Source organism: Schistocerca americana, chromosome 3, assembly GCF_021461395.2.
Source record: "Schistocerca americana isolate TAMUIC-IGC-003095 chromosome 3, iqSchAmer2.1, whole genome shotgun sequence".
Taxonomy (NCBI): domain Eukaryota; kingdom Metazoa; phylum Arthropoda; class Insecta; order Orthoptera; family Acrididae; genus Schistocerca; species Schistocerca americana.
In genome coordinates, this window is record NC_060121.1 from 48,190,652 (window position 1) to 48,262,740 (window position 72,089).

Consider the following 72,089-nt stretch of genomic DNA (forward strand, 5'->3'; position numbering starts at 1 on the left):
TAAATTTTAATATACTACAGAATTGAGGTTAGAGTGATGTGTTCCCCTTCCTGTATTTTTTCAACCATAAGTCACTTTAATTTTGTATTTATCATTATTGTCGTTGCACGTGGAATATCTTATACTGAATTACTTGGCAATGTTTTTAGCGACAAAAATGGCTCTGAGCGCTGTGGGACTTAACTTCTGAGGTCATCAGTCCCCTAGAACTTAGAAATACTTAAAACTAACTAACCTAATGACATCACACACATCCATGCCCGAGGCAGGATTCGAACATGCGACCGTAGCGGTCGCGCGGTTCCCGGCTTTTAGTGACATCTCAGGAATTTATTGTATCCTTGAATTTCATTTCATAGCTAATCATTCCTGTCTGTAACGAAGAAAACTACATTATTACACGTAACTGTGGATCCTTTGCTGGGCGAAAAATCTAGCCTTCATTACCTTCATTGTGTACAGTTCAATTAGCACACATTGTTGGGTGAGATCATTCTCCACTGTCTTTAATAGCGAGGGGGGTGGGGAAGTTCGCAGCGTGTCTATTTCACAACAGATTTAGCAACAGCAGACGATCTCGGTCCCTCGAGCAGGCAAGATACGAACCACAAGGAGGAAAATGTAGTGTGCAGACTACTAGCGCGTGAATTTTCGATATCTTTGGAAAAATAGAGTACAAAGAAGCGCCGAAAGTAGCTGAAGAGTAATATGTACCTCACAGGCGCCAAGTCAGGTGAAATAGGTAAAACTAACCTAAAGTCTACTCTTTCTTAACAGCCACTGATACTGTCATTTCGCTCTTCCCATCCATTCCGTATTTGATAATACTATATGTGGCAATCAGTGTGGTAAACTAATCATTATTATTGTTATTAATAGTGCCCTTCATTATTACCAGTCATCCTAAATATTATTAATGTTTTTAAATGTTATTGTGTGGCTAATTATCATTGTCCTCTTAATAACTTCTCAGATGTACATAAATAGAGATTGAGAAAGTTGTCTGAAGTAAGAGAGTGCTTAAGACCTTCATCTGGCTAGAATAAATAAACAATAAATAAATAAATACACAAAAATAATCATATTGTCGTGAATCTCCTTCCTGTTAACGAATCACAACGCTGGCAAATGCTGCGTGCGTTCCGTCGTAGAGCAACTTGGCGTGCACCGCTTCCGTTATACACAGCCTGTTTGCGGAATATGTGGCGACATACAGGAGAGAGCGTCAGCTTCCGCTTGTCACACACTATCACCTCCAAGTTGCCCGTCTGACGGCTTCCAGAGGCAGCAGACATTTGATTTCCAGTGTTTCATGTAATTACTGACCGAATTTAAAAAAAATGGTTCAAATGGCTCTGAGCGCTATGGGACTTAACATCTATGGTCATCAGTCCCCTAGAACTTAGAACTACTTAAACCTAACTAACCTAAGGACATCACACAACACCCAGTCATCACGAGGCAGAGAAAATCCCTTACCCCGCCGGGAATCGAACCCGGGAACCCGGGCGCGGGAAGCGAGAACGCTAACGCGCGACCACGAGCTGCGGACCGACCGAATTTAAAAATACAACAATACTCAGTCGTATTATGCGCGTTATGAGGCGTAAACCTACGTTAAAGATTCGACACAACATCTTAAGTATTAGCGTCTTGACGCAGCGTGACTCACGGCGCACACATTACCTGTACTGTGTTCATCCGGTACCTGAGAATGAGGGTACTTAGCGTCTTCTTACAGACTTTACGTACAATATCAAATTAATTCGCAAATTTTTCGCGCTGACGCCTTCAACAAAATAATGAAAGGAGAAACGTTTATTGCTCTCAACATTTTCGCTGTTCGTGCAGTAAAACTGCCGCCTCAGGCCTGATGTTTTATTACGTCTTTACTACTGACGATCTCCGCAACTCACTTAACGGACAGTATCTGCATACATCAATAAGTGTAGCTGCTAGATTATATCATAGTATGGTTCAGGAGTTACGAAGTTGTAAACATTGAGCTGCGTGAAACGAAACTGGGGTAGAAGCCACTAGCGACACAGGTGTTATATGTGTGCAAATATGTGCATGGAAGTGAAACATGGACGATAACTAGTTTTGACAAGAAGAGAATAGAAGCTTTGGAAATGTGGTGCTACAGAAGAATGCTGCAGATTAGATGGGTAGATCATATTACTAATGAGGAGGTATTGAACAGGATTGGGGAGAAGAGACGTTTGTGGCACAACTTCACTAGAAGAAGGGATCGGTTGGTAGGACATGTTCTGAGGCATCAAGGGATCACCAATTTAGTATTTGAGGGAAGCGTGGAGGGTAAAAATCGTAGAGGGAGACCAAGAGATGAATACACTAAGCAGATTCAGAAGGATGTAGGCTGCAGTAGGTACTGGGAGATGAAGAAGCTTGCACAGGATAGAGTAGCATGGAGAGCTGCATCAAACCAGTCTCAGGACTGAAGACCACAACAACATCTGTGAAGTACGTTATATATGAAATACGTGTGACATCGGCGATTCCGGGCAAAGCCGCCAATAGAAAGCGTCTGGTAAACCCCTGGATCGATTTCACCCAAACTTGCTACGTATGTTATCCTGAAATAAATACTGTGTGGGTAAAAACCAGGAACCTTCTGTTGGTGTGGAGATGATAACGTGGTGATAGAAGGACGGAGGAGGAGACCACGTATAGAAAGGGAGTACGAGGAGATGGACACAGATGGGGGAAGTTGGAGAGCAACAGACGCAGACACAGGAGGAAGAGGAGATGAACAGAGAGGAGATGGAGAGATAAAGGAGAGAGGGTGCGGTCGATAGAGAGAGGGAGTAGGAGAAGATGGGCAGAGAGAGGGCAGAAGGAGGTGGAGAGTAAATAGGGGAAGGGGATATGTACGTAGAGGGTGGCGGTGGGAGCCGCACAGAGACTAGGATGGGAGGAGGGGGAGCGGGAGATGGCCAGAGGTAAGAACAGATGGACAGGGAGGAGGGAAAGAGGAGCTGGACTGATACTATGGAACAAAGACGAACCCGGGCAACGTTATGTACTTGGCTAGTAACTATAAAAAATAACGGAGCTCCTAATCTGTTTCAGCAGATGCACACTACAGCTGCACCGTGTGAGTACATCTACCAGGCTGTTACACACGTTAAGAAGAATGTCAACTGTTACCTCACAAACACCTGCATTCATATCCGTGGCACATACTTACATTTACCAAGGGTAAACAAACAACAAACAGCAATCAGCATGTTCTACTAGATAATGCTAAATAATTCATACTAGACACATAAAAAAAGGTATTGAATCATCCCATTTCCCAGAACTCCTGAAGATAGACTGTGGATGTTCTATCACAGACACAGTCCCATAGACTGTTCAGAGCTGTTACTAAATCCGCCCAAATATGTAAACAACGATGCATCAGCAGCGCCTATTAGACGGAATGGGTGCGACAGCTGATCAGTTCCAGTTATTCCACTAGGAAGGAGGTACACGTTTCGTGTTGTCTGTAGTTCGACCATGCCTGGACGGTCAATACCACGGTTCGATTGTGTCCACACGGTTACTTTGTGCCAGGAAGGCCTCTCAACAAGGCAAGTGTCCAGGCGTCTAGGAGAGAACAAAAGTGATGTTGTTCGAGCATGAAGAAGATACAGAGAGACAGGAACTGTCGAAGACATGCCTCGCTCAGGCCGCCCAAGGGCTACTACTACAGTGGATGACCGCTACCTACGGATTATGACTCGAAGGAACCCTGACAGCAACGCCACCATGTTGAATTATTAAAGTGTAATACACGTTGAATAATTATTTTCGTATAACCACAGGATGTCGTGTTAGAACTCAATCTGTGCGCAATAGGCTGCATGATGCGTAACTTCACTCAGGACGTCCATGGCGAGGTCCGTCTTTGCAACCACGACACCATGCAGCGCGGGACAGATGGGCCCAATAACATGCCGAATGGAACGATCAGGATTAGCATCACGTTCTCTCCATCGATGAGTGTCGCATATGCCTGCAACCAGACAATCGTCGGAGAGGTGTTTGGAGGCTGAACACCTTAGACACACTGTCCCAGCGAGTGCAGCAAGCAGGAGGTTTCCTGCTGTTTTGGGGTGGCATTATGTGGGGCCGACGTACGCCGCTGGTGGTCGTGAAAAGCGCCGTAACGGCTGTACGACACGTGAATGCCATCTTCCGACCGATAGTGCAACCATATCGGCAGCATATTGGCGAGGCATTCGTCTTCATGAATGGCAATTCGCACCCCCATCCTGCCCTACTTGTGAATGACTTCCTTCGGGACAAAGACGTCGGTCGACTAGAGTGGCCAGTATGTTCTCCAGACATGGACCCTATCGAACACGGCTGGTATTGATTGAAAAGGGCTGTTTGTGGAGGACGTGACCCACCAACCACTCTGAATGATCTACGCCGAATCGCCGTTGAGGAGTGGGACGATCTGGACCAACAGTTCAAAAATGGCTCTGAGCACTATGGGACTTAACATCTGAGGTCATCAGTCCCCTAGAACTTAGAACTACTGATACCTAACTAACCTAAGGAGATCACATACATCCATGCCCGAGGCAGGATTCGAACCTGGACCAACAGTGCGTTGCTGAACTGGTGGATAGTATGCCACGACGAATACAGGCATGCAAGAGGACGTGCTGCTGGGTACCGGTGTGTGCAGCAATCTGGACCATCACCTCAGAAGGTCTCGCTGTATGGTGGTACAACATGATATATGTGTGGATCCTTGCCATCGGAGGTCGTATACTGCCTGTTCGAGCATAATTGCAAGTTAAGTTCGTGGAAGGTCTAATCATTAAGTAATAGTTTTGTGTAACCAGCGTCTCTTCTGCCTTGTGGCCTCCGGCGACCCTGTTTCCTGTCCCTGGCACCAGTGTAATTGAAGACAGTGATCTTTCCTCCTCCTCTCGTTACTGTCCGATGGGAGGTGTAGTTTTGGCAGTTTAATTGTTTCGCTATTCTGTCGTGGGTTATGAGTAAATTCATGCTTCTTGTTGGTTGATCATGTGGTCGCTCATTCAGTCCTGTGCGGTGTAATGTTTTCTTGCACGAGGTTAGCTCTAATTCTGTCAGCAAGTTAAGCCATCTTATAACAAGTTTTCGCTGGCTAAAAGTCGGTGCAGTGACCAGCCTGAGAGTGGTAATTGTGTTTACGGGCGTATTTAAATTGGTCAGTATTCTGTCTAGCCTGAGCACCCCTGAGTGGGTGATTTGTGGCCGCCTTACACGGGTCCGTCATATCTGTTATGTTCTACTGATATTCCAGGACACCTTTGTTTAAAATTTTTTTGAATTCCTCCAAGTTTGTAAATTCCTTTTATTGCCATTAATGTGTGTGTTTGCTGAGACCTGTTCAATTTTTTTAATGGGGGTGTTGGTAGCTTCACTACCTCACCGTACTTTATTAACAAAGTTCTGTATTTACTTAAGTAGCCTGTTTACTAATGTTCTTTAAATTTTTTTAAATTGTTGTATTGCTATAAATTACTTTGATTAGCGTTAGCGGCGTGTTTTAAAAGGTAGTTAATTGCCCTACTGCTAGCTTCTCCTTTTTTAAATTTTTTATAAACTGTTGCATTGCTATAAATTACTTGATTACCGTTAGCGGCGTGTTTTAAAAGGTTGTTTATTGCCTTACTGCTAGCTTCTGTGTTATTTTTTAAATTTTTTAAAATTGTTGTATTGCTATAAATTACTTGATTACCGTTAGCGGCGCATTTAATAGGCTGTTTATTGCCGTACTGCTAGTCTCTGTAAGATACGAATACAACATTTGTGAAAATCTCGACAGTAAACTACTAGAAATTTGGCCCCCTTTCCCAACTTGTGGTGTGGCTTGTAGTAACCGTAACCACTGTGTGTGTCAAGAATTTTGAACTTTCTCCCCAAAGCACTACTCACTGCAGCACCTGTAAGAATGTCCAACCCGTCAGTCAGTGACACTCAGAAGAAGCAGGAGCACCTCCGAACATCAACACAGCTGTGGACGAAACGTCAAGAACGAAAAAACCATTACGGACGACGATCACACAACTCAGAAATTTCACAAGCAGCTTGCGCTAAGAAGCTTTATTAATTTCATATAATCGGCGTTTCGTACACCTTTCTTCTGCCAGTGCTTATACTTTATAATACCTGGTATCTCGCTTACGGAATGTAAATGTGTTGACTAGCAGCAGTATTACACTACTGGCCATTAAAATTGCTACACCACGAAGATGTGCTACAGACGCCAAATTTAACAGACAGGAAGAAGTTGCTGTGATACGCAAATTATTAGCTTTTCAAAGCATTCACACAAGGTTGGCGCCGGTGGCGACACCTACAACGTTCTGACATGAGGGAAGTTTCCAACCGATTTCTCATACACAAACAGCAGCTGACCGATGATGCCTGGTGAAACTTTGTTGTGATGCTTCGTGTAAAGAGGAGAAATGCGTACCATCACGTTTCCGACTTTGATAAAGGTCGGATGGTAGCCTATCGCGATTGCGGTTCATCGTATCGCGAGATTCCTCCTCGCGTTGGTCGAGATCCAACTACTGTTAACAGTATATGGAATCGGTGGGTTCAGGTGGGTAATACGGAACGCCGTGCTGGATCCCAACAACCTCGTATCACTAGCAGTCGAGATGACAGGCATCTTATCCGCATGGCTGTAACGGATCGTGCAGCCACGTCTCGATCCCTGAGTCAAGAGATGGGGACGTCTGCAAGACAACAACCATCTGCACGAACACTTCGACGACGTTTGCAGCAGCAGGGAATATCAGCTCGGAGACCATGGCTGCGGTTACGCTTGACGCAGCATCACAGACAGGAGCGCCTGTGATGGTGTACTCAACGACAAACCTGGGTGAACGAACGGCAAAACGTCGTTTTTTCGGATGAATCCAGTTTCTGTTTACATCATCATGATGGTCGCATCCGTATTTGGCGACATCGCGCTGAAAGCACATTGCAAGCGTGTATTCGTCATCGCCGTACTGGCGTATCACCCGGCGTGGTGGTATGAGGTGCCATTGGTTACACGTCTCGGTCATCTCTTTTTCACACTGACGGCATTTTGAACAGTGGACGCTATATTTCAGATGTGTTACGACCCGTGCCTCTACCCTTCAATCGATCCCTACCAAACCCTACACTTCAGCAGGATAATACACGACCGCATGTTGCAGGTCCTTTACGGGCATTTCTGGATACAGAAAATGTTCGACTGCTGCCCTGACCAGAACATTCTCCAGATCTCTCAACAATAGAAAACGTCTTTTCAATGGTGACCGAGCAACTGGCTCGCCACAATACGCCAGCCACTACTCTTGATGAGCTGTGGTATCTTGTTGAAGCTGCATGGGCAGCTGTACCTGTACACGCTATCCAAGCTCTGTTTGACTCAATGCCCAGGCGTATCAAGGCCGTTATTACGGCCAAAAGTGGTTGTTCTGGGTACTAATTTCTCAGGATCAATGCACGCAAATTGCGTGAAAATGTAATCACATGTCAGTTCTGGTTTAATATATTTGTCCAATGAATACCCGTTCATCATATGCATTTCTTCTTGGTGTAGCAGTTTTAATGGACAGTAGTGTATTTGCGTCTAGTTTGCTTAAACAATTAGGCTCTCTCCGCTGGGAGGTATGAATTGTAGCGGCTGGTCTGCGTGCCGGTAATCCACCTGTGGACACAATAGATGGCGTAGCTGGCCGCATGAATATGCTTGAGGTGTGTGTGGGGGTGGAAGGGCCTCGGGGATTAGGCCCGCCGCGAACACAATGCCTGCCTGCGCCGGGCCGATGCGCCACTGGCTGGCATACGCTTAGCACCAGTGCAGACTCGAGCCGCGCTACAGGCGCCGAGGCGCGTAACGGCGAGTCGATCGCGGTCTTCCACTTGTGACGAGGTATCTCAGCGTACGTGGGATCCCGCGCTGAGGAGTCGTTCTGTGCGGCTCCCGTCTGTGGAAGCTTCACAAGCAGCACCGACATTTTAGCTGCCATTTCATTATGGTCATTCCGATGAAGATGACGTAGTTACTTTAGAAAGGTGTTCGTTTTCGGAAGGTGTGTGGCCGCATGTTGTGTCTTATCATTGAGATTTATATTTACTCTTATTAGACGAAAGTTTCCTCGATGTGCACAATTTTCTTCACTTGCATGAGCGCTCCGTTAAAATCCTCCGTCACTAGTTACCTAACTACTGTCACTTTCCCGCACTTCTGTTATCTCGCAGTTAAATTAATCAACTCGTTTTAAAGAACATCTCTGTAGCACTGTGGCCCCAAGAAATTATGAATAAACGGATTCGAATATAAACAGAAATTGAAGGATTCAGCAGAACGTGGATGTTTTGAGCTCGTACTAGGCTGCACACAATAATTCTAGACAAGTTTTAGGAAGTGGAGGGGTGAAGGCGAGACAACGGGAGGAGAAGCGCAGAAGCGGAAGGCATCAGAAGACGCGGAAAGCGTTCTGTTCTCAGGCCTCTGTATAGCCTGTGAATCAAGAGGGCGTTGTTACGTGTGTCAGGTAACAGTCGAAATTTCCAGTCGTTAAAGGTTCCTGTTGAATATCGTAAACAGTCGTAAATTCTGTACTCTTACCTTACAAAGGAGGGTATAAGATGAACATCAACAAAAGCAAAACGAGGATAATGGAATGTAGTCGAATTAAGTCGGGTGATGCTGAGGGAATTAGATTAGGAAATAAGACACTTAAAGTAGTAAAGGAGTTTTGCTATTTGGGGAACAAACTAACTGATGATGGTCGAAGTGGAGAGGATATAAAATGTAGACTGGCAAGAAAAGCGTTTCTGAAGAACAGAAATTTGTTAACATTGAGTATAGATTTAAGTGTCAGGAAGTCGTTTCTGAAAGTATTTGTATGGAGTGTAGCCATGTATGGAAGTGAAACGTGGACGATAAATAGTTTAGACAAGAAGAGAATAGAAGCTTTCGAAATGTGGTGCTACAGAAGAATGCTGAAGATTAGATGGGTAGATCACATAACTAATGAGGAGGTATTGAATAGAACTGGGGAGAAGAGGAGTTTGTGGCACAACTTGACTAGAAGAAGGGATCGGTTGGTAGGACATGTTCTGAGGCATCAAGGGATCACCAATTTAGTATTGGAGGGCAGCGTGGAGGGTAAAAATCGTAGAGGGAGACCAAGAGATGAATACACTAAGCAGATTCAGAAGGATGTAGGCTGCAGTAGGTACTGGGAGATGAAGAGGCTTGCGCAGGATAGAGTAGCATGGAGAGCTGCATCAAACCAGTCTCAGGACTGAAGACCACAACAACAACAACAACAACCTTACAATAGAGGAGGACAGATCTCAGAGGTAGGAGGAGCGTTCTGCCCTGTCACGTTTCCTCGCACACAGAAATTTTCTAAGACAGCAAGAGTGAATTAAAGATATACAGGGAGACAAGTAGTGCCGCTCCCTGCCGCCGTTGGATAAGCAGCTGCAGCAGCAAGTCGTATACTCCTAGCTCACTCATTTGTTACATAGTTTAATTCTTAATTTCTTTGCGTGTTTTTGGTACTTGCATTGTTTAATTCATAAATTTCGAGCGTATTATAGTATTTGAGAGTTGTAGCATCGCGTTTTAGTACCTGAATAGTGTAAATTCGCGTAGTCGTTTGTCTACTGTTTTGTTTTGAACGGCCAGTGTCGGTTGGTCGCAGTCAGTGTGCTCCCTGCCGCCGTTGGATAAGCAGCTGAGCAGCAAGTCGTATACTCCTAGCTCACTCATTTGTTACATAGTTTAACTCTTAATTTCTTTGCGTGTTTTTGGTTCTTGCATTGTTTAATTCATAAATTTCGGGCGTATTATAGTATTTGAGAGTGTAGCATCGTGTTTTAGTACCTGAATAGTGTAATTTCGCTTAGTCTCCTTCCGCCGCCGAGCAGTGTCAGCAGTGCGCAAGTAGCAGCATTACTGCATTTACTAGGCAATCTTGTATTTTAATAACCGCTTAAATTTTGTCGATTTGTTTGCGCTCTCTGTAGATTAGATCAGACGTTCTTAGCAAAACAGTTTTTAGCATGGATAGGGACTGCAACTGCTGTGTTCGGATGCAGGCTGAGTTGGCATCCCTTCGCTCCCAGCCCCAGGCAGTGTTGGCTTCGGTCACACAGCTTGAGGCTGTTGCCAATGGGCATCACTGTGGGGGTCGGGATGGGGGTTTGTCGGGGACGGCCAGCTCGTCCCACGCATCCCCTGATCGGACTACGACTGTGGTTGCCCGGGATACTGCCCGCATTGAGGCTGATCCCTCACCTGTGGTAGAGTGGGAGGTCGTTTCAAGGTGTGGCAGGGGGCGAAAGACATTCCGGAGGGCTGAACGGAAAGCCTCTCCAGTTCGTCTGACGAACCGGTTTCAGGCTCTGTCTCAGGCTGATACTGATCTTCGGCCTGACATGGCTGCTTGTCCTGTTCCAGAGGTTGCCCCTCAGTCTGCAAGATCCGGCAGTCGCAGAGGGTGGGCTTACTGGTAGTTGGGAGCTCCAACGTCAGGCGCGTAATGGGGCCCCTTAGGGAAATGGCAGCAAGAGAGGGGAAGAAAACCAATGTGCACTCCGTGTGCATACCGGGGGGAGTCATTCCAGATGTGGAAAGGGTCCTTCCGGATGCCATGAAGGGTACAGGGTGCACCCATCTGCAGGTGGTCGCTCATGTCGGCACCAATGATGTGTGTCGCTATGGATCGGAGGAAATCCTCTCTGGCTTCCGGCGGCTATCTGATTTGGTGAAGACTGCCAGTCTCGCTAGCGGGATGAAAGCAGAGCTCACCATCTGCAGTATCGTCGACAGGACTGACTGCGGACCTTTGGTACAGAGCCGAGTGGAGGGTCTGAATCAGAGGGTGAGACGGTTCTGCGACCGTGTGGGCTGCAGATTCCTCGACTTGCGCCATAGGGTGGTGGGGTTTCGGGTTCCGCTGGATAGGTCAGGAGTCCACTACACGCAACAAGCGGCTACACGGGTAGCAGGGGTTGTGTGGCGTGGGCTGGGCGGTTTTTTAGGTTAGATGGCCTTGGGCAAGTACAGAAAGGGCAACAGCCTCAACGGGTGCGGGGCAAAGTCAGGACATGCGGGGACCAAGCAGCAATCGGTATTGTAATTGTCAACTGTCGAAGCTGCGTTGGTAAAGCACCGGAACTTCAAGCGCTGATAGAAAGCACCGAAGCTGAAATCGTTATAGGTACAGAAAGCTGGCTTAAGCCAGAGATAAATTCTGCCGAAATTTTTACAAAGGTACACACGGTGTTTAGAAAGGATAGAGTGCATGCAACCGGTGGTGGAGTGTTCATCGCTGTTAGTAGTAGTTTATCCTGTAGTGAAGTAGAAGTGGATAGTTCCTGTGAATTATTATGGGTGGAGGTTACACTAAACAACCGAACTAGGTTAATAATTGGCTCCTTTTACCGACCTCCCGACTCAGCAGCATTAGTGGCAGAACAACTGAGAGAAAATTTGGAATACATTTCACATAAATTTTCTCAGCATGTTATAGTCTTAGGTGGAGATTTCAATTTACCAGATATAGACTGGGACACTCAGATGTTTAGGACGGGTGGTAGGGACAGAGCATCGAGTGACATTATACTGAGTGCACTATCCGAAAATTACCTCGAGCAATTAAACAGAGAACCGACTCGTGGAGATAACATCTTGGACCTACTGATAACAAACAGACCCAAACTTTTCGAATCTGTATGTACAGAACAGGGAATCAGTGATCATAAGGCCGTTGCAGCATCCCTGAATATGGAAGTTAATAGGAATATAAAAAAAGGGAGGAAGGTTTATCTGTTTAGCAAGAGTAATAGAAGGCAGATTTCAGACTACCTAACAGATCAAAACGAAAATTTCTGTTCCGACACTGACAATGTTGAGTGTTTATGGAAAAAGTTCAAGGCAATCGTAAAATGCGTTTTAGACAGGTACGTGCCGAGTAAAACTGTGAGGGACGGGAAAAACCCACCGTGGTACAACAACAAAGTTAGGAAACTACTGCGAAAGCAAAGAGAGCTCCACTCCAAGTTTAAACGCAGCCAAAACCTCTCAGACAAACTGAAGCTAAACGATGTCAAAGTTAGCGTAAGGAGGGCTATGCGTAAAGCGTTCATTGAATTCGAAAGTAACATTCTATGTACCGACTTGACAGAAAATCCTAGGAAGTTCTGGTCTTACGTTAAATCAGTAAGTGGCTCGAAACAGCATATCCAGACACTACGGGATGATGATGGCATTGAAACAGAGGATGACACGCGTAAAGCTGAAATACTAAACACCTTTTTCCAAAGCTGTTTCACAGAGGAAGACCGCACTGCAGTTCCTTCTCTAAATCCTCGCACAAACGAAAAAATGGCTGACATCGAAATAAGTGTCCAAGGAATAGAAAAGCAACTGGAATCACTCAATAGAGGAAAGTCCACTGGACCTGACGGGATACCAATTCGATTCTACACAGAGTATGCGAAAGAACTTGCCCCCCTTCTAACAGCCGTGTACCGCAAGTCTCTAGAGGAACGGAGGGTTCCAAATGATTGGAAAAGAGCACAGATAGTCCCAGTCTTCAAGAAGGGTCGTCGAGCAGATGCGCAAAACTATAGACCTATATCTCTTACGTCGATCTCTTGTAGAATTTTAGAACATGTTTTTTGCTCGCGTATCATGTCATTTCTGGAAACCCAGAATCTACTATGTAGGAATCAACATGGATTCCGGAAACAGCGATCGTGTGAGACCCAACTCGCCTTATTTGTTCATGAGACCCAGAAAATATTAGATACAGGCTCCCAGGTAGATGCTATTTTTCTTGACTTCCGGAAGGCGTTCGATACAGTTCCGCACTGTCGCCTGATAAACAAAGTAAGAGCCTACGGAATATCAGACCAGCTGTGTGGCTGGATTGAAGAGTTTTTAGCAAACAGAACACAGCATGTTGTTATCAATGGAGAGACGTCTACAGACGTTAAAGTAACCTCTGGCGTGCCACAGGGGAGTGTTATGGGACCATTGCTTTTCACAATATATATAAATGACTTAGTAGATAGTGTCGGAAGTTCCATGCGGCTTTTCGCGGATGATGCTGTAGTATACAGATAAGTTGCTGCATTAGAAAATTGTAGCGAAATACAGGAAGATCTGCAGCGGATAGGCACTTGGTGCAGGGAGTGGCAACTGACCCTTAACATAGACAAATGTAATGTATTGCGAATACATAGAAAGAAGGATCCTTTATTGTATGATTATATGATAGCGGAACAAACACTGGTAGCAGTTACTTCTGTAAAATATCTGGGAGTATGCGTACGGAACGATTTGAAGTGGAATGATCATATAAAACTAATTGTTGGTAAGGCGGGTACCAGGTTGAGATTCATTGGGAGAGTGCTTAGAAAATGTAGTCCATCAACAAAGGAGGTGGCTTACAAAACACTCGTTCGACCTATACTTGAGTATTGCTCATCAGTGTGGGATCCGTACCAGGTCGGGTTGACGGAGGAGATAGAGAAGATCCAAAGAAGAGCGACGCGTTTCGTCACAGGGTTACTTGGTATGCGTGATCGCGTGACGGAGATGTTTAGCAAACTCAAGTGGCAGACTCTGCAAGAGAGGCGCTCTGCATCGCGGTGTAGCTTGCTCGCCAGGTTTCGAGAGGGTGCGTTTCTGGATGAGGTATCGAATATATTGCTTCCCCCTACTTATACTTCCCGAGGAGATCACGAATGTAAAATTAGAGAGATTAGAGCGCGCACGGAGGCTTTCAGACAGTCGTTCTTCCCGCGAACCATACGCGACTGGAACAGGAAAGGGAGGTAATGACAGTGGCACGTAAAGTGCCCTCCGCCACACACCGTTGGGTGGCTTGCGGAGTATCAATGTAGATGTAGATGTAGATGTAGTGAACTATATGAATAGGAAGAAACGTAAATTAGCTACATACTGCGGCGCCCATACACTTTGCTCAACATGTAAATGTTACTAGAGACATTCGGATTTAGGTTATGACATGTTCGATATGCCCGTCATCACTGGCGATAATGTGGCGCAGATGAATAGCGAAATTCTGCATGACCCGCTGAAGTACAGGGACATCGATGCTGCCGATGACCTCCTGAACGGCTGTTTCCAGCTCAGCAATGGTTTTGGGGATATTGCTGTACACCTTGTTTTTAACATAGTCCAACAAAAGGGAGTCGCATGTCTTCAGACCCAGCCAGCAATAGTTTTGGATTTGTCGCTGTACACTTTGCTTCAATACAGCCCCACAAAAAGGAGTCCCATGATTTGAGATCCTGAGAATACCCCAGAGCCAGAATGCGGTCCCCAAAGTGCTCCTCCAGGACATCTCTCTCCTGCTTCGATGAGGTCGAGCTTCATCCTGCGTGAACCACATCTCGTCGAAATCAGCGTTACTTTGGATAAAGGGGGTGAAAACATATTCCAAAACCTTCACATACCGTTCGGTAGTCACCGTGCCATCAAGGAATATCGCACCGATTATTCTGTGACAGGACACTGCACACCGTACATCACCCTTCTCGACCGTGAAATATGTATTCTCAGTACCCCAAATGCACCAATGTTTGCTTATTGAGGAACCCATCCAACTGAAAGTGGCCTTCGTCGCTAAACCAAACAACAACAACGCGGATACTAATTCCCATTATGCCCCTCGGTCAACGGTGGAGACTGAACGTCCTAACACAAATCGTTTTATTTCATATTTTTCAAAAATTGTCACTCTGTATATATACACGTAAACCGTTATATGCCTCAATAATACTGTTCAGTCTCTTAAAATAAAAAGAAATTATTCTCTATATAACGTTCCAGATAGTTGTAACAAAGTGCGATTTACTGTGAATACTTGCATTTCGATGCGATTAGCAAATAATATTTTATTTTAAGTAAAAAACATGCGTCACCGTCTCTTAATTAACATCTACTTTTTTTTAATAAATACCAGATTTAAATGAAAATAAAAACGTGTTAATACTGTCTTGATTCTAAACAGCGATTTCACAAGACCTTTACGCTATGCACTGAGCTACTTTCTTTTTTTAGCTTAAGTCTTTCAGTTTGATGAGATACGTTGAGTTACGATGTTGCGTAGATGTGCATGAATGAACCAATGCAGCCTTCAAATTATTACGTTAAGCAAGGGGTCAATTTTATCAACAGTAGAAATAAAATGTTAGATGTCAAACCCAGCTCGCAATTTCCTCACACGACATCCTGAAAGTAATGGATCAAGGCAGTGAGGTAAGTAACTGACTCAGCACTGCTCATACGCTTATTAGGAAATTTAGATAGTATGGACAATCAAGCGTCACTTGTGACTAGATTGAGGATTTCTCGGTACGGAGTGGACTGATTTATAAGTAACTTCAGGTATTCCCCAGTTAAGTGTGTTGTCGCCTGTGGTCTTCGTATTGTTTATTTACAATGTTCAGACAATGTTAACAATAACCTCAGACTTTTTGCAGATGATGGAGTTATCCGCACTGACGGGAAAAAATCAGTACACCCTTTTAAAGGTTTGCAGTTCACTCAATATTTATTGTTGCAACAGTGCGTATGAAGTACATGAAATGGTTGCATTTACAGATAGATACCACAACCGGTTCTGAGATACCAGATTTCGACTCATACTGAAATTCCCATATTAGTACGTGGTGCAGTCTTTACATGCGACAATGCCGGCTCTGACTCTGGCGTCCAGTCATTCGTACGGATGGCGAATACTGTCCTGGAAGACGTTATGCCACTCCTGCTCAACCTGTTCACGTAGGTGTGAAAGGGTTGTTGGCTGACGAGTCGCACGAGCCACATCTTGTCCCATAGTACCCCACAAGTGCCCGACTGGATAAACGTCTGGAGATCGTGCTGGCTACAGAAGATGCTGCACGCCTTGCGGAACATCTTGAGTGAGCATTATCCTGTTGGAACAACAGAACAGCTTGCAAGAACGGTAAAAGAACGAACTAACAACATTCTGCACGTACCGAGCGCTGGTTGGCGTCCGCTCCAGAAACACCAAAGGTGAAAGACAGTTATAGCCTGGGGCGGGTCAGAGTCTCTTGGAGGAATGCTTTCTACAAGAGAGTGCTCAATCGCCTTTCATCGCTGAAGACCACGGCGTGCCATTCCATCCTCTGACGGCACCAGTCGATCTGTATACGTCGACGCTGCGGCGTGGGTGGGACACGAGGTGGAAGTGCTCACAGCTGAATAATCTGCCCCTGCTGCCCTTATCATACGACGATCTTGTACTGCGTGGACATCCAGAGCCTCATCTACAGATGTGAGAATGTTCACGCGATCACTGATACCAACATCGTTACACGACTGACGCAACACGTCCAACTTGTAAATATCCGAAAGGAATATCCCGCCACTCGGAAGGCCACAATTTGACCCCTTTCAAACTCGCTCATTTGGTTGTAGGAAACACGAGTGTGTCTGCGTGTCACAGTTGCCAGCTTGCGTCATACGTTTCCACCACGCTCAGCCTTCTGGCTGTGGGCATTCCCTATTAAAGGGCAGACACAGATGGCGCTCTGGTGTCTATACTACAACGCTATCTGTGGATGGGCGACGTTGAAATCATTGCCAGTAGCCGGCCACGGTGGTCTCGCGGTTCTAGGCGCGCAGTCCGGAACCGCGCGACTGCTACGGTCGCAGGTTCGAATCCTGCCTCGGGCATGGATGTGTGTGATGTCCTTAGGTTAGTTAGGTTTAAGTAATTCTAAGTTCTAGGGGACTCATGACCTCAGAAGTTAAGTCCCATAGTGCTCAGAGCCATTTTTTCATTGCCAGTAGATCTGTTCTCCCCCAAGTAGCATATGCCATCATCGCGTCAAAATCGACGTTTGCATTTCAGGTGTGGTAACCTTTTTCTGGCTGTGTATTATGACGTGCGTTTGGAAAACGCTGCACAAATATTCAGCCAGATCGTGAAAAAATTTGAAAGTGTTGCAAACATTGGCAAATTGCCGTGAATGTTAAGAAATGTATTATAGGGAAAAATCGCGTTGTCCTATGACTAGAGCCAGCCGGTGTGGTCGAGCAGTTCTAGGCGTATCAGTATGGAACCGCGCGACCTCTACGGTCGCAGGTTCGAATCCTGCGTCGGACATGGATGTGTGTGATGTCCTTATGTTAGTTAGGTATAAGTAGTTCTAAGTTCTGGGGGACCAGATGTTAAGTCCCATAGTGCTCAGAGCCATTTGAACCATCCTATTACTAGAATGCCAATGAATGACAATTGGAATCATACTATATATGTGAAATGGAACAAACACTTGGGTCCAGTACAGCAGGTACCAGACTTCCTTGTGGAACATTAAGGAAATGCAGTTAGTGCACAAACGAGACTGCTTTCAAAAACTGATAAAACATTGTTGCAGTGTGTGGGACCCGTACAAAATAGGGCTAACTGAAGATATTTATCGTCTGAAAAGAACAGCCGCACAAGAGCTCATACCTGAAGACTGATGCAAGCTATCCAGTCGAAGCTTACTTATCTAAATTTCGAGAACGATATTTACGTGATGAATATACCACACGGTGTCGCTGCAGCAGGGGTAGTGAACGCGATGTTAAACCAATTACAGACCACACAGACGCCTTTAAGGACAGATGTAGGACAAAATTGCGAAAAAATTAGAATTTTTTATTGATTATTTTATTGCTTATGTTTATCGAAAAGTTCCATTATCTAATTCTGGCTAGAAACATGTTTTAAAAAAGTCTGTTTGGGTGTCTGCGCCCGTCATGCCCCCTCTTTCTAGGCTCTGACCCGCAGGTTCTCTGCACCAGATTTTTTGTGCGTTAATTTTTCTTTCACGCAATCGAAAAGAATTGCAAATGAGTCTAGAAGGCTGTGAGAATGATTATCTTTCCTCGTTTCTTTGTTTACGACAGGTTTTTTTTTTTTTTTTTTTTTTTGATAGTACAAGCTACGAACTTATTTCAGTTTTTACTTTTGCATATTTCAACCTGTTTTGATCGAAACGGGTAGTAACAGTGGACACATATGCAAAAAGTGAGGAAATGCCGGATTACATGCGTAAAAGGTACAGGAAACTTAAATAACAGTGTTAGAGATGCTGATGCTAAGTGTGAAGAACAATTTCCACAAAGTCACTGAGTTCATCGAAGAACAAAATTGGTGAAGGAATTGATGATGATGTGCGCAGTGCCAAACACGAGTTTTCCAGTGGATTTAGATTAACTGACTTAGAAATACTTTCGCATATGGTTAATGTGTCATGTGCATGTGGTAACTGTGGGCCAAAGGGCCTTAGACTGTATGATGACAGTCACAGAATTGTCATTGTAAGTAATGTACATATTTTGTGTACGGCTCATAAATATAATGTTCAGTTCAAGACTGCTGCTCTCGATGTGAATATGAGACGAATACGAGCTTGTGTTACGCCATGAGACGCTTAGGTGTAGGCAGAGAAGGCACAAATTGTTCTGTGGCTTGGTGAACATGACTGCACCAGTGAGTAGATCCAATGATTACAACACAACACTCCTCAGTGCTGTTGAAGTTGAGTGCAAGCAGGACATCAAAAGCAGTTGTGGAGGGATCAGTAGATATTAACAGTGAAGGGGGAGGAGGCCACTGTGTAGTGAACACAGATCTGTGTGTCTCTTGCGATAGAACCTGAATAAAGGGTAGCCTTACATCACTTCATGTTGTATCATCTGTCATTAGTGTGGATAAAGTGAAAATCTTCGACATCCAAGGAATGAGCAAACATTGCTCTCATTGTAAATCATTGTGAGACAAGAAAGAACAACGATAGCAGTGGAGAAGAAAGGTGGGAGCAGGAATACAAGAAAGTGTGCACCAAGAACTACTAGGGGTCCAGTGGTGGGATGGTAGTAGCTGGGATGAAACTAATATTCCGAAGGTCAGTTGAACAATATGGTGTTAGGTATGTGAAGTATCTATGTTATGGAGATACCGATGCCTTTAACACTGTTTTAGAGAGCAATCTTTATGACTCACAAACTAAAATTGAAAAACTGGACTGTGTGGAGCATGTTCAAAAGCGAATGGGTGATCGACATCTCAGACTGAAGAAAGAATGTAAGGGAAGAAATTAGAAAATGAAAAGCCGCTGGGAGGTGTTAACAGACTGACAGACAAGGAAATTAGCAATTATGGGAAAGCCAAGTCGTGTGGACATGTGAATTTTAAAAATTTCCCCGCGAATTGACTGTTCAAACAAATTTCGGGCTTGCAGCCGGTCGTCGTTCATCATGTTGTGGACATCTTTCACAAACTTTCCACAGATGATAATCCTCAACATTCCCTTTGTGACAGGTTATGGTGCAAATATCTTCAGGCAGAATCCAGTGGAAAGCCATATACCCACAAACATGGTTTGCCACTTGCTGTTTTAGATATAAAACCTACTTCCAGGTACCTAGCAAATTCTGAACTGCTCAAAAAATGTGTATGTGGAAAAATACAGAATACAAATGAGAGTTACAATTACCGTACAACATGCGTTGTCCAAAAACAGTATTTGTGTCCTCAAATGTTGTGAAGATAGTTGCATGTGATGCCTGTCTAGTGGTCAGTAGTGGAAACGTCGGTATGATTGTCTATAGAGGCTAGGCTTCCACCCAGCTGCATTCACACTTAAGATACCCAGAAGCATCGAAGAAGCTCGACTGGGCAAAGCTCAGGCAGGAGGAGAAAATGCAGAAGTTGGCTAAGCAAAGGAGGCGGGGAAACAGATTACTCCAGGAAGACGAGGAGGAGAATAAAGATTATGGATACGAACCGCATTAGTCACTAGAAGTTTAGCCATATTGTCAAAAATTGACATCAAAACTTTGCCGTAAACTGACTTCTGAGCTATAATGTACCTTTTCACAGGAACTATAAAAGCTAACATCCTGAAATTTGGCATAGTTCTTAAGAACTGCTTACTGAATAATCCTGTTGCAGCACTTTTACGTTACCTTTCCTCTGAGAAAAGTTCTCGTTTAAAATTTGAGAACACTAGAGCGGTTCCAGGTCACAAAAAACTGAAAAATTAGTATAAAGCAACTGTGACCTTAAACAAAAATCTGTTCCACCGTTTTATTAGCCTCTTATGCAGATGTAAACCGTAAAATTGCAGTTTTATTGCTTGATTAGCTTACGAGGAAAGGTGCAGTATCGAAACATTGGTAATTAAAAATTCAAATGCTCGCAAAATGTATGTCGATGCGCATTTTCAAACAAAAATTGCGCAGAATATGAAGTATTACGTTGTACATAATAGTTCCAAGTTTCACTATTGTAGGTGTAATATTGTTGACGATGCATATTTTAAGTAAAAGAATACATTTTGCCACACGCCTTTCGTTAAGCATACGTTCATATATGTTATAATGAGAGTTATTCCCTGTCACTCATTTCACAGTGATATACAGGGTACTGATACAGACCTCATGCTCTATGAGTTATTTGAGCCGTTGTGTAAAGGATGTTTACAGTGCTTCGCTTCATTTAACTGCGGACCAACTTGTGAGAGAGTGCTATTAATGTATGAGCTGTTTAACCGCGGTACATACTTTAGAATTAATATCAACTATCTCAGGAAACGGGAAAATAAATTCTAATTTCTTCACATGGCACAGTTTGGTTTTTGATTTATAGGCATAAATAAACTTTTTAATTCACTTTATTGGTTTTTTTCCTTCTTTCTTGGCTCTACAGCTCATGATGAGACTTGGCCTCTTCTACAATTTCCTTCCATCTCTCTCGGTCCTTTGCCAATACTCTCCAATTTCTATAGCCCATCTTCCTAAGATCTTCGATTACTCCATCTTCCCATCTGGCTCTTGGTCGACCACGTCCTCTCTGCCCTCTTGGCTTTCCTTCTTTTTGGTACTTCTGTATCATCCATGCGAGCTACATGTCCTGCCCACCTCAGTCTGGATGATTTCACTATTCTTCTGATGGGTTGGTCTTTGTATATGATATTACAACTCATGGTTGTATCTGCTCCCCCCTATTTCACAGATTGGGCCGACAATTCGTCTAAGTACCTTTCTTTCAAATGCATCCAGTGTTTCAATATCTGTAGTTGTTAATGTCCAGGCTTCATAGGCATATGTAAGCACTGGACGTATAAGTGATTTATACATAGTTAATTTCGTGGTACGAGTCAGGAGCCTCGAGGGTAGAAGTGTTGTTAGGACAAAATAGGCTCTGTTGACTAGTATCAATCTCTGTTTAATTTCGTAGGAGGTATCATTTAGATGTGTAACTGTCGAGCCCAGATACCTGAAATGTTCAACTCTCTCAAATGTGTAATTGCCCATTGTTATTGCAGTTTTCCTGTGATGACGTATGGCTGCGAGACATGGACACTAAACTCATTTACAAAAGGGAAACTTAGAACAGCACAGAGAGCTATGGAGAGATCAATGCTGGGCTATACAAGAAAGGATAGGAAAAGGGCAGATGACAACCGGTCTGCGACGAAGGTTAATGACATCTTAGAGACAGTAGGTTCCTTGAAATGGCAGTGGGCTGGCCACGTCCCAATAAAAAAAGACAACAGATGGACGAAGCTACTACTGGAGTGGAGTCCGAGAGAGCACCGGAGGCCTAGAGGAAGACCACCAGACAGATGAGACAAAGACATCAAGAAGATCTCTGGTGCCATCTGGCAGAGAACTGCACAAGACCGTCCCACTTGTAGAAGACAGCTGAAAGCCTACCTGAATCCACGATTCGAAGAGGCCACATCATTTAATGACTGAATTGGCTGATGATGATGATGATTGCATTTGGCACATTTTCTCTATGTGCTTTTCCAGCTGCCATATATTTTGTTTTTTGTTCATTAATAATTAACCCCACTTTAATTAACTTTATTGGTTATTACATCTTTTTACTTTGTGCCAGAATCTCCGTATTGCCTACCAAAATTTTCCCATGATATCTACTGAAGTTGTCTGTTGGAATCCAATGTAATAATTGAAACTTCCTGGCAGATTAAAGCTGTGTGCCGGACCGAGACTCGAACTCGGGACCTTTGCCTTTCGCGGGCAAGTGCTCTACCAACTGAGCTATCCAAGCACGACTAACGCCCCGTCCTCACAGCTTCACTTCTGCCAGTACCTCGTCTCCTACTTCCTGGCAGAAGTGAAGCTGTGAGGACGGGGCGTGTCGTGTTTGGGTAGCTCAGTTGGTAGAGAACTTGCCCGCGAAAGGCAAAGGTCCCGAGTTCGAGTCTCGGTCCGGCACACAGTTTTAATCTGCCAGGAAGTTTCATATCAGTGCACACTCCGCTGCAGAGTGGAAATCTTATTCCGGAAATGTAATAATTATCTCACGCAAAGCCACAGACGCACTGTGCGAGGGCAGTTTGAGCCGCTTCGTGGCTGATTATTTCCGCACAATCCCAATATCGTACTTTATGTTTTTTGAAAAAAAAGTTTTCTCCTTGAACTGGACAGAAATGCTGGAGAGCTTTCTTTTCGTGAACTTTGCATAATTAATGACCCTACACTACGTAGTGCAGCGGTACTGGCGCTCGCCTTCGAGATTTGCTTAAATTAGAACACGTCAGACACCTCCCCTTGTCCAACCTCACACAACGTCGAGTCACTCTTCCACCGCCGCCACTCAGAGAAGAGCATGCGAGCGTGTGTGTGCATGTGTGTGTGTGTGTGTGTGTGTGTGTGCTGCCAGGCCAGCCGCTGCGAGGGCAGCAGCTGGCAGCGCACGCCGTCGCCAGTCTCGAGGCAGCGTCGCCGTACTGCGGCGTTGCGTCGCCTTGGCCTCCGGACTACGTACGCCGCCGGCTACGGTTACGGCGCTAACGATCGCCGAGGCCTGCAAGGCGCCGCTTCGGCTGATAGGCCGGCGCTCTGCAGTTCATTAGTGTCGACGGACGGTCATTGTTTGTTGTCTGCGTGGCGGTAACGAGGCCCGTGTAGGGGCGGAAAGAGCTGGGGGGGCCCGACACCACAGGCCGACGCGATAGCTGGGTGCCGTAGGCGGGCGTCCCACACTCAGGAGTACGTCAGCCCCAACTGTGCATAAGGGTGGGCGCCTCTCAACAGGCGAAATAAGATCACAGTACAAAAATGTGTCAGTGATTTGAAGAGTTTTGAAGTAACACGACACAGTACACTGTACTCGAATGCGAATGCTCGTCAGACACACACGTATCACCAGGAGTGGTCCCGGGGAATGTCATAGGACCGCCCTCGTCCCCCCCCCCTTCCTAAAAAAGAAAAAAAATCTTCTCGTCTTTTGCCAAGATCAATGTGAAATTTTGTTTATACCATACACAACATAAAATACATCAAATAGTACTGTACAGAGTCATCTCTTAAACGAAATTCAGGTGTGGTAGAAACACTGAGGTGACAAAAGTCATAGGACACCCCCTAGTAACGTGTAGGACCACCTGTTGGCTGCGCACTGCAGCAAATGGACGTGTCATGCACTCAGCCAGTCGTTAGAAGTCCCTTATAGAATTAGCGACCCATACTGCCTCTACAGCAGTCCATAATAGCGAAAATGTTGCCGGTGTAGGATTTTGCGCATGAAACGACTTCTCAGTTATGTCCCATAGATAATCACTGTGTGGCAAAATCATTCGGCCGAATTGTCTAGTATGTTCATGAACGAAAAAATGGCTGACATCGAAATAAGTGTCCAAGGAATAGAGAAGCAACTGGAATCACTCAACAGAGGAACGTCCACTGGACCTGACGGGATACCAATTCGATTCTACACAGAGTACGCGAAAGAGCTTGCCCCCCTTAACAGCCGTGTACCGCAAGTCTCTAGAGGAACGGAAGGTTCCAAATGATTGGAAAAGAGCACAGGTAGTCCCAGTCTTCAAGAAGGGTCGTCGAGCAGATGCGCAAAACTATAGCCCTATATCTTTGACGTCGATCTGTTGTAGATTTTTAGAACAAGTTTTTTGCTCGCGTATCGTGTCGTTTCTGGAAACCCAGAATCTACTCTGTAGGAATCAACATGGATTCCGGAAACAGCGATCGTGTGAGACCCACCTCGCTTTATTTGTTCATATGACCCAGAAAATATTAGATACAGGCTCCCAGGTACATACTATTTTCCTTGCCTTCCGGAAGGCGTTCGCTACAGTTCCGCACTGTCGCCTGATAAACAAAGTAAGAGCCTACGGAATATCAGATCACCTGTGTGGCTGGATTGAAGAGTTTTTAGCAAACAGAACACAGCATGTTGTTCTCAATGCAGATACGTCTACAGACGTTAAAGTAACCTCTGGCGTGCCACAGGGGAGTGTTATGGGACCATTGCTTTTCACAATATATGTAAATGACCTAGTAGATAGTGTCGGAAGTTCCATGCAGCTTTTCGCGGATGATGCTGTAGTATACAGAGAAGTTGCAGCATTAGAAAATTGTAGCGAAATGCAGGAAGATCTGCAGCGGATAGGCACTTGGTGCAGGGGGTGGCAACTGACCCTTAACATAGAAAAATGTAATGTATTGCGAATACATAGAAAGAAGGATCCTTTCTTGTATGATTATATGATAGCGGAACAAACACTGGTAGCAGTTACTTCTGTAAAATATCTGTGAGTATGCGTGCGGATCGATTTGAAGTGGAATGATCATATAAAATTAATTGTGAGTGAGGCGGGTACCAGGTTGAGATTCATTGGGAGAGCCCTTAGAAAATGTAGTCCAACAAAGGAGGTGGATTACAAAAACCTATACTTGAGTATTGCTCATCAGTGTGGGATCCGTACCAGGTCGGGTTGACGGAGGAGATAGAGAAGATGCAAAGAAGAGCGGCGCGTTTCGTCACAGGGTTACTTGGTATGCGTGATCGCGTGACGGAGATGTTTAGCAAACTCAAGTGGCAGACTCTGCAAGAGAGGCGCTCTGCATCGCGGTGTAGCTTGCTGTCCAGATTTCGAGAGGGTGCGTTTCTGGATGAGGTATCGAATATATTGCTTCCCCCTACTTATACCTCCCGAGGAGATCACGAATGTAAAATTAGAGAGATTCGAGGGCGGACGGAGGCTTTCCGGCAGTCGTTCTTCCCGCGAACCATACGCAACTGGAACAGAAAATGGAGGTAATGACAGTGGCACGTAAAGTGCCCTCCGCTACACACCGTTGGGTGGCTTGCGGAGTATGAATGTAGATGTTGATGTATCACCAGGAGAAGATTTTCGAAGTAACACAACACAGTACACTGTCCTCGAATGCGAATGTTCGTCAGACACACAGGTATCACCAGGAGTGATCCCGGGGAATGTCATAGGACCGCCCTCGTCTTTTGCCGAGTTCAATGTGAAATTTTATTTATACCATACACAACATAAAATACGTCAAATAGTACTGTACACAGTCATCGCTTAAACGAAATTCAGGTGTGGTAGAAACACTGAGGTGACAAAAGTCGCAGGACACACCCTAATAACGTGTAGGACCTCTCGATCTAATAACGTGTAGCACCTCTTGTTGCCTGATGCACTGCAGCAAATGGACGTGTCCGACGTGTCATGCATTCAACCAGTCGTTCCTTATAGAATTATCGACCCATACTGCCTCTACAGCAGTCCATAATAGCGAAAATGTTGCCGGTGCAGGATTTTGTTCATGAAACAACTTCTCAGTTACGTCCCATAAATATTTACTGTGTGGCCAAATCATTCGGTCGAATTGTCTAGTATGTTCATGAAACCAGTCGCTAACTGTTGTGGTCCGGTGACATGCCATATGGACGTCCGTAACAATTTCATTGTTGTTTGGGGACATGAAGTCCATCAATAGCTTCAAATCGTCTCCAAGTAGCGGAACCATTTAAAGACAATTATCGGCTCAGTTGGACTGGAGAACCCAGTTCATTCCATGAAAACACAGTCCACAGTGTTATGAAGCCACCACCTGCTTCCACACTGCCTTGTAGTAGTCCATGGCTTCGTGGGGTCTGCGACACACTCGAACGCTGACATCAGCTCTTACCAACTGAAACTGCGATTCGTCTGACCAGGTCAGGGTTTTCCAGTCGCCTAGGGCCCAACCAGGAGAGGCGCTGCAGGCCATGTCGTGATACTGCAGGCCATGTCGTGATATCAGCAAAGGGACTCTCGCCGGTCGGCTGCTGCCGGAGCCCATTTCTGCACACTGCTTTTTGCCGTTATTTCACGCTGTGTCGCATGTCTGTTACCACTGACAACTCTGCTCAAACGTCGGTAGTTAAGAGAATGCCGTCGGCCATTGCGTTGACTGTGGTGAGAGGTAATGACTCAAGTTTGGTATTCTCGGCACACTCTTGACACTGTGGATGTCGGAATATTGAATGCCCTAACGACTTCCGTAACTGACTGTCCCATGCGTCTACCTGCAACTATCATTCGGCGTTCGATGTCTGTTAATTCCCGTCTTCCTATCACATAGGAAGCCTTTTCACGTGAATCACCTGAGTGTAAAAGACACTTCCGCCAATGGACTAACCTTCTATACCTTGTGTAAGCGATGCTACCGTCGTCTGTACATGTGCGTATCGTTATCCCACGACTTTTGTTACATTAGTGTGAATAATCCCAACAACAAGAGGAAGAGACTAAACGTCAGGACTTACATTAGGACCTCTCCCTTAGTTGTAGAGTAGGTGAGGCAGTACATGTAACCATACGTGACAAAATACACGTATGCCATATCCATATGATCTTGCCAAAGCCGTTCTGACAGACAGACAGGGCCAGCAACACTGCGTGACCGTGACGCTGCAGCGCACACGGCGGCATTGAGTGGCTGCAGGAAGACAATGGATCACTTGGCCACAATTTCTCTTCGGTGTTATGAATGACTGTTTGCTCTAAATGTGAAAAAATGTGAGTTTATACTGATGAGTGGCAAAAATAGTGCTGTAATATGCGAATAAAATATTAGTAGTGTGCTGGCTCACTCAGTCATGTCCATTAAATACCCATCCATACCGTCGCGAAGTGACATGAAGGAGCACGTAAGATAGTTGCTGGAAAGGCGAATGATCGACTTCACATTATTGGAAAACTTCCAGGCGAGTCTGGCTCATTTACAAGTACCACACGCAGATCACCTGAGCGACCCATTCTTGAGTTCCACTTGGGAGTTTGGGACCACCAGAAGTATTCAAATAAGCAATAGTGGCGCTACACTGCTTCGTCTTTCTCATCAAGAAGTGTGTAGTACAGCAACGCAAGTGGGATTAGGCGAGAGACAGCCAAACGAGGGAAAAACCACATAAATGTGCAAGCAGGCGAGACTCCTTCACGTGAGCGATAATCATACATAAAATGTGATCGCTGCCGATCACAACGCGAACACGAAGAGAGAGCTTCTGATGAAGTGAATGTCGTGTGGCTGACCTCCCGTCAGGTGCAAATATTTTTAGTGAACGCCACTTCGGCGACTTGCGTGTCGATGAGGAAGATACCGCGATGAAGGCAACACAACACCCAATCCCTGAGCCTAGAAAATCTCCGACGCAGCCGGGCTCCTTGCGTGCCAACCTGCCGCGCTGACCACTCAGCTATCTGTGCGGACATCATGATGTTTTGTGTCAATAAAACGACATGTGTTTCGTGACAGAAAATAGCATTTTCTTGTAGTTGCACAGACGGTTCTGAAATGCGTTCAGCAAAGTAAGGCGTGTTTTACACGAATGACCTTTATACTTCTTGGGGAGTAGTCACCCTTCCTTCAGGAATAGCATAGTTTGTGAGCTTAGGGTATGCTCTAGAATTCTGCAATGGACATACGTCAGAGATACTGGTGTATACTTCTCTGTATCAATTATTCTACGCCGCACGGGGTAGCCGAGCGATCTAGGGCGCCTTGCCACGGTTCGCGCAGTTTCCCCGTCGGAGGTTCGAGTGCTCCCTCGGGCATGGGTGTGTGTGTTGTCCTTAGTGTTAGTTTAAGAGAGTAAGTAGTGTGCAAGCCTAGGGACCGATGACCTCAGCAGTTTGCTCCCATTGGAACTTACTACAAATTTCCATTTTCCATTCACTTCTTCTAGGGGACTAATGACCTCAGCAGTTGAGTCCCATAGTACTCAGAGCCATTTGAACCAACCATTTGAACCATTCTCTTACTCTTTCAGTGCAGAACAGTGACACGAGCTCTTTTTTTAGGCAAGTGGAACTGTTTACTGCGGTGCAGATTCTCGATAAACATGAACAAGTATAGAAGCTAGTTTCACTGCACACTCAGTATAAAATCTACTAGCAATTCCGACGCTGTTTGCAGCCTTATTCAGTTCGGTTACCCTTAACTGAGTTCCTTTATTGGGCCCTCTTTAAAAAGAAAAAAAAAGTACATAGTAAATCTTGCTAGTGAGCGCGTCTGGCAATCAAACACCGCTATGATAGTATCCAAATAGTGGTAGGTAGCTCTGTTGGAGTGACATCTCACTTTGTCCATCGGGTTGCCTACATGCGGCGGCACGGCTTATGTAGTCAGAAGCAATGGCGACGTTAGTGATCTCGACTGCATGACTTCATATAACTTCATAGGAATGGCAGGACATTTACAACTGAAAGATCGTGATGGTGCATTATTTAAAAGCGAATCGTCGCGGATGGCAGGAAATTTAAAAATCAAAGATGATAACGGCAGGAAACTAAAACAAGTTTTTCAGTAAAAGTAAAGAAGAGAAAGACCTAAATCCAAGATGGCGTCACTAGCACAATTATACTTTGTAACAACTCACTCTCCCCTCCCTTTTCCTCTCCCTCCAATCAGAGCCTAGTGCTTTGCAGGCTATTAAAATGAAAGCGCCAGTCAGACTGTTGCCATGTTGGCTGTGCTCAAAAGTATGCAAATAGTCTTAAATTTGTGCACCATGTCTGACACTATTTATCCGAAAAAATTAAGAGAAGGATCACTTGTGTGTGTGCAGATTTAGATTTCCGTACTACAGATGGCGTGTCCCAAAAGGGAGCTTCAAGGAAAAATTCTTTTCCACCTTTAAATTATTCAATGACTCTTTCCAAGTGTCACAGGGGAGGTTGACACGCATAGGAGACACCGAAACACTGATCGGGCGTTTTGCCTCTGCGAACAAGTCTTGCCTTGGCGACATTAAATGCATTTGACTCTCGGCTCAGCATAATATGACACGTATGCCGCATTGCAAAACAGACGTGAGCACAACTGCTGACCTAACCTACAGCGTGAAGTGCTTTTGTCGACAAGAATTACCGAAGTTAAAAATTTTATGTCACCATCTAATTTCGTCAAAAACACGTCTCCAATGTTGTTGTTGTTGTTGTGGTCTTCAGTCCTGAGACTGGTTTGATGCAGCTCTCCATGCTACTCTATCCTGTGCAAGCTTCTTCATCTCCCAGTACTTACTGCAAGCTACATCCTAATGACTCTGCTTAGTGTATTCATCTCTTGGTCTCCCCCTACGATTTTTACCCTCCACACTGCCCTCCAGTACTAAACTGGTGATCCCTTGATGTCTCAGAACATGTGCTACCAACCGATCGCTTCTACTGGTCAAGTTGTGCCACAAGCTTCTCTTCTCCCCAATCCTATTCAATACTTCCTCATTAGTTATGTGATCTACCCATCTAATCTTCAGCATTCATCTGTAGCACCACATTTCGAAAGCTTCTATTCTCTTCTTGTCCAAACTATTTACCGTCCATGTTTCACTTCCATACATGGCTACACTCCATACAAATACTTTCAGAAATGACTTCCTGACACTTAAATCTATACTCGAAGTTAACAAATTTCTCTTCTTCAGAAACGCTTTCCTTGCCATTGCCAGTCTACATGTTATATCCTCTCTACTTCGACCATCATCAGTTATTTTGCTCCCCAAATAGCAAAACTCCTTTACTATTTTAAGTGTCTCATTTCCTAATCTAATACCCTCAACATCACCCGACTTAATTCGACTACATTCCATTATCCTCGTTTTGCTTTTGTTGATGTTCATCTTATATCCTCCCTTCAAGACACTGTCCATTCCGTTCAACTGCTCTTCCAAGTCCTTTGCTGTCTCTGACAGAATTACAATGTCATCGGCGAACCTCAAAGTTTTTATTTCTTCTCCATGGATTTTAATACCTACTCCGAATTTTTCTTTTGTTTCCTTTACTGCTTGCTCAATATACAGATTGAACAACATCGGGGAGAGGCTACAACCCTGTCTTACTGCCTTCCCAACCACTGCTTCCCTTTCATGTCCCTCGACTCTTATAACTGCCATCTGGTTTCTGTACAAATTGTAAATAGCCTTTCGCTCCCTGTATTTTACCCTGCCACCTTTAGAATTTGAAAGAGAGTATTCCAATCAACATTGTCAAAAGATTCTCTAAGTCTACAAATGCTAGAAACGTAGGTTTGCCTTTCCTTAATCTTTCTTCTAAGATAAGTCGTAAGGTCAGTATTGCCTCACGTGTTCCAGTATTTCTACGGAATCCAAACTGATCTTCCCCGAGGTCGGTTTCTACTAGTTTTTCCATTCGTCTGTAAAGAATTCGTGTTAGTATTTCGACATCTCTAATAACAGTACCAAAACCAGAAAAAAATATAGTGACCATGTGTCTGGGTACTGGCTTCACCTTGCAGTTCAAAACTTTGTCACTTCTGCTATCACAGAGTGGAAACTACGTGACACTTCAGTGGTGTAGCATACACTGTTAAAGGTAAGAAATGAGGGTTGCTATGCTTTCAAACTCACCAAACATTATAGTGACCCCATGCTGGGGTATGCCCTTAATCCTACAGTACAAAACTTTTGCGATGTTCTCGTAATAATGACAAACGTTACAGCACACTACTAATACACATTTGTATAGGTAAGGCACAAGGTTTGCTATACTTTCAACTACCCGCGTTGAAACTCAGTCAAACCTTATAGTGACGCCATGCTATGATTATAACACTATCTTGTTATACAAAACGTGTTTCGTCTTCTCCTGATAACAATATCTCGTGCTATCATACACCGTCTTGGAATTGGAGTCATTCAGAAATTTTATACATCAGATTTCTTTTAGGAAACTGTGTGGCTGACAATGATATCGGTTTTAGAGACGAATTTTTGACGAACTTATACATGGTAATTTTTGAAAAGTACAGTTAAGCCGTAAGTTAGATGAACATTTGTGCCCACGTCTGTTTTCCAATGTGCATGAGTGTCATATCCCGCCAGGTCAAGAGACAAATGCATTGGGTATTACCAATGGTTTGTCACTTGCCTGAAGAAGCAAAACGCTCGCTCAGTTAGTTTAGTCTCTCCCATGTCTGTCTGCTTCGTTTCTGATACCTGACAATAATCAGAAAACAGATCAGAGATGTACAATAATGAATTTCTGAATTTTGGGCTTGGTTGTGACACACACTATCCACAGTACGGGAATCGAACTTTGCACATATGCAAGTGACACTTTAGATATTTTTTATGAATAAATAGTCTTAAACAAGTTGCATACGTTTGGGAATGTTCGGATACTTTTGAGCACACCCACGATGGCTGCATTTTGCTTGACTCCTTCATTTTAATGGTCTGTTTAGTGCACTTAGATGTGGAAATACCGCAAGTTACATCGTTCGCATAATTTGTTGCCGAACTACTTTTGAACATGACGCAAAAAATTCAGAGCGATCGGATATTTTTCAACACGCCCACGTTGGCTGCATTGTGATAGCCTGTTTCATTTTCATGGCCTGTAAAGTTCTTTTAGATGTGAAAATACTAAAAGCTACACTCTTCACATAATTTCTTGTATAAATACTTTTGAAAATAGCGCAAAACGTAAATTCATATCGTTCAGATACTTTTGACTGTGACGAAAAGTTTTACTGGTCTGTAAAGTACTAGAATTGAAAGCAAAAATTTGCTGCCTACAGGTTCTAGTTATGACCTTTTCTTCTTTTTAGTTTTCCACCCTCTTTTGTTCCGAATTTCTGACTTCCCAACATCCGTCATCTTTGGATTTTAAATTTACCGACGTCTACCGTTTTTAGTTTTTACATTTCCCATCACTCATTATGTTGATGACATCATGCATCCAAATTCACTGACGAAATCATTATCCTTGACTTTTTGGCAAATCCCTAATCCGACAGGTAAAGGTCAGCGTGAACTGCAATCGCTATAGACATACTACTTCTAATTATGCTGTCTTAAGAATCTGCGTTTTAAAATAGTCGTCTTTAGGGGACTCAGTGTGGTTGTTCTGTGTTTGTGACTGCGTTATTAGGCACAGTGACAGCTGGTACATCCGATTATGGCGGTAAAATTCGACACTTACGCACCTGCCTATGGTCGAACATTCGAGGGTCACTCACCTTTCATGCCTGATATTTCGTTTCTTTTCCATAAACACATAAGAAACTCAAAACTCGATGTACAGACTTTGCTGAAAATGTGGTAAGAAACAACATACAGAATCAGGTGTCTGTTGTTTCACATGCATCCGGGCTGTTAATGTTCTTTTATCTTTTGTGGAAACCAGCGACATTGATTTGGTTCATATTCAAAATAGAAGCCTTATACACTTTCAACTCAGTTCGAGAATTTCTATTACTGTATCGGTATTTTGCTATAGTGTGTTTTACTTCCTTATTATCTTCGATCGCAACTCGATGTAAAACCTGCATTGACAACGCAGACATTATTTTCATGCATATACACATCTGCACCTTTAAGCTTCACGAAATATGACGTGTCTGGTCGTTAAAATTATTTATGAAGTTAAATGACACGGATCATTGTAACACAGTAATATTTTGAAACCAAATATTTGTATTAAGAGCTTATGGTGGGGCGCTCTAACGGGATGGAGATTAAATATTTACAGATACTTGTTTCATTCATATAAGATCGCGCATTCATTTTCTATTCAGGCAAATACTCGATCGTCTATTGATTACTATATCTGCAATATTTATACACAGGAAGTTCCAAAGTGTCTGTGTTTGTCCTTGGGATAATTTAGGTTAATTAGTGTGTAAGCTTAGGGACTGATGATCGTAGCAGTTAAGTCCCATAAGATTTCACACACATTTGAACTTTTTTTTGACGTTCCAAATCGTAACTTCATTTATCTGAATAAGTGAAGCACACAATAAAACACTTTATGTAGCAATTAGTTTTAAAGTTTACGACTCAACCTTTTCCAGTCTGCTCTTAATTCACCCAGGTAAGCACACCACTAATAAATTCTTAATGCCGTGTAACGAAACTCCCTGTGCTTGTCGTGCACTGTACAGCCAACTATAGTCCAACAATTATTAGTTGTCTGTCTCCACTCAGCTGTTCTTGAAGTGTCTCCTTGTCCGTGTTTGTATGATATTACATAGATACCATTTAACTGGGCACAGTATATATACGATAGAAAATATGCATGCACGATGTTTTATATCTGTTTACATGTTTTATGGGACATAGATGGCTTAAATAAACAAAAGAAACAGTGTATCATTTAAGATAGAAAATTCCATCATATTATCTAAGTTTTCTGTTATGGATAGAGGCTAATACAGCCACAATAAATTAGGTCCCCATACGAAAAGTTTGTCATAAGCTGGTGTTCGTTACGCGGAACTGAGACGCCCAACAGACCATAATGAAATCGAGAACTGTCGTGCAGGGCACCAATGCGTGGCCACTACCGCCCACTGTGCAGGCAACCCGCTTAGCACCGCAGCATGTTAGGCTGCAGCCCCGCAGGTGGGTCGACGCCCAGCATTACCTGAGCACGGGCGATGCGACGCGACGCGCGGCCGTGCTGCGGCCGTGCTTAATGGCCGGTCGCCGGAACGAGCAGCCGCACGCAAAGTCCGCCAACAGTCGTCCCTCCCTTTTTTAGGCTCGCTAATTTCTGACCTGGGGCCTTTTCCAGCGTTCCGCAACTCCTCCTTTTACACCAAGCAGTTTCGGTCAGGGTGTAATTTACGCTTTCTTAGTCAGTTTCTCTTTCATTAATTTCTTTTACGTTCCTTTAATTTCTTTAATTTCGTCAATACCTTTAGCTATAAAATCTGGTGTATGTGCCGAATTTGTAACCCTTACGTTGTAAAGTGAGAAATCTATCTTTAGGAGAGAGATGCGCTACACAAAAGTCAATATTTCTTTAAAAGGCATTATTTGTATTTTCATGAGGAGCTATACGTGTCTTTTTATTGATTACGACAGTGGTATCTCCCGCAAAAGACGTGAGCCTGCTCCATGGAATGAAATGGAAGGTTATTTTCATAAAGAGTAGTGTACTGAGAATTGAGCCTCGTGGAACTCCATTACTCTTTCCTCATCACAAAAATCTTTTCTGTGTGTAGTAAATTACGTAGCTCAAGTTCCTGTTATATGGAGCAGGAAAATCGTGTGTCTCAGTGTGGCTGAATATGCAGTAAAATCAAATACACCAAGCAAAAAATCTGTGCTTGGGCCGGAAGTACCTGTGCGGAAAATGTTTTCCTAATGCTGGAGAAAAACACACACTGACAGCGAACATAAATGAGCGGCAACTGTATACCAGCTCCACGCAGGGAAGTGGGACGTATATGAGAGTGTGCGTGCGCGCGCGCGCGCGCGCATGTGTGTGTGTGTGTGTGTGTGTGTGTGTGTGTGTGTGTGTGTGTGTGTGCGTGTTTGTGTGCCATGGATACCGTCCTGTGCGTTTCAGATAAGAGAGAGGGTAGCTCTGGCCAGCTGTGGAATACACTCTCAAGGCCACAGTGAAACAGATCTTCGCCGCGGGGGATTAGCCGAGCTGTCTTTGGCGCTGCAGTCATGGACTGAGCGGCCCGGTCCCGGCGGAGGTTCGAGTCCTCCCTCGGGCATGGGTGTGTGTGTTTGTCGTTAGAATAATTTAGGTTAAGTAGTGTGTAAGCTTAGGGACTGATGGCCTTAGCAGACACACAAAGAGATCTTCAGAGCTCCTTCAGGTGAAGAGAATAGAAGCGCCGGGCAACTGGCGGCTGACAGAGAACACTGAATTTTGTAGATGGCAGCAGACTCCACGTAACGTACACGCAACAAACAAAATACCACATGGCCATCACGTACTTCAGAGCTCGCAGATGCCTGCGGAAAATGGCAGAAAGGTACGATGGGTAGAGTGCGCCTTTACTGCAGAGCCTTTACAGCAAAGTGACTTGGTGACTGGTAGGAGGGCAAGTTGTGGTATGAAAGTTTTAAATAGTTCATAATGAATAAAAGAGTAGTATAGCAGTAGAAATCACAAATGCAGAAAATTTGCTAGGTGTGATGGTAGGAACATGATACTTTAATAGAACGTCATACACATGCAGAGGTTTCACAAAAAAACATGGACACCCAGCGAGAAATACATCCTGAATCATAAATGCAGATGCTAGCCGAGACTAGAGGTGTACTGTTGTATTTGATTACTAACGGCAAGTGTCCAATCTCCCCAATACGTTGCAAATGTCAGTCGTGGTAAGAACAGTGTTCTGTGTAACATTACATCGGAGCTAAGTGAAGACGAACGTGGGAAAGTTGTTGGTGGCGGCATGGTGGTTGCTTCTCTGTCCAAGGAAGATGTTTAGCGTTGCAGGAGGCACCGTACGCAACTGTAGCAAAAATTTGAAATAGAGAAAGTCATTTGTTCGGACGATTCTTGTTTCACACTGTTCCTAACTTCCAGCCGAGTTTACGTCCTAAGAATGAAACGCGGCGGGGTTTCTGTGATGCTTCGGGCATCCGTGGTATTCCATGGGTCCCATGGTTACTCTGCAACATCGCATTACTGCCAAGTACCGGGTGATCAAAAAGTCAGTATAAATTTGAAAACTTAATAAACCACGGAATAATATAGATACAGAGGTAAAAATTGACACACGTGCCTGGAATGACGTGGGGTTTTATTAGAACAAAAAAAAAACAAAGTTCACAAAATGTCCGACAGATGGCGCTGGACAGCAAAACGTCAGTGACTGTGCATGACAATCGTGTATAAAAGGAGCTGTAATGAGAGGGAGAATCAGATGCACCAGCAGTCGAAGCATCTTGACGTTACCTGAAAAGGCGCTTTTAGTGAAGCTGTAATATCAGAATGGGGAATGTGCTAGTTCAGCGTTACGATCCTATCGCCATAGGAAGGGGATTCGAACGGGTAAAGGTCCGTTGACAAATGCAGCTGTGGCGAGAATGATTTCGAAGTTCGAAGCCACGGGTTGTTTAGACGGTAGACCCCGTAGTGGCCGACCGAGCACAAGGAGTAATGCTGCTGAGACAGTTCAGGAAGAAATGGAGACTGTAGCGGGTTCGTCTATGCACGGGGAAGTCAAGCGCTGGTGCAGTCGCACGTCGCACCGGCATTCCATACACAACTGTTTGGTTGGCACTTAGGCGTAACCTCTAAGGCTATCCGTACAAAATCCATCGGCATCATGAACTGTTACCCGACGATTTAGTGAAGCGGAGGGCATAGGCGGTGTGGGCGTTTCAAAAGATGGCGGAAGATGACGATTGACGAAGCTCATTTCACGCTCCGAGGGTCTGTCAACACCCACAACTGCAGAATTTGGGCTACTGAAAATCCTAGAACTGTCGTGGAAACTCCATTGCACGACGAGAAAGTCATGGTATGGGTTGGATTTACCACAGCTACCGTCATCGGGCCTTTTTTCTTCGAGGGAATGCGTGATTCTGGTTTTGTAACTGCTACCGTGACGGGTGAGAGGTACGCCGACATGTTACAGAATCGCATCATCCCCAGCCTGGCTGATAAACACCTGCTGGAACGTACGACGTTTATGCAGGATGACGCTCCACCCAATATTGCTAAGTGCGTGAAAGATCTCTTGCGCGCGTCGTTTGGTGATGATCGTGTGCTCAGCCGCCACTTTCGTCATGTTTGGCCTCCCAGGTCCCCAGACCTCAGTCCGTGCGATTATTGGCTTTGGGGTTACCTGAAGTCGTAAGTGTATCGTGATCGACCGCCATCTCTAGGGATGCTGAAAGACAACATCCGACGCCAATGTCTCACCATAACTTCGGACATGCTTTACAGTGCTGTTCACAACATTATACCTCGACTACAGCTATTGTTGAAGAATGATGGTGAACATATTGAGTATTTCCTGTAAAGAACATAATCTTTGCTTTGTCTTACTTTGTTATGGTAATTATTGCGATTCTGATCAGATGAAGCGCCATGTGTCGGACATTTTTTTAACTTTTGTATTCTTTTGGTTCTGATAAAATCCCATGTCATTCCAAGCATGTGTGTCAATTTGTACCTCTCTATCTAAGTTATTCCGTGATTTATTCAGTTTTCAAATTTATTCTGAGTTTTTGATCACCCGGTGTTATGCGACCGTTTTGGATAATCGGTCTTACCTCATGGTACAAGGTTTTTTTCCCCACGATGATGCTGCGTTTCAAGATGGCCGGGCCCTTGTTCACACAGATCGTACGTCCAGGAGTGACTTTGTGAGCGCTAGGAAGAATTGTCGCATCTCCTCTCACTACGACAGTCATCAGATCTCAATATATTGAGTCTCTGTGGTCCGCTTTCGAGAGAAGGTTACTTGATAGCAATCCATCTCCATCATCGTTACCTGAATTTGCTACTGTTTTGCAGGAGGACTGGTAAACATTTCCCTTCAAATCCATACAGGACCTGTATTTATCCGTTCCGAGACGACTGCAAGCTGTTTTGAATGCCAATGTGTTTCCTAGACTGTTCTAGTCTTGGTAATGTGTTGAGATTTTTGTATGACCGTATTTTTGTTCCTGTTCTGTCGTCTAAATGACTCTGAGCACTATTGTACTTAACATCTGAGGTCATAAGTACCCGTATTTACGTCTATTACCGAAGAACTGCCAAGCAGTAATAATCAGGGGAAACCTAAACATTTAACTCGACATTTGAGCATAGTTTATATACACTTCCGTACAGTAGTAGAAGCGAACTAGAGAGGCCTGTGTGTCATATAGCGCCAGACACCCACTTATTGATGATAAGACAAGCTGCAATGGGGTGTGGAGTCGTACATATCGGCCTTTGTAGAATTATCTGGAACATCTGAACATTTTAACCTACTTGCATTCTAAACATCACTGCAGTTGCTGGCTATGTCTATCAATAGGAGAATCACAGTAATCCAAAGAACATTTCTTTTCTATGTCCTCTTATTAGTATGATGCGTCCCCTAACAGTTTCTTCTCTTGTGCCACCCTCTTCGACTGAGAGTGGCACTTCACCCAATGTCTACTATTACTTGCTCGATGTATTCCGCTCTCTCACCCTACAGCACCGTTGAAGTTATTTTCTGACACCTTAGCACATGTCCTACCACTCTGGTCATTCTTTGAGTCCGTGTTTCCTTCCTGTCCTTGCCGATTCTGCGGAGAATATCCTCAGCTCTCTATTAAGAGCCCAAATAATTATCAGCAAGTTACTGCAACACAATGTCTCCAACGATTCTCTTCTTTTCCAGTTTTCTCACAGTCCATGACGCACTTCCACACAACTCTGTGCTAGAAACGCACAGTCCCACAAATTTCTTCCCCGATTTATAACCGAAGATTACTACCAATACACTTGTTTTAGCTGTAAATTCCCTACTTGTCTATGGTACTCTGATTCTTATTTCCTACCTGCCACATCGGTCATGAGTTACGTCGGTTAACGTAAAGTTGAGGAATTCATTAACTTTGTGGAATACACTGTCACAGTTTAGCAATAATCTCATTTCAGTGAATCCAAATCACTTCCATCTTTCTATGGTTTACTGCCTGCCCAAATTCTGTTCTCATTAGACTGTTTAACCCACTGGACAGCCCTCGTAATTTCTCCTCATTTTATGGACAACAGCAGTATCTTCTGCAACGTTGCTATGGAGACATCCTTTTACACTGTAGTTCCATCTCACTTCCAAATATTTGTTTTATTTCCGTCATTCCTTCTTCGATATCTCCCTGCGTGACGCCCTTTTTAATGTGAACGCAGACAAGTCCAAATCAAGTAGTAAAGCGTCAGTGTACAGAGCGCCTATCCCAAGTTCCCATTCGTAACACGTTATGTCAGGCATGTCGGAACATCGTATAGACAGTAGAACATTACGTAGGAAATCAGCATGCATTGCACCATTGAGATTGCTATCGATAAAATGGGGCCAATTATCCTTCCTCCCATAACGCCGCACCATACATTAACTCGCCAAGGTCGCTGATGTTCCACTTGTCGCAGCCATCGTGGTTTTTCCGTTGCCAAATAGTGCATATTATGCTGGTTTACTTTACCGCTGTTGGTGAATGACGCTTCGTCGCTAAATAGAACGCGTGCAAAAAATCTGTCGTCGTCCCGTAATTTCTCTTGTGAGCAGTGGCAGAACTGTACACGACGTTCAAAGTCGTCGCCATGCAATTCCTGGTGCATGGAAATATGGTACGGGTGCAATCGATGTTGATGTAGCTTTCTCAACACCGACGTTTTTGAAATTCCCGATTCTCGCGCAATGTGTCTGCTACTGATGTGCGGATTAGCCGCGACAGCAGCTAAAACACCTACTTGCGCATCATCATTTGTTGCAAGTCGTGGCTGACGTTTCACATCTGGCTGAACACTTCCTGTTTCCTTACATAACGTAAATATCCGGTGAACGGTCCGGACACTTGGATGATGTCGTCCAGGATACCGAGCAGCATACATAGCACACGCCCGTTGTGCATGATCACAATAGCCATATATCAACACGATATCGACATTTTGCGCAATTGGTAATTAACACGGGTAATGTATCACGAAGCAAATACCGTCCGCACTGGCGGAATGTTACGTGATACCACTTACTTACACGTTTGTTACTGTTACAGCGCCATCTATCACAAAGCGAAAAAAGTGGTCCAACTAAAACATTCATATTTCTTTACGTACTACACGAATATGTAATAATAAATGGGGGTTCCTATTTTTAAAAAAACGCAGTTGATATACGTTTGACCTATGGCAGTGCCATCCAGCGGGCCAACCATAGCGCCATCTGGTTTCCCCCTTCAAGCTAGACGAGTTTCGTTCTTTGTAGTTTTTACGTTTGATGCTTATTTCGTGAGATATTTGGCCCGGTCACTATCAATGGACCACATACTTGAGCAATTGCCTAGTATGGCTCGCACGACTGCTTCTTTTGTAGCGTTCTTTGTATACTGATTGTATTTGCCTGGTGTTTTACAAATAAACCGAAGTCTACCAACTGCTTTACCTAGGACTGAGCCTATGTCTTCGTTCCACTTTATAAACGTACAAATTGTTATGCCCAGGTATTTTTGTATGAGTTGACCGATTATAGTTGAAACGCGTTGGTACTGTAGTCATAGAAAACTAAATATTGTAGTTTTCATTTTGTGAAGTATACAGTTTTACATTTCTGAACATTTAAAGCAAGCTGTCAATCTTTTCACGACTCTGAAGCCTTGTCAAGATCAAACTGAACATTTGTCTGTTTTCTTTTTCAGATAGTGCCTTATCGTAGATAATTACATCATCTGCGAAAAGCCTGAGGATGCTAAAATATTTTCAACAAATTCATTACTATACAACATCAACAGACTATTCTGGAGCACTCTCGAAGTTCCTTCTACATCTGTTGAAGTCTCTCCATCCAGGGTAACGTGCTGCTTCCTCCCTAGCAAAAATCCTCAATCCAGTCACAAATTTCGCTTGTTACCCCCACAAGATCGAACCCTTGACAGTGAGTTAGATGTGGTGGTGAGTCGAAAGGTTCTCGGAAATCGAGAAATACTGCTTCTACCTGGCTGGTTTGATCCATGGATTTTAGGACGTTATGTAACAAAAAGAGATGTGAGTTAGGTTTCACATGGTCGATATTTTCGGTGTCCGTGCCGTTTGGAATGGAGGAGATACTTCATTATGTTTGAGCCCAGAATATAGTCTAAAATTATAGAACAAATATATCTCAGAGACAAACTGCCTATTGGCTTCTGTCTCGGGTTTTTCGGCCGACGTTCATCTAACGATTTTTCTGACGTTTCGCCAGCACGAGTGGCTGGCATTGTCAAAGCTTCACCCTCCATTGCCGGTGGTGAACTGGAGGCGAGCGGCCGCAGACTATATGTACCTGGCGCGCCAACGTCCGAGGGCTTCTCCGCGGTCATTTCCGGTGCGGTTCTCCTCTTGCTACTTGCGACGGTCGTTTGCTGTAGTACGGGAACCCAGGATCCGTTTACCTTAAGGCTTTCCTCTTTCTTGTTCAAAGAAAGAGGAAAGTCTTAAGGTATATTTACAACTTTTCGGAAACGAAATACCGATGATTATGTCAGTATGTAATTAGTTCTGCCAAGTATAAATAAGGATCCTTCTGTCTGTAGGGTAGCATCCTTTCACGTTTACTGATTGCAATAGGAACAGTCCACCGACATGGGAGCAACAAGAAAGGAACGATGTAAAGAGAATGCGAATGTAAGCTAATCATTTCTTTTTGATCACTGCATTTGTGCCTACTTTAATTACTACAATTGCATGCCCAAAAGACAATAAGGAAAGAAGGAATGTGAATGTGAATGTTTGAAAAGAAGAACGACATACTCTATATTAATTTACTCTCTAAAATCCAATATCCCTTGCGGCGAAACATTAGTTAATAAAGTGTAGCGGGACAATGTTCAAAACACGACTGAAAATACGTTCACCAAATAGAGATAAGAACAACTGTGATTGACATGTCGTCTAAAGCCGACGTACAATTTTAAACTGTTAAAAATAGGGAAATGAAGTAATACAGAATGCTATACTTGTAACGTACGTTGCTGGTCTACATTGTTTAGCTCTGGTATTTACAGGGTCAGAGAGAAAGCATCCTAGGTTTTGGAGGGAAAAGCCGTAATTGTAATGATCTGCACTTCAACAAAAACAAGAAACACAACTAAAGGAAAAATAATGTAATGTGTCTTTCTGCTCACAAGCGACATTGAAGCACATAGTTCCTGTGACTTAATATGGGCGCTACTCATACAATTATAGTTGGCAGTGACTTCAATCTACGTTCCGTATGTTGACAAAAATACATTTTCAGATCCTATTATAGGCAGAAAACATCTTCCGTAATAGTTCTAAATGCTTCTTTTAAAATTATTTTGAACAAGTAGTTCACGAGGTCATTCAAATTGTAAATGGTTACGAAAACATACTTGACCTCTTAGCCACCAATAATCCCGAGCATCACGGCGGATACAGGGATTAGTGAACACACAGTCGAGGGAGGCTCCATTTCGTAACAAAGAAATTCACCAAAACTAAACGCGAAATATATCTGTTTATAAAAGCAGCTAAAAATTCGGTTGACGTCTTTCTAAGAGACAGTCTCCAATCCTTCCAAACTATGTAAGTGAAGACCATATGTGGCACTCGAGAGATTCATACCAAATAGATTAATAAGAGACGGAACTGATCCCCCAAGGTACCCAAAACACGACATAAAACTGCTGCAGGAGCACCGAAAAAGGCACGTATAATTTAGACGAACGAAAATTCTCCAAGACTGGCGAAGTTTTACTCAGGCTCCAAATTTGGTGCGGATTTCAATGCGAGATGCGTTTAATAGTTTCCACAACGAAAGTCTCTCTAAAAATGTGGCAGAAAATCCAAAGAGATTTTGGTCCTATGTTAAGTAAACCAGCGGAAAGGCTCAATAAGTACCTTTACCGCGCGACAGCGATGAGGAGGACTAGGGGGAGACAAGGGACCCAACCCTTCGGAACAGGTGAAATCGTGGCAAATGTCCGGCGTGGCAAATGTCCGCACACCTAAATTTCACGGATTTCCGGTTGGGTGTAAATTTCATTGGGCTCAGTTTTCATATATCCTGGATGTAGTGTTTAGGCGGTTTCTCACACACCAGTAGGTGAATACCAGGCTGATAACCAAGCTCCAGCTGAGTTACGCCGTTCGCAGACATTTACAAAAAGTTTCGCTTACTTCCACATAAAAAACATTGCACGCAGACAGTTGGGATACCAGTATTCCCCACCTCTCCACTCCACGCCTTCTTTTAGTTAACAGTGCCATATTCGTAAATAACGATATCAGCCCTGCGCGGTGTACAAGTACCATCTCTGAAAACATCCAAATAGTGGGGAAGAAGAAGTTGATGCTGTGCATGTAAGCACTGGAAACGTCGCTCATTTTCCAGTAATGGAGACACGAAACATCCAACACAAAAGCTCTACGAATCATTTCGGTTGTCCTCGTAAATCTGACATCAAACAGATATGGTTTCGATTATATGGTTAAATTTCTTTCCATTTACCTAATACGAAAAAGTGTGCATTCATCTGCTCTCCAGTCTTTGTCATATTTTGTATATAATCTAAGGTGCTCAAGGATTGATAAATAATTTTTATGGATTTAAAACTGTTTTCACCACTTGCTAATTCAGGTTTTGCAGAACAAAAACAGGAACATTGTTTCTGACGCAAGTTTATTACCATCTGTGAGGACCTGAAACATCCGGAAGTTACCTCCGACAATAGCCTAGGCCTTCATGTGTCTGCGTCACGGTTGCTCCATCTTTGTGATGGACCATCATATTTTTCTTTGTTTCATTCCCAGACAGTGTGCCGCTATTGGAAAATACGTCACCTCAATATAGCTACACGAAGTCGAGCGGCAGCGTTTATAAAAGCAACTGAATAACGTGGATGCCTTTCAGATTGTCCAATAGCGCGGTGCAATTGGTAATAAATTAATATCCGACTGCAAAGCGGTTACGTCACACAGTCCAGTAAATTAATGAGATTTACGAATCGCCGCTCCAGAAACTGGGAAAACAAACTGGCCATTTCAATCGCTAGTAATCAGCAACAATTGCAACAGGTGCAAGCTCTTTGCTCGTACAGTGGGCGCAGATGCGATTATTAACAATATAATTTTAGCATTACTCAGAAATAACATGCGTCTGTGCAGTTCTAGCATTAAAGATGTTGGGTCGCAATATTGGTGGCTTGTTTCCTATGAACGGGATATCCGCTGATTCACATATCCACTGGTACGTCCTTCTTACCCCAGGTTCGCTGCTTCACAGTGTAGTTGTGAAGTTGTTCTTTTATTCCAGTCTTGAAGCGCCTACACAATTCTTAAGCAACGTCTTGGAAATTATCAGCTGTTTAAGTAGCTTGTGACGTTTCTGTCACTTGTTGCTATACGAGGATTAATAATTTTATTTCCATACTTGCTCGATATGCACAAGGAGAGCTATGTGGCTGCAAGGTCTCAGTGGTAAAGATATCATTTTGCCTCGACTGAAACGCAGATCGAAGCTGCACGTGAAAGCTTTGTTGGTCCTACGCAAGGACTCCGAGAAATACTTGTGCCAAAGCGAGAAGGGCGCATAGAACATCGTGGTTTCATCCGTAATATCGAGGTTAGCACAGATATTTTGAATGGCGATATATCGTCGACGCATCGACGACAAAGTTCAAAAACATCGACATCCTTCAACAATGGATCATTCATTCTGTTCATCGACACGTCCAATCTCCTTATCCGTGCAGTTCTGCTTTTATTGCTGTTCTCTTGATTTTTGTACTTTTGAAGTTGGAAGTAAGTAAAATATAAAGTGTAAAATATTATCATTTACTTCCAACAGTCTCAGTTGAGTTACGCGCCGCACTTGCGGCAAGTACAAGTGATTCCAATTGTCGATTGCCATGTGTGCGTGCCCTTGTGGGCCATAACGTTTCATGTCATTACAACACAGGATGGAGCAAAATCCAAGAAAATCGTTGAAGCTGTTATCCCACTGTAGAAAGAAAAGGCTTTTTACAACTAATGGGGGACGTGTGTCCATTGTACAAGGTGCTAAGTCGAAAAGAAATAAAAACCAGGATTGACGACAAGTATGAAGGAATGAGTGATCTTTTCAAAACGTATACAAAGAGTGCAGAAAACTATTGTACTGCCTGATATATCTGGACAGAAATAATTAGTAGTAAATTACTTGTGTGCATCACTAATCACCGTCTAGACAAGCCAACTCATCCCTGGAGCATTAGGTATTTTTGCGTTGTCAGAACATAACACATCGCTGTACATCACTAAAAAACTGACATACATTTTCTCCGGGTGAAAAATTTCAGTTGAAAAAGTTTCATCTATCTTTACTGTTCGGAAGGTCAATCGGAAGATGTTTGTCGAAGAAAAAATTGTCTCTTGTGTTGCCCACACGATTAACTTAGTAGTAACTATACATTTAGTTGTAAAATTGATATGTAAGGTCCGAGATACTGCCTAATATTTTAAACTGGCCGTCAATACAAGTCACGAGTTACGGAATAGACTGGTAGAGACGGGACAGAGAGAAAGCCAAATTAAACAAAGACACTTTATGTTCACATAGTATGGAACTCGTGTGTGAATATGTTAGAACGATTCCTGGAGCTGGTGTCTGTTGCGGAAGCGATACTTTTAACTAGACCTGAGGCTCCCCCAGTGGTTTCTAGCAGCGGGTTAGACTGTGTCACGGAAATGCTACGCCCATTTCAAAAACTAACGAAAGAAATTTCAGGAGACACTTACTTTACAGTGATCAAAGCTGAGTCCGTGAATCAGTCGGAAATATGAATCCTAGAAAACAAATGACTGCTCAGTTCAAAACGAAATAAAGATACAACTAAAGATCGACAACTTAGAACATTCCCCTATTCTGGCAACCTCAACAACTCCTGACTCAAGATTCAAGTTCAAGCACTTCAATGACGCCACCTCTAACGAAAAGGTAATTAGTACAACTTTCTGAAGCCAGGATCGCATAATTATTTCTTTATTTTCAAGAATCAGTTTCGAGAAACTTCACAGTCGTCTTCACATATTCAAAAGGTTTTGTTATAAAACGTGTTCGTATCAAAAATTTTTGAAGACATGTGCATGACAAAGTCTGTCGAAACTGGCTGTAGCAAATAAAGAAGTATTTATACAATTTTGGCTTTAGAAAGTTTTTAACAAGCAAGAATAGTCGCTCCTTCTGAATTCTCAACATGAGAAAATTCAATCAAAGGTAATTAGTTGGTTAAATAAATGCGTAGAGGAATTGAACGTACCTACAAACAAGAACGAAATTCCTATGAGTCTCATCAAGAAGATTTGAAATGTGGAAATACGACAAGCAGCTGGCACACGAAAACGAAAAATAAGTCGTTAACAACCGCTGGAAACTGAGGTTCACATGTTCCTGTCGTATTCTGTTACTACACCATTAAACATGAGACCCCACTCAAATCTGGGAGGACACGAAGTCACTTGTCACAAGACTTGCAAAAACTGTAAAGGTGTATTTCCCTTAGTCAGCACATCTGTGTCAAGCGAGCGCTAGTTATAGAAGACTGGAGGAACCGTCACCCGTGGAGGAACACAGTTCTAGGGACCAGAGTTGTTACAATCAAATAAATAAATTGTTTTAATGGAAAAAAAGAATTTCCTTTGCAAGATTACCTTTACTTAGCTTCGTAATTTGATTTAAATAAAAGTAATTAATGATCGCACCGATCAGTATCATTGCGCGTAATGTAAATTAACGTTACCAAAGGCAGGTGGATGTAGGTGGGTTTGTGAAGAAACAGGTGACTATTTACAGTTCCTTTGAGTTTTAAAATATCTCTGACCACGTAACTAACATTCTTTGTTACACTATTTGAAAATAAAATCATTTCGGTGTGCTTTTTCTAATATTTCTGATATGTATAGAAAAATCGATGTATCGTTAGTAACAGCTATGTTTTTTTCAGTATAGATATTTCCCGTGTGAACATTGATGTCTTTACATCGAAGTTTTTAAGTGCGACGTTGTTGTTGTTGTGGTCTTCAGTCTTGAGACTTGTGTGATGCAGCTCTCCATGCTACTCTATCCTGTGCAAGCTGCTTCATCTCCCAGTGCCTACTGCAACCTACATCCTTTTGAATCTGCTTAGTTTATTCATCTCTTGGTCTCCCTCTACGATTTTTACCTTCCACGCTGCCCTCCGATACTAAATTGGTGATCCCTTGATGGCTCAGAGCATGTCCTACCAACCGATCCCTTCTTCTAGTCAAGTTGTGCCACAAGCTCCTCTTCTCCCCAATTCTATTCAATACCTCCTCATTAGTTGTGTGATCTACCCATCTAACATTCAGCATTCTTCTGTAGCACCACATTTCGAAAGCTTCTATTCTCTTGCTGTCCAAACTATTTATCGTCCATGTTTCACTTCCATACATAGCCACACTCGATCCAAATACTTTCACAAATGACTTTCTGACACTTAAATCTGTATTCGATGTTAACAAATTTCTGTTCTTCAGAAACGCTTTCTTTACCATTGCCAGTCTACATTTTATATCTTCTCTACTTCGACCATCATCAGTTATTTTTCTCCCCAAATAGCAAAACTCCTTTACTACTTTAAGTGTCTCATTTCCTAATCTAATTCCCTCAGCATCACCCGACTTAATTCGACTACATTCCATTATCCTCGTTTTGCTTTTGTTGATGTTCATCTTATATCCTCCTTTCAAAACACTACCCATTCCGTTCAACTGCTCTTCCAAGTCCTTTGCTGTCTCTGACAGAATTACAATGTCATTGGCAAACCTCACAGTTTTTATTTCTTCTCCATGGATTTTAATACCTACTCCGAATTTTTCTTTTGTTTCCTTCACTGCTTGCTCAATATAAAGATTGAATAACATCAGGGATAGGCTACAGCCCTGTCTCACTCCTTTCCCAACCACTGCTTCCCTTTCATGTCCCTCGACTCTTATAACTGCCATCTGGTTTCTGTACAAATTGTAAATAGCCTTTCGCTCACTGTGTTTTACCCCTGTCACCTTCAGAATTTGAAAGAGAGTCTTCCAGTCAACATTGTGAAACGCTTTCTCTAAGTCTACAAATGCTAGAAACGTAGGTTTGCCTTTCCTTAATCTATCTTCTAAGATATGTCGTAGGGTCAGTATTGCCTCACGTGTTCCAATATTTCTACGGAATCCAAACTGATCTTCCCCGAGGTCGGCTTGTACTAGTTTTTCCATTCGTCTGTAAACAATTCGCGTTAGTATTTTGCAGCTGTGGCTCTTTAAACTGATTGTTCGGTAATTTTCACATGTCAACACCTGCTTTCTTTGGGATTGGAATTATTCTATTCTTCTTGAAGTCTGAGGGTATTTCGCCAGTCTCATACATCTTTCTCACCAGATGGTAGAGTTTCGTCAGGACTGGCTCTCCCAAGGCCGTCAGTAGTGCTAATGGAATGTTGTCTACTTCCGGGGCCTTGTTTCGACTCAGATCTTTCAGTGCTCTGTCAAACTCTTCACGCAGTATCGTATCTCCCATTTCATCTTCATCTACATCCTCTTCCATTTCCATAATATTGCCCTCAAGTACATCGCCCTTGTAAAGACCCTCTATATACTCCTTCCACATTTCTGCTTTCCCTTCTTTGCTTAGAACTGGGATTCCATCTGAGCTCTTGATATTAATACAAGTGGTTCTCCTTTCTCCAAAGGTCTCTTTAACTTTCCTGTAGACAGTATCTATCTTACCCCTAGTGAGATAAGCCTCTACATCCTTACATTTGTCCTCTAGCCATCCCTGCTTAGCCATTTTGCACTTCCTGTCAATCTCATTTCTGAGAGCGACGTTACAGCTCTAAAATCCCCTAGCCCTTGAAGTCTGCTTTCCGCCCGCGGTGGATCCGTGAGGAGTGCAGTGAATCGCACCGTCCTCTTTGGGCTCATACAGATAGCTTGCAGTTTGTACAGCTTTAGTAATTCTGGGGTGAGCACACAAATTTCTTGGCTGGCATTTTCGCTGCAAGGAGAACTACGTTTGGTAAGAGTTGGGAGGGACGTTTTGGCGGCTTTCCCATGCAGTTTGATGAATTTTAGGAATGCCTCGATTGCCACCGTGGCAAAAGTTGGGAATATTACTCACAAAGTAGAGCTGTGGCGAGAGATCGTGTGTCCGACATGTAGGAGAGGAAAAAGACGAGAATTCGGTAGGTGAGGGCGGTACTGCGACACGAAGGCCTCTGCTGCGTCTCGGGCTCGGCGGGTTTCGCGGTGTTCGTTGAGTCAATGCCGAGCTCTAAGCCTTGTGCTACCCGCTCTCTGCACAACTCACAATTTATAACATAAAATTGCACAACTTGCGTTGCCTTCATCAAATGGATCGTATTCTGAAGGATCTAGTATCCGTTTCGTCTCTGCATCTTTGTGAGAGACCTGTGTTGCCTTTATCAGCTGGATTGTAGTTGAAGAACCTAGTATCCGTTTCGCTTTTGATTAATTGTGAGCTGCACAGAATAGGAACTGTATCGTGTTCCCTAAAAAGTCTTCCAACTGCATTAAAATAATCATCCAAGATCTGGATAGTTCCTTCAGATACCAGTAATTTCCTATTGTAAACTTTTTTGCTGAACATAGTAAATGTAAGACTCGTACGGCGATAACTGAATTACAGTCATCTTTTCTTTTGAAGAATTCATGTAGAACACTAATAGAATAAAACTGATATTATTAATTGGACATTTGTTCAGTAGCTTTTTCAATTTCATTGCCCTATAACAGATTCAAACTAAGTTATCCTTAATCAATAAATTTAGTTAATAAAGATCAATATTGTTCTCTCACTGTGACGGAGTTGCCGTTGCAATAGAGGTGCCCATCATTTGACGACTGCATACTATTCGATGTTGATGCTGTAAGAGTGGTAGGCACATATAACACTATACTGCCGAGCCGCAGACCGGCACACAGATAGAGAGGTTCCTCATTCTCGGAAACAGCTTACGACGCGGCCGGACACTAGGCACAAAAATTTCAAACTAAATAAAATGTTAGAACGAAAAACCAAGTTGCAAATTTTTACTTTTTATTCATTCGATGACTAGTTTCTGGCGTAGACCCTTTTTCAACAAATTTGAAAATGGCATTTTCAAAGACGTTTTGTGAAGAAGTTATCTGTTCTGTATGTACTGTAAATGTTCATTGCATATTTCTGACATCTTATAAAATGCTATTTTCGATTTTGTTATGATGATTTGAAAAAGGGCCTCGCCCCGAATCTAGTCTTCCTTCGTATGTCAGCCAGGCCAAACCTGTCCAAAGGAACGAGGCGTCGTGACCACCTCATACCCTAAGCGAAAGATACGTCTTTTCCATTAGAAACGAGCAGACAATTGTCGTTCTTCGCCATCATCGAGCAAAGCAGATGAACTTGGGCCACGTAATAAGCTTTCCATGACATACATATCCAATATTCTGACTTTCTGGAGCAAAGTAAGGGATTTCCAGTCGAGCGTCTCCGTTTTGAGTGAACAACGATCAGTGATGACACCGAGAGACCTTTGCCGACCCACTGCAGTAGCCCATGGAACATCAAAACCTAGCAGGGTAAGAAGGCTGCATCTACCTTCATTACGTAGTGCACCTGAATTCCGACAAAAATCGTCGGTTACAGCCTTCAGTCGAGGTATATCTGCTGGATAGCGAAGTAGAACCATCACGTCATCACGTGTGCAAGAACATCTGCAGTCTCGCCAGAAGGCGTCCACCCTGTCAGTCGGCATAGGATCCGAAGTAGGGACTCCAGAGACAACACAGAGTCACTGACAGCGGGCTTCCTTGAGGCACTCCCCAACGGATATATATCGGGTGCGTCAGTTAGCCATTGGCAACCACCTAAGCTGAAATACCTGTTTACAGATTTGAGAGCACTCGCAGTGTGTCAACAGTAAAACCAACTGCCTCCAGACCCCGAAGCACAAAGTCGTGATTAACACGATCAAATGCCTTATCGAAGTCTAGAAAAGCAAGGGCACAAGGGACAGACGTTACAGCAGAAAACGAAACCACGTCACGACACTCGACTATAGGAGTAAGAATGGTTTCGACCAGGTACGCAGCTTTGATGTTATGCAACAATCGCCTCCATCAGAACCGACATCCTACTATTAACTGCCCTCGCCGCAGTCTTATAATCAAAGTTTAACAAAGTAATTGGGCGAAAGCTATCAGGGGAAGCCGGTCCAGGGCGTTTCGGGATTAAAACAATTTTTCCCACTTTGAACGAGGTCGGCACTACTGTACTTTGTAACAGTTCATTCAAAATGGACGTAAAGGTAGCACCCAACCAAGGCCAAGAGTGAACGTAAAATTCCTTGGGAATTCCATCCAGAACCGGGGACTTTTGAGAAGGCAATCCCACGATAAGTATGTATACTTTCTGAAGCTGAAAGGCTGCTAAGAGCGTTGGATTTGTTCCGGTGTAATTCTCGTATCCTAGATGCCGACTAGTGGGTCGTAAAACGTTTCACTGGACTCATCGATATCGTAGGTGTCTACATAGAGTAAGATACACATTATATCAGCTTGCGCCATTACGACTCGTACATTATTTGTCGTGAGAGAATGAATACAACCGCGCCGGCGACGGGTCTGATGCCGAAGCAATGAACGCGGCTTGGATTGAATTTTCAAACCTTACATTTGTATTTTGTTCTATGTCAACAATTTTGTCTTTACACGCCTAACATCCGCAATTCGCAGAGGGGTGTGATGCGAAGCCGCATAAAGTTCACATACGATGGAACAGTAATATTCATAAATTCTCCGAAAGTCTAGCGCTTTTGCCACAAAGAAAAGTATGAGAGGTTGCTTGAGCCTCGGTTTAGCCACCAGTCAAGGATGGAAGAGTACTTCACAGTAGACTGTAGAGTAAGCTCCCACACGTCTCGCATCACGTCATCAAGAGAGGGGTCAGCTAGGTGAGCGACGTTTGACATCCACGGAGTGCGAAACAATTTGACTTGTTTAGAGAATGAGATTTTCACACTGCAGCGGAGTATGCACGGATATGAAACTTACTGGTAGATTAAAACTGTGTGCCGGACCGAGACTCGAACTCGGGGCCTTTGCCATTCGCGGGAAAGTGTTCTACCAACGTGCCTGGGAAGCTCAGTTGGTACAACACTTGCCCGCGAAATGCAAAGGTCCCGAGTTCGAGTCTCGATCCGGCTCACAGTTTAACCTGGCAGGAAGTTTCATATCAGCGCACACTCCGCCGCAGTGTGAAAATCTCATTCTGGAAACATTCCCCATGCTGTGGCTAAGCCATGTCTCCGCAATATCCTTTCTTTCAGGAGTGCTAGTTCTGCAAGGTTCGCAGGAGAGCTTCTGTAAAGTTTGGAAGGTAGGAGACAAGGTACTGGCAGAAGTAAAGCTGTTAGGACGGGGTGTGAGTCATGCTATGGTAGCTCAGTTGGTAGAGCACTTGCCCGCGAAAGGCAAAGGTCCCGAGTTCAAGTCTCGGTCCGGCACACAGTTTTAATCTGCCAGGAAGTTTCATATAAGCGCACACTCTGCTGCAGAGTGAAAATCTCATTCTGGAAACATTCCCCATGCTGTGGCTAAGCCATGTCTCCGCAATATCCTTTCTTTCAGGAGTGCTAGTTCTGCAAGGTTCGCAGGAGAGCTTCTGTAAAGTTTGGAAGGTAGGAGACAAGGTACTGGCAGAAGTAAAGCTGTTAGGACGGGGTGTGAGTCATGCTATGGTAGCTCAGTTGGTAGAGCACTTGCCCTCGAAAGGGAAAGGTCACGAGTTCGAGTCTCGGTCCGGCACACAGTCTTAATCTGCCAGGAAGTTTCAGTTTGACTGGTTGCCGTCAAGACTGAAGGTGGTAGTCACAGCACAGTGACCCGTAAAGGAAACTGGGATGACTTCAACATTAAGAATACAATCTCACAGGCAGTCTGATAAGTAAAAACTATCTAACGTACTGCTAGAAGTCGCAGTTAAGTGGGTAAATTTAACTAACGTCGAGTATTTACATATCCAGACGTCTTTCAGGCGTAAGGAGTGGACCAATTCATGTAATTCACGAGATAAATTAAAATTGGGACATTTATCTGCAGGACACAACAACAGTTATAATCATCACCCAACATAACACCCGGAGGAATTTTACGCAACAGATAAACAATTTCCTCTTTATAAAAACGTGAACGATCCACTGCGCGATCAGTTCCAGATGGGGCATATAAAAAGGATCAAAGAAAGATTAAAAAGTTGACAGCATCTGCCTGTGCCAGAATCCAACATTTCAGGTTCAGCAATAGGGATGCAATGTGGAAGCATAGGCGGTCCGCGTAGAATATTCGGGTGCCATATGAAATATCATACGGAAACGAGGTAAGGAGAAATGGCGAAATAATACCTCCTGTAGGGAGACTATGTTCGTACATGTGTCATAAATGAATTGACGCAGCGAAGCTAATCGAAACTCTCACTCCACACGACTAATATTTAAGGAAAGGAACGTGTAGGCTTGGTTCATTCATCATCACAGCTATACAGGGATGTGCGGTTAGATTTCTTATGTGCCACCGCACGGTCAGGTTGTATACGCTGTTTCTGTCGGCTACATGGCATGGTGGCCTCCGCAGATGGAGTTGCTGGAGGGGTCATAAGCACAGCTTACTGTCCCTCAGAACAAGGGACATGTAATGCAGGTCCAGTCACTAAGACGGAAGCATTCTGTGGCAATGCCAATGCAACAGGTAATACTCGTTCGCTAATTTTATCCTGCTCGGGAGTTGCTGTAGGCGGCAAATTCGGAAAACGTCGGCGGCTGAAGACGAAGGAGCAGGAGGGCATGCAGAGACGAAGGGGGGACTCCGCTCCCTCTCCACGCACGGACAGCTCAGAAGGGTCCACTTCGCGAGCTGGAGGGACGCTGGAGAAAACTTCTTCGCCACTCACCGTACCACGGACGGGAGGTATCGTAGAGTCGAGAGGTGCAGGGGACACAATCGATGCAGAGGAGGTTGGGGCAAAAAGCACAGCATCTTGTGTGCGACGTCGCTTGTTTGTCACTGTCACAGGTGCTATCCTAGGGCAATAGGACTCTGAAACTGTCGCAGAGGTAAAGGCGGAAATTTATTTATACGGATATCAGAACTGACTTTTTGTTCATTACGATCTGAAGCAGAAGTATGTCCGACGTCGTGAGTGGAAGGCACAATATCACCAACCGTCAGTTTGAGACGCTGCATTAATGACGGCTTTGATACAAAAACCCTCCTTGGTCAGTTAGACTGAACGTGTCCACTTTCATTACATAGGAAGCAGGTCCCTCTTGACCAGTATACATGACAAGAACGCGGTAACCACACACTTGTAAATGTGATGGAATATTGCGTTTGATATGCGTTTCCACGGAACGAATTGCACTATAACACTTTAATCTGTGTTGAGTAGATTTCTCTGCCTCGTGATGACTGGGTGTTGTGTGACGTCCTTAGGTTAGTTAGGTTTAAGTAGTTCTAAGTTCTAGGGGACTGATGACCATAGATTTTAAGTCCCATAGCGCTCAGAGCTATTTGAACCATTTTTTGTTGAGTAGACCAATGATAACGACGCACGTTTTTCACGTTACTATAAGGAGTCAATATGTCCTTTAGAAAGTTGCCGTCAACACTCCAGCGGGAGGCTCAACAATCGAACATTGGTACAGTCAATTTCAGCAACTAAGAGTAACACCACACTAATGGAATTATCGCGATGCTTGAACGGACCTTCAGAATCAGAAATATTTCAACGTGAAGGGGATCCATAAATTTCACTTAATACATGTACTCGTCTGCGTCAAAATGGACCTGATCAGAGTTCCCATGAATTGTCTCGACAAGCGAATCGTGGATTTATAGAGACTTTATAGAAAGTAAAGCTAAAAGTACCTTTTCGTGGAACACACGTGGAAACCATGGCAGCCATAGCGGAGCGGATGGTGCCGGTGAAAGTAGACGAAGCAGACACAACAAGACTAACGAGGAAAACTCCACACAAGCGACGCTGCGGCAACTGAGATAAACAAGAACTTCACGGCTCGGTGCTCGAAGCGGAACTACCCCTACAACACGGATGAGCGTCCTTTTACAACCTACAATTTTGTGAAATCGACATAGCAGGCCAGTGATCACACGACGCTACTACATGGGGTTTGAATGACATTACAAACTTCAAGACGAAATCACAGAAACCTAGAAACTCAGTTGCCAGACTAAGTTGCCTCTGACTTTTACTTTATCTTCCAATGATGCTTATGATTTAATTTCACTCGGTTTTTAATATTCTAAAGACGACAAGTTGTAACGATAGGTTGAACATACGCAGGTATTCTGGTGAAACAGGGCGCCGAAGGAATGCATGCCAATTAGAGACAAAAAGACTAAGAAAAATGAAAATTATTTATTGTTTGCTAATTTGCAGTTGTAAATGTTTTGTCAAAGACTACATCAAACAAATTGTTTACACATAATTCAAACTCTTACTCCACGCCTGTTACACACCAATTAATACATATTCCGTAGATATGGCACTAAATTGAAAGCAGGAAAAAAAAACCAATTAGCAGACATTAACGGATTGACTGAGAATTGGATTAAAAATAAGACCTTCATCTTAGTCTGCCATTTCACTTGACTATACTACTTTTCCTCCATAATCTATTCTAATTCAGTAGGGTTATTTTGTTTTAAAGACTGTTGGTGATAAGTCTTACAAGAAGTAACCGTTCGATAGCTGACTGAATAATTACTGTATGGTACATGTAAGGTACCGCATATTTACACCCGTTAGCACTACTACTAAGTCTATCAGAATTAGTGCTGCTTCAATCTGTTTATTTGTTCATCCAGGAATCATCTCACAATTAGATAGGATTCATCGTTATAATATGGGGAGATTAAACTGGGTCAGAAAATATTTGATGCACCTTCGGAGAGGCAGTGCACTTTGGGCAGATGATGTGGGTTAGGCTGCCCCGATAAAGTTTCATGCAGAGTATATAAGTATGAGGACTAGACAGGTGATCCGCCGTGGCCTTTCTCAAGCAACTACCCTTGCCTTTGCCTGCAATGAGAGAGGAAAACCAAGCGAAACCTAACCCAAGACTGACTGATGGAGCGATGGCCGCTGCGGCCGAGCGGTTCTACGCGGTTCAGTCCGGAACCGTGCTGCTGCTACTGTCGCAGCTTCGAATCCATCCTCGGGCATGAATGTGTGTGATGTCCTTAGGTTGGTTAGGTTTAAGTAGTTCTAAGTTCGAGGGGACTGATGACTTAAGATGTTAACTCCCATAGTGCTCAGAGCCATTCGAACCATTTTTGAACCATCCGTGAGCCATGTTAGGGAGAGCTTCGGATTATTACAGGTGGGGGGCATTAAGGTCCAAAGCCAGGTGTGGAGTAGGGCACCTCCTTGGCTACTACCGAGGTCCAGATCACTTTTAGAACTGACTGCATACAGGAAGCATTGTGCCCCAGACTTAGATTTTACAATTACATTTAACGAAATTTAACGTTAACTGTTTAAACGTATGGGTCGAATCAGAGAGGCCGCGCTGAGTGGCGGCGCGGTTTGAAGCGCGGTGTCACGGAATGCGCGGCCCGTCCCGCTTTAGGTTCGAGTCCTCCCTTGGGCGTGGGTGTGTGTGTTGTTCGTACCATAAGTTAGTCTAAGTAGCTTGAGGTCTGACCAGACGCATGTTCTGTCTCAACGGGACTGTTAGTTTGGGGGCGACGAATCAGACCTCTTGCCGCGGGAACTCACTTTGACCTGGGCGTGGTGCGGCCCCATGTATTCGAGAGTTGGCTACATATTCTTGTCTAAGTTATATTCAGTCACTGGTTTGCTATTTGGCTTCATGTTGCTGCAAATTCGTTGGTCAGATCGTTACATTCTACTGGCTTAGGCAATGCATTAAAAATATGATCTGCTACATCTGTGTAGGACGAATCTGATTTTCCGATGCTATGCTCGTGCTTGGCGATCCCACAGAAAACAGATGTTACTTCTTTGTGGGCGGGTTTCAGTCGTGTTTCCACATGGGCCGGAATATCCAGACGTTGCATACGTTTTGTTGTCGTCCATGACCGTGGTAGACCTTAAAACACCCTCTCATTCAGTAATTGGTGAGTTTGAGTTTTGGATATGAGTAATCTAAAAGTCATCCCTTTCTTTTGTGCTTATTGTGATTGTCGATGTTGATTGATGGGGTTCGATGTATGTCAGCTTATTCTGTAAAAGGAGTGGTTTTGTAATGGTGCAATCTATTAGTTACGCAAAGATTCCATGTTGCACCGCCGGATATAAATAAGTTGTACATTTCATAACGTTGCGAATATTATTATATATTATGCTATTTTTGTGCTTATTTTGGGGAAAGTACTCGTAGAGAACAACTGGAAAAGCTCTTTTTGTGTCTAGATACAGGTTCAGAAATTTTTCACATTACACAAACTGCAAAAACACTTGCATTGGATGTAAGATCGTATAAAATGCGCCGGCCGTTGTGGCCGAGCGGTTCTAGGCGCTACAGGCTGGAACCGCGCGACCGCTACGGTCGCAGGTTCGAATCCTGCCTCGGACATAGTTGTGTGTGATGTCCTTAGGTTAGTTAAGTTTAAGTAGTTCTAAGTTCTAGGGAACTGATGACCTTAGAAGTTAAGTCCCATAGTGCTCAGAGCCATTTGAACCATTTGAAAGTATAAAATGTGATCTCCATTAGACAAAGAGTTTCGCCATTCCGCTTACTCCCTTTGTAAACCTAACTGATCATTTCTGTCTGAGACCCGTGAATCTGTTTCCTGTAGTGGTTGTGAACAGTGAGTGTTGTTTCTATAAATGTTACAGTCAGATTTTTTTTCTTAGTGCTTGTTGAAAAATTGACTGTTACCAGTTACATGTACTGTTTGGTGTGAGTAGTTTGTATAGAAGGAAGAAAAAAAATCATCATTCGTTCTTGAATGCGACAGGTTTGGGCAGTTCTCCCCTTCCGTTAGTAATCCCCACACTGAGATATCTGCGTAATTTTTGTATGCGTTGCTTGTGAAGTTTATTTTAGGTACCTTTCTAAAAAGATGACACTACATGTGCTTGAGCAGTCTGTTATTTATACTTTAAGGTGCTGCTAGATCAATGCGCTGCTGAGAACGACTTATCGTAAAACACAGTACTCGTTACCTCTCCGTCTAGCCGTTATTTCTGCGGCCGGGACTTCTACTTTGAGAAGGCAGCAGAGCGCAGCCGGAAGGTGGCCGAGGCAAGTGGTCGTGACGTGAGAGCAGCGGAGTGCGGTCCCCGAAAGGCAAAGAGTTACGGCCGCTTCCGGCGATACCCCGCGACAGGCGATTGGCCGGTGGTGTGTGTGTGTGTGTGTGTGTGTGTGTGTGTGTGCGCGCGCGCGCGCTTGCGCTGCTGGGTCGACATTCCTCTGCGAGCGGCCGGCGTACAACTGCTCAGTGGGCTTAAAGTTTTGAGTTTATCTGTAATGAGATCATAACCCACGGTTTTCAAAGTAGGCGAGGTATTAAAAGAAGTATTCCGCAATTATAGACGTGGCAGTATGGACCAAAATAAGAAAAACAAATGTACAGTAAACATGAACTTTTAAACGCATACCTTATGAGCTGTGAGCACTTGTCATCTTGCCTACACTGAAACAAGACACCTGTTCTACTGCAAACTCTTTTTACTGCCAGTGACCTACATAACAAATGAATAAACACACGAGGACACGTTATTTTGTTACTGCGGGACAGCAGAGCCTCTCATGTAATGTGCTTGATGTTACATGCAGCCCATAACAGAAGATAGCTTCTGCGGTTTCTCGTTTGGAGTAATGAGCTTCCATTATGCTGCTAAGTGCAAAGACAAAACTCCAGTGTAAATGCATTTCACAAATATTATCAGAACACAAACTGGTTCCATTAGGCCTAATGTATGCGCTGCACTAACCCAAAACTATAAGTGCGATTTCTATAACAACGAAAACAATTGTTTATGCATTCTGTGACTGTGAACAATAACACAAGTACGTGTCCTTTTGTTTACTGCTTTCTATGGGTCGTTGGTAATAGCAAACAGCTTGCAGTACACAAGAGCTCACAGCTCTGAAGTTTACACATTTCTGATCCCTGATCCAGTGGACTTTGTTGTCTCCTTCTGTTCCATATTACCATCTCTAAAAATACGGACAACTTTTTTGTAACACCCTGTAAAGAGGTGATTCAGTTAAATATTTCCTATCAGTGCTGTTCTGCGGCCTCAGCAAATTGTATGTAATGCAAGCTGACGTATTATTGTTACAACAGTATGCAATTCATACAATTTGATTCAGATAACCTGTTGACCTCAAATATTTTTTGAGTTATTGTGAATCTAGAATGAGATTTTCACTCTGCAGCGGAGTGTGCGCTGATATGAAACTTCCTGGCAGATTAAAACTGTGTGCCCGACCGAGACTCGAACTCGGTGCGCGAGCCCGAGTCTCGGTCGGGCACACAGTTTTAATCTGCCAGTAAGTTTCATATTGTGATTCTGTTTTCACACTCTTGTATTGTGAGAAAGTCATCTCTCAACGATGTATACTGCCTTTTAATAGCTTTGTTAATTACAGAAATAATGATATGAAGTGCACTTTTCCAAATGGAACTGTAATGTTCACAGCTTCCCTAAATGACTTCCTGTCTAAAGTAAGTGAACTATAGTAATTTCTCCTACCCGTATCATAAAAGAGACGCATTCAGCAGCGCTTCGTACTTCGGGATCTGACTAATTTCTCTGTTTTTAACTTAGAATTTACGTGTTTTGAACATGAAACTGAACGCTGCGTTCTGCGGAAATTTGTCGCCTTGTACCCGAATAATGGAACAGGTCGCGTCGGGTAAGGAGGGACCAGAGGGTTCCACCACCATGGCGTTACCGGTATAAAAGGCACACGGAGGAAACGTAGCTTTCATTCCGTCTGCATCGATCAGTGCCGGTTAGTTTGAAAAAAATAAATGTTTTGCACAAAGCAAGAGAAACCGCAAGTGCTACTTCTTTATGCAGCCATAACTCTATTAGAGCAGTTGAGTTGCACGCATAAAGGTATGCCGACAGATGGTGTCCAACAAGAATGACAATTCAGCGAATGTGCAAAAATTTGTTTTTGGGAAGGCACTGGAATACTACGCAGACCAAGCCTGCAACGAGTGGAGCGAACGAAACAGATGTTGTGTCAGATATTGGTCATAATCCACTTATTAGCTTCATACAGGTTGCGATTGTCTCTGGAGTAAGTCAGCTTACCGTTGTTCGCAATTTGTTGCAGATACCTTCCATCCGTATTATAATTAAGTCATTACGCCATAAGCTTAACCAGGGGGACGGCAGAAGAAGAGTGGAATTTTGACGCTCGGTTCTAATGCGACAACAAGACAATAGATTCCTTCTTTAACAAATTCTCTTTTACAAATCGTGGGAAGCTGCCTGTAAGAAAATAAGAGGGTTGTCCAGAAAGTAATGTACTGCATTTTTTTTCTCAGCCTGAAACAATGCTACGAATGTGAAACGTTACGTATGTATTATTTGAAGACTCCTGAGTGAGCGCGCCAAGATTTCGTCACTGCAGGACAGTTTCAAAGTGGTATCTGTAGGTGATGTACGTTACAAGCAACATGCCGTCATTGAATTTCTCATTACAGAGAAAGAAACTGCGGGGGATATTCAGAAACGCTTGTGCAAAGTCTATGTAGCATCTGCTGTCGACAGAGGTACAGTTAGTCGCTGGGCACGGAGGGTGAGGTCATCAGAACGCGGTTTGGCGTAGCTCCACGATTTGCAGTGGTCGGGGAGACCATCCACGGCTATCACACCTGACACACCTGATCTAAATGTGTGTGAAATCTTATGGGACTTAACTGCTAAGGTCATCAGTCCCTAAGCTTACACACTACGTGACCTAAATTATCCTAAGGACAAAGACACACACACCCATACCCGAGGGAGGACTCGAACCTCCGCCGGGACCAGCCGCACAGTTCGTGACTGCAGAGCCCTTGACAGCTCGGCTAATCGCGCGCGGCTCACACCTGATCAAGCCTCCTCGGACTTATACTTGTTGGTGCCAGAAAGGATTCCAGTCGTGGAAGACTTCTTGAGGACGATGTGGATGTGATTCGCACAGTGAAGCACGGGCTCCACCACCAGAACAAGTATTGGGACCGACAGGGCGTACACGCCCTTGTTTCGCGCTGGAGGGAGACCATTGAACGGGACGGAGATTAAGCGGAAAAATACGCTGTGTTGATAAAACACCATTCTATCGTGTGTATAATAAACATTATGTTCAATAAAGAATTGCCGAAGAAAAAAATGCAGTGGATTACTTTCTGGACAACCCTCGTAGCATTACTGGGGCACTGACAATCCACACCGGCTGAGTCAGGCTGAATATCAGAGGCAGTGGATGTGAACGTTCGGCGGGATTATTAGAGACTGTGTGGATGGTCCTTACGTCTGGTACAAGTTAGAGCCGAATTCTCACTGAAGTGCTTCTGGGTTTCCTAGAAGAATTACGACATCAAATACGTAGATCCATGTGAAACCATCAGGATGGGTTTTCACTGCTCGCTTCTTGCTAGGAAATCGCTTACCCATCTCCTACTGGGGCAGTGTTTTGGTTAAAAACAGCTAATATTTACATCGAGCTCTCTAGATATCAGCAGAGACAGTGAATGCTTACAGTCCCTTCTCCTTGTCAGTGTTTTCCACGTAATAATTTCCTCTCCGACTCTGCGCACAATCTCCTCATTCCTAACTTCATCACTCTACCTAATTTTCAACATTCGTCTGTAGCACCACATGTCAAATGCTTCGATTCTCTTCTGTTTCGGTTTTCCCGCGGTCCATGTTTGACTGCCATACAATGCTGTGCTCCAAACGTACATTCTCAGAAATTTCTTCCTCAGTTAAAATACTAGTAGACTTCTCTTGGCCAGAAATGCCTTTTTTGCAAGTTCCAGTCAGCTTTTGATGTCCTTCTTGCTCCGTCCATCATTGCTTATTTTGCTGCCTACGAAGCAGAATACCTTAACTTCATCTGCTTCGTGACCTTCAATCCTGACGTTAAGTTTCTCGCAGTTCTCATTTCTCCTACTTCTCATTACATTCGCCTTTCTTCGATTTACTCTCAATCCATATTCTTTAATCATTAGAATGTTCATTCCATTGAGCAGACCATGTAATTCTTCTTCACCCTGTCATTACCGAATCATATCATCGATATCCTTTCAACTTGAATTTTAATTCCACTCCAGAACCTTTCTTATATTTCCACATCGCTTCTTCGATGTACAGATTGAACAGTAGGGGCGAAAGACTACATCCCCGTCTTACACCCTTTTTAATCCGAGCACATCGATTTTGGTCGTCCACTCTTATCATTTTCTCTTGTCTCCTGTACACACTGTATACTACCTATGTCTCCCTACAGCTTACCCCTATTTTTCAGAAAGTTTCGGACATCTTGCACCATTTTACATTATCAAACGCTTTTTCAAGGTCGACAAATCCTATGGACGCGACTTGAATCTTCTTCACTCTTGCTTCCATTATCAACCGCAACCTCAGAATTGGCTCTCTGGTGCATTAACCTTTTCTACAGCCTAACTGATCCTCACCTAACACATTCACAGTTTTCTTTTCCATTCTTCTGTATGTTATTCTTGTCAGCAACTTCAATGCATGAGCTGTTAAGCTGATCGTGCGATAACTCTTGCACTTATCAGCTCTTGGGTGGATAATATTTTTCCGAAAGTCATGATGTATGTTGCCAGACTCATAAATTCTACACACCAAAGTGAATAGTCGTTTTGGTGCTACTTCTCATAATGATTTTAAAAATTCTGATGGAATGTTATCTATCGCTTCTGCCTTATTTGATCTTAACTCCTCCAACGGCATCTTAAATTCTGTTTCTAATACTGAATCCCCTGCCTCTTCTAAATCGGCTCTTGTTTCTTCTTCCATTACATCACAAAAATCTTCCCCCTCATAGAGGGCCTTCAATGTACTATCCGCTCTCTTCTCTGCATTTAACAGTGGAATTCCCGTTGCTCTCTTAATCGTACCACCTTTGCTTTTAATGTCACCGAGGGTTAATGTCTCCACGGTTTTAACGCAGCCATTTTATATTAGCTTCTTGTCATTTCCTTTTTATTTCATTTCTTAGTCACTTGTATTACTGTGTTCCTGAATTTCCCTGAACATTTTTGTAATTCCTTCTTTCATCGATCAGCTGAAGTATTTCTTCTGTTACCGACGGTTTGTTTGCAGTTACTTTGTATCTGTCTTTTTCTGTAATTGCCCTTTTAGAGAAGTCAATTCCTGTTCAACTGTACTGCCTACCAGACTATTCTTTATTGCTATATTTACAGCCTTAGTGAACTTCAAACCTTATCTCGCCTCCCCTTAGTACTTCAGTATCCCACCTCTTCGCGTGTTGATTCTTCCTGACTAATATCTTAAATTTCAGCCTACTTTTCATCATAACTACATTGTGATCTGTCTATATCTGCTCCTTGGTACACCTCACAATCCAGAACATGATTTCGGAATCTCTGTCTGACCATGATGTAATCTAAATGGAATCTTCCCGTATCTCCGGCCGTTTCCAAATATAACTCCCCCTCTTGTGAATCTTCAACAGAGTATTCGCTATTACTAGCTGAAATTTACTATAGAATTCAATTAGTCTTTCTCCTCTCTCATTCATTGTCCCAAGCCCATGTTGTCCTGTAATTTTTTCTTCGGCTCCTTTCTCTACAACTGAATTCCAGTCCTGAACATCTATTAGATTATCATCTCTCTTTGCCTATTTTATTACCCTTTCAGTAACTTCATATACATTCTCTGTCACCTCACCTTCAGCTTCCGACATCGCCGTATACACCTGAACTACTATTTTCGGTATTGGTTTGCTGTCGATTCTGATAAGAATAAACCTATCATTGAACTGTTCACAGTAACACACTCTCTGCACTAGTTTCCTGTTTATATCAAATCTTACTCACGTTATATCACTTTCTGCTGCTGTTGATGTTACCCTGTACTCGTCTGACCAGAAACCCTTTCCTTATTTCCATTTCACTTCAGTGATTCCTACTACTTCCAGATTGAGCTTTTGCATTTCCATTTTCAGATTTTCTAGTTTCCCTACCGCGTTCAATCTCCTGACATTGCACGCCCCGACCCGCAGATCGTTATTCTTCCGTTGATTACTCAATCTTTCTCTCATGATCACCTCCGACTTTTCAGTACTCTCGTGGGGATCCGAATAGGAGAGACTATTCCGGCATCTTTTGCCAATGGAAAGATCATCATGACACTTCTTCAGCCACAGGCCACATGTCCTGTGGATACCCGTTGTGTGTCTTTAATGCAGTGGTTCTCATTGCCTTCTGCATCCTCCTGCTGTAGATCACTGCTGATTCCTCCGCCTTTAGGGACAGCTTCCCACTCGAAGAGCAAGAGAGTGCCCAGAACCTCTGTCTGCCCCTCCGCCCCCTTTGACCAGATCACTAGCAGAGTGAGGGTGACTTTTTATGCTAGAAGCCTTCGGCCACCCATGCTGATTATTGATCGAAATTGAAATGGTGCCAGGTTCTGAACCCGCGACACAGGGCGTTTTTATTATAAATCAAAGACGCTACCCCTAGTCCACAGCAATATTACACTTATTCTACTTTTTACATCTACTGGAGCTGGATGGTCATAAGTATGTCCGCGGCCCCTTACAAGAAAAAGAAGTTAAAAAATGTTCAAATGTGTGTGAAATCGTATGGGACTTATGTTAAGGTCATCAGTCCCCAAGCTTACACACTGCTTAACCTAAATTATCCTAAGGACAAACAGACACACCCATGCCCGAGGGAGGACTCGAACCTCCGCCGGGATCAGCCGCACAGTCCATGACTGCAGCGCCTTAAACCGCTCGGCTAATCCCGCGCAGCAAAAAGAAGTTTCCAAGACAGTTGTGATTCAGTGGGTATATCCTTGACATCGTATGAACAGACCTATAAGTGACGGAATACATTTCATGAATTCTTTGTGAAAAAGTAACCCAACGCGCATGCTCTCACAGGATTTGTAGAACTTGCGCAGAGATTGTTCTACATCTACATCTACACCTACATCTACATGGTTACTCTGCAATTCACACTTAAGTGCCTGGCAGAGGGTTCATCGAACCATTTTCATACTACTTCTCTACCATTCCACTCTCGAATGGCGCGTGGGAAAAAGGAACTCCTAAATCTTTCCGTTCGAGCTCTAATTTCTCTTATTCTATTATGATGATCATGTCAACAAAATATTTACGCATTTTGAAGAGGAAGTTGGTGATTGAAATTTTGTAAATAGATCTCGCCCCAAAGAAAACCGCTTTTGTTTTCAGTGACTGCCTCCCCAACTCGCGTATCATATTAGTGACACTCTCACTCCTATTGCGAAACGAGCTGCCCTTCTTTGCACTTTTTCGATGTCCTCCGTCAACCCTACCTGGTAAGGATCCCACACTAAGCAGCGTTATTCCAGCAGAGGAAGTTTAATGTAGGCTGTCTCTATAGTAGATTTGTCGCATCTTGTTCTGCCAACAAAGCGCAGTCTTTGTTTCGCCTTCCCCACAACATTATCTATGTGGTCTTTCCAATTTAAGTTGCTCGTAATTGTAATTCCTAGGTATTTAGTCGAATTGACAGCCCTTAGATTTGTGCGATTTATCGTACACTCAAAATTTATCGGATTTCTTTTAGTACCCATGTGGATGACTTTGCACTTTTCTTTGTTTAGTGATAATTGCCACTTTTAGCACCATACAGAAATTCTCTCTAGATCATATTGTAATTGGAATTGATCGTCTGATGATTTTACTAGACGTTGAATTACTGCGTCATCTGCAAACAATCTAAGGGGGCTGCTCAGATTATCACCTAGATGATTTATACACTCCTGGAAATTGAAATAAGAACACCGTGAATTCATTGTCCCAGGAAGGGGAAACTTTATTGACACATTCCTGGGGTCAGATACATCACATGATCACACTGACAGAACCACAGGCACATAGACACAGGCAACAGAGCATGCACAATGTCGGCACTAGTACAGTGTATATCCACCTTTCGCAGCAATGCAGGCTGCTATTCTCCCATGGAGACGATCGTAGAGATGCTGGATGTAGTCCTGTGGAACGACTTGCCATGCCATTTCCACCTGACGCCTCAGTTGGACCAGCGTTCGTGCTGGACGTGCAGACCGCGTGAGACGACGCTTCATCCAGTCCCAAACATGCTCAATGGGGGACAGATCCGGAGATCTTGCTGGCCAGGGTAGTTGACTTACACCTTCTAGAGCACTTTGGGTGGCACGGGATACATGCGGACGTGCATTGTCCTGTTGGAACAGCAAGTTCCCTTGCCGGTCTAGGAATGGTAGAACGATGGGTTTGATGACGGTTTGGATGTACCGTGCACTATTCAGTGTCCCCTCGACGATCACCAGTGCTGTACGGCCAGTGTAGGAGATCGCTCCCCACACCATGATGCCGGGTGTTGGCCCTGTGTGCCTCGGTCGTATGCAGTCCTGATTGTGGCGCTCACCTGCACGGCGCCAAACACGCATATGACCATCATTGGCACCAAGGCAGAAGCGACTCTCATCGCTGAAGACGACACGTCTCCATTCGTCCCTCCATTCACGCCTGTCGCGAAACCACTGGAGGCGGGCTGCACGATGTTGGGGCGTGAGCGGAAGACGGCCTAACGGTGTGCGGGACCGTAGCCCAGCTTCATGGAGACGGTTGCGAATGGTCCTCGCCGATACCCCAGGAGCAACAGTGTCCCTAATTTGCTGGGAAGTGGCGGTGCGGTCTCCTACGCACTGCGTAGGATCCTACGGTCTTGGCGTGCATCCGTGCGTCGCTGCGGTCCGGTCCCAGGTCGACGGGCACGTGCACCTTCCGCCGACCACTGGCGACAACATCGATGTACTGTGGAGACCTCACGCCCCACGTGTTGAGTAATTCGGCGGTACGTCCACCCGGCCTCCCGCATGCCCACTATACGCCCTCGCTCGAAGTCCGTCAACTGCACATACGGTTCACGTCCACGCTGTCGCGGCATGCTACCAGTGTTAAAGACTGCGATGGAGCTCCGTATGCCACGGCAAACTGGCTGACACTGACGGCGGCGGTGCACAAATGCTGCGCAGCTAGCGCCATTCGACGGCCAACACCGCGGTTCCTGGTGTGTCCGCTGTGCCGTGCGTGTGATCATTGCTTGTACAGCCCTCTCGCAGTGTCCGGAGCAAGTACGGTGGGTCTGACAAAAAAATGGTTCAAATGGCTCTGAGCACTATGGGACTCAACTGCTGAGGTCATTAGTCCCCTAGAACTTAGAACTAGTTAAACCTAACTAACCTAAGGACATCACAAACATCCACGCCCGAGGCAGGATTCGAACCTGCGACCGTAGCGGTCTTGCGGTTCCAGACTGCAGCGCCTTTAACCGCACGGCCACTTCGGCCGGCTGGTGGGTCTGACACACCGGTGTCAATGTGTTCTTTTTTTTTTTTTGCCGGCCGAAGTGGCAGTGCGGTTAAAGGCGCTGCAGTCTGGAACAGCAAGACCGCTACGGTCGCAGGTTCGAATCCTGCCTCGGGCATGGATGTTTGTGATGTCATTAGGTTAGTTAGGTTTAACTAGTTCTAAGTTCTAGGGGACTAATGACCTCAGCAGTTGAGTCTCATAGTGCTCAGAGCCATTTTTTTGTTCTTTTTTCCATTTCCAGGAGTGTATGTATCAAGAACAGCAGAGGGCCTGACACCACCTTGCGGAACGCCAGATATCACTTCTGTTCTGCTCGATGATTGACCGTCTGTCAGTACGAATCCAATCACACAACTGAGACGATACTCGATACGCACGCAGTTTAATAGTGGCTTGTGAGGAACGGTATCAATAGCCTTCTGGAAATGTAGGAACGTGGAATCGATCTGAGACCCCCTGTCGACAGGACTCATTACTTCATGGGAATAAAGAGCTAGCTGTGCTGCACAAGAACGTTATTTTCTGAATCCGTGTTGGTTATGTATCAATAAGTCATTTTCTTCAAGGTGATTTATAATGTTCGAGCACAGTATATGCTCCAAAATCCTACTACAAATTGAGGTCAGTGATATGGGTCTGTAAATCAATGAGTTACTCCTATTTCGTTTCTTGAATATTGGTGTGACCTGTGCTACTTTCCAGTCTTTAGGAACATACCTTTCAAGTCAGTGGTTGTATATGATTGCTAAGAAAGGCGCTATTGTGTCTGCATACTCTGAAAGCAACCTTATTGGTATACCATCTGGACCGGAAAACTTGCCTTTCTTAAGTGATTTGAGTTGTTTCGCAACACCAAAGATTTCTACTTTTATGTCACTCATGCAAACAGCAGTTCTGGTTTCGAATTCTGGAATATTTACTTCGTCTTCTTTCGTGAAGGAATTACGGAAAACGGTATTTAGTAACTCTGCTTTAGCGGCCCCTTAGTCGGTAACATTTTCATCTCTATCGTGCAGTGGCGGTATTGACTGTTTTTCGCCACTCGTGTGCTTTACAATCAACCAGAATCTCTTTGGATTTTCTACCATATTTTGAGACAATATTTCATTGTGTAAACTATTAAAAGCATCTCGCATTGACGTGCGCACTAAATTTCGAGCTTCCGTGAAACTTAGCCAGTCTTGTGGACTTTGTGTTCTTTTGCATTTGGCATGCTTTTTTCGTTGCTTCTGCAACAGTGTTCTGACGTGTTTTGTGTACCATGGTGGATCGGTCCCGTCTCTTATTACCTTATGCGATATGAATCTATCTATTGCTGTCGATACTGTATCTTTGAATTTTAGCCGTATCTGGTCTACACTCACATAATTAGCTTGGAAGGACTGGAGACTCTCTCTTAGGAAGGCTTCTTGTGCTTCAAAATAAATTCCTATTCCATGTGCCAGAGATACCTTACATTCGAAAGTCCTTGAAGTGAGGATATCTAAAGTGTTATGACCAGCTGTATGGGGTCACTACCGTGCCCTTCGGGCATTAAATACCGAACGGCCTGAGAAGATGTGTAAGTTTCGGCTGCTAAATGCACCGCTGTCGGCCTCTGCTGTCAACAGTGATGTGTTGCTGGATTAAGTTTTGTTCAGATTATCATCTCGCCATTGCGTAAAGCCAAAGGTCTCTCGAACACGGATTTCGTCACTGCCTTATTTTCTACAGTAACACCTTCATGCAGTAAACGATTCCGTAACAGCTTCAGCAAATGTGGGATATCAGTGAGCACCCACACATTTTGCCGTGAGTCGCTGGGAAGAGGGAAACAACTAAGTACGTCACGCGAAGCTCGTTACAAACGGATGTCTGCTACACAAGCTGCAACATTATACGAATTACTGGTTAAGGCGATGAAAATTTCATTCGAGAGGGCAGCTGTCAAGCGAATATCAGAATAACAATAAACAGGTTGTTTCCAACTTGCAAACAGCCCACGCACTATAGCAACTGAAACATTACTATAGGGTCCTAACAGCCTGTCCTCTTGTTGATTGTAGCAAATCCAGTTGCCAATGTTTCTTTCGTCAAAGTACAAAACGCTAACACGTTCCCTATTCGTGAATGCTTTAGTCTGCATTTTCATTACAATCAGAACATCTTTCAAAATGCCGGGACTGCAACTAAAAGAGCGGTTTATACAGACCCTCAACGTTGACACTGCCGGTAGAGGATACCCGATTTTTTTTTTGTTCAGAAAATTATAACATTTCCGCGATATAGCACGCAGAGTAATCGATTTACAAACGTCCTCATTACTCCATCGAACCCTATTTCAGTCATTTAATAAACTTTCAGTTTGATTGCTTGAAAATATTTTTCCCAACACACGAGTAACTTCATTACACACAAGAACTCCATTATTAATTTCTTCCTCGCGCAGAAGTAGTTGTGTTCTTGACAGCTGACTCCGTATATCTTTATTACGGGCTCTGAGTTGGACAAACTTGTTTGTAAAAGCTGCGCTCTTTCTCCCTGACGCCGCTGTAGCATACATCAAATCAACTTTACCTATGCCAGAAGAAAGACTGCCACCCGTAAATGTGCCGTTATTGAAATGTTTCTTATTTGGTGACAGCTTTTCCAGAGTCGCATCTTTCACGTAGTTCTCGTTTCTCATACCGTTTGCTTCTGTCTTCTGTTGCAGGTGACACATTGACAATTTCACTACTGCACGGAAAATTGCACAACGGAATTGCGTCTGTCTCGAGCACCCTTTTTGGGGGAAACTGATCGTTTCATATAGTATATCCCTCATGTAAGCTGCTTCTGCGAAATGCATTTACACTATCCTTCTTACAGGAAATGAACAGCCATAGCTCTTATAATATTTCATTACGCGGGAAATTGTGACACATTATGCCACTTCCCTTTGTGTTCCGGATGTAGGAAAAACAGCCCGTAGCAGCACAACCTAGCAATGTAAAAATTAATTTTCATACTTACTAGTACATTCTGCACTGAGTAGTTCACAGCACAAACCGTAAAGCTCCCGCACGCAATGTTGGCTCCGCTGTCTACTGTTTGCTGACTGTTTCGAATCAAATCTCTATGCAATTACAGTAAAAAGCGCAACGCTCCCGAATTCGTTAGTTTTCACTGTTGACTGTGTACTTCCAAGGGAAGAACTCAATCAAATTACTCCACCAAATACAGCGAAAACTGTAACACACGACGCGAACTAGTGTTCAGTTTGGCGCGGCTGCTTCCACTAAAGCAGTGGGTATAATGAGCTGAACAATCCGCCAGTTTGAATCCCAAGTAAAGAAATGGATTTGATAAAGAAAAAGGAAATGGTCATGGAACTAAGTAGACGAAAAGCAGAAGCAAGAGCCAAAAGGAACGATGAAAAGGTAAAATTATCAAAATTTAATATTGGTGAACCGGTACTTGCTAAAGCTCACGAAAAATCAAGTGAGGTAAATCACGAGATTTCAAAATTTAAATACGTTTGCTATGATCCTTTTGAAATTCAAGGAACACCACACTCTAAAGCGGACCTTCTGGTTTATCATAAGCCCTCAAAACCACTAGGAACTAGAACACCGCTGACCTAAAGAAATATACAGCCATAAATGTGAAAAACTTTGTAACTATCATTATTATCCAATGTCTTTATTATGTGTAAATTTTATTGCAACCATGTAAATATCTGTCAAGTTTCAGGTTCTGAGATACGTTTGTAAAAATGTGCAATAATGGAAAATTGAAACAAATATGTGACTTAGACTGACAAGTGAAATAATGCAGCATAAGCGGCATAACAAACCCATGGTTTTTGACGAAAAAGGACTGCCAAAATTATGTCAGAATAAAAGGGACAGCCTACAAGGAAGAACGTACAATGTGTTCTTAAAGAAAATGCAAAATAGACTGCTTTGGATCTCATAAAGACGCAGCCAAAAGAAAAGTGTATGCTATCGGCTCACAGGAGCCGAGAAGGACTATCATAACACCAATACTGGAGGCAGCAAATTATTCTGTTGAAGTGTGGTAATTTTGTATTATTAATGTTAAAATGTTTATGTGTAAAAGTGTGTTTTTATGATGTAACTTGTAACAGACTTAAGTGTATAGTGTTTGTAATATGTAATTGAGAGAGAATACTGGTTCAAGAAGACAATGCTTTAATGTAAATGAGTGAATGAAACATATTATTTTTGGGTATTTAAATCATGCTTAGCCGTAGAGACACATGACTGAAACAGGGGAACATATAACACCATTTGTTTATGGTTCATGTATTTTTTTAATAAATTTTTGCTTTAAAATTTTTGTTTATTGGTACTATATTTTCTGTATATGCGAGGTAAAGTTTGCTATACTAGAGGTTGAAGTTCTTTGCATTGTATGTGAATAATTATGTAAAGTACTATGTAAATTGTTTATTGTGTTAAATAATATTCTAATTACGTTTTGTATCTAAAAATACTTGTGTGTATAAATTGTTCATGTTAATGTATATTTGAAAATTGAACAATGTAAGAAATAGGTGTTTTATAAAAGCCAGTGTGCTTTTGTTTGAAACTAAATGGCTCTGGAGAGTGGATA

At 43.6% G+C, this 72,089-nt stretch overlaps 1 non-coding gene across 1 annotated transcript; it reads right to left on the reverse strand.

Annotated features, from left to right (window-relative positions):
* Positions 1–22,089: 22,089 nt before the first annotated feature.
* On the reverse strand, positions 22,090–22,164 carry Trnas-cga. Its single transcript has one exon. It is a non-coding gene; the product is annotated as a tRNA-Ser (tRNA).
* Positions 22,165–72,089: the final 49,925 nt, after the last annotated feature.